The 72,089-nt window shown below is 43.9% G+C and overlaps 1 long non-coding RNA gene across 1 annotated transcript; it reads left to right on the top strand.

The window, feature by feature from the left end:
* The first annotated feature begins 25,158 nt into the window (after positions 1-25,158).
* Positions 25,159-55,998, top strand: LOC141095578 (uncharacterized). The gene is made up of 5 exons (XR_012233430.1): positions 25,159-25,299; positions 30,597-30,751; positions 50,629-50,773; positions 53,435-53,559; positions 55,164-55,998. It is a non-coding gene; the product is annotated as an uncharacterized lncRNA (long non-coding RNA).
* The last annotated feature ends 16,091 nt before the right edge of the window (positions 55,999-72,089 follow it).

The raw sequence follows: 72,089 nt of genomic DNA, 5'->3' as shown, positions 1-72,089 counted from the left end.
GCCGCGCTGCAGTTGCAGCCCTTCTTGGTGCTCGCAGTAGCGATGCCGCACACACGATAGATATAGACGGATGCAGCTCCTTTGTCTTAGGTCCTGCTCCTGTGATACTAACTTGTCTGTCGTTACCTAGCAGCGGTGTAACATCTACTGCACGGTGGACCCCGAGCGGCGAACGCACTTTATTATTTATTTTTATTTAGTGCGTTCCACCATTCCTAACATTATACTAGCGCCAGGATCTGGCTAGTGATGGCAGAACAGCAGCAACTCTTACAGTATATTCGGCCGCTGGAGGGCCGGTTGGCTACTCTTGAAAGTGCTATCTCAGCTGCGAAATCCACTGAAGCTGCTTTACAGGCAATCGCAGACGCGGTTTCACGTATGTCCACGTCCTCCCATGCGCCGACAGTTACCCACCTCCCGTTGCCCGATAAATTTTCTGGCGATGGCGGCTCCTGTAGGGGTTTCGTCAGCCAGTGCTCTATCCAGCTGGAGTTACTGGTTGCGTGATTCCCTACGGAACGGGCCAAGGTGGGGTTTATTGTTTCTCTTCTGTCGGGCAAGGCTTTGGAATGGGCTACGCCACTATGGGTGCATGGTGACCCAGAGGTTCGGACCGCTGCTCAGCTTTTAACACCTATTAAGCAGGTCTTCCTGGGATCACGGGTCATGCACGACACCTCTCTTCAGCTACTTGCTTTGACTCAGGGATCTCTCTCGGTTAGTCAGTATGCCGTTCATTTTCGGACACTGGCTTCCGAGCTGGAGTGGTCTGACAAAGCCATCTTCCCTGTGTTTTGGAGAGGTTTGGCAGAGCATGTTAAGGATGCTCTCTCTACCAGAGAGGTTCCTGCAAGTTTGGAAGAGCTGATTGCCATTTCCACCCGCATTGATCTCCGTTTTTCGGAGCACGGCCTTGAGCGTGCTCAATCCAAACGGAAGGTTACCTCGGCTCCCAACTTTTTTGAGCCTCTGGAACCACCCGAGCCAGAGACTCCACTCCCAGAGCCCATGGAGGTGTCTCGCACCATTCTCAAGGTGCGTCCAGCACAAAACTCCATTTGCAGTTACCATTGTCAACACGCTGTTCCCCAGGATAACGGGGCCCCGCAATGGCCAAACTCTGTGCCCCCAGGCAAGATCTTTGTCTCCCCTCGCCTTCGGCCGAAGGTTCTCATGTGGGCACATGCGTCCAGGGCGGGTGGTCACTGTGGCTACATGCAGACCACAAAACTCCTGGAAGGGTCTTATTGGTGGCAACACAGGGCTCGGGACATTAAAAAATATATTCAGGCATACGCCTCATGTGCTCGGGTTAGTCTCCTTAAACAGAGAGTGGAGACGTCCGCTGACACACCGCGGCGTTCCACTTCAACTTATGCACCAGGAGGTTTTGCTGCACCCGTTGTCTCCCACGTGTCCCTTCTTAAACCTGGCAATCTTGCTGCCTCTGATACCTTCCACATGTCCCGGTTTTCCGTGTCGCCTACAGGGACATCAGACTTGCCTTCAGACGAGTCTGAGGCCTTTGCCTCTGATGGGCACAAGGTGGTGGATTGGAAGGCTCAGAGGGGAGGGGGCCCTAGGAGAGGGGTAATGTTAGGCATCAGGTTTCTGCGTCTGCTCTGCAGGAATCCAGAGCCTCATAATCTGCAGTCTCCTGCTGTCTATGCTGCAGAGAAGATTACTTTGCAGCAGACCGCTCCAGAGACTAAGTTCCTCTGTGCTCATACTGGGCATGCTCATGAGACGATCTCCCATTGGAGATCGGGAATCATGTGCCCAGGTACTGCTCCAGATCTCATTGGTCCATCTCGGAGATCTGGAAGGTCCCGCACGGCTATATAAAGCGCACATGACTGTTCGGCCATGCACTAGTATAGACTATACTTGCTATGTGTGAATGGTGACGGATGTATAGTTCTGGTGACTGACTCATTATAAAACCCCTTCCCTCTGATATTACGCATATGGATAGGGAATTAGTTTAGCAGTCAGCACCAGTCAGTGGCAAGCCTTAAGCCACTGTGCACACCGCACTGCTACGCTAGCATCTGACATTGCGCCTGCTTTATAGCTGTGTCGTCCTGCAGCAGTGTCCTACACTGTGCTGCAGTTGCTGCCCTTCTTGGCGCTCGCAGTAGCGATGCCGCACACACAGTAGGTCTAGACGGACGCAGCTCCTCTGTCTTAGGTCCTGCTCCTGTGACCTGATACCGTGTGTGCATTTACCTGAGGCCTGTGATAATAACAGACTCAGTGTTTTTGTATGTTTATGTTGCGGCGCCTACGTGTGTGAACAGAGCCCGCTTTGCGCACTTCGGGTGAAGTCTAACCTGTGCGCATTATACCGCCATATTGCTTGTCTGTCGTTACCTAGCAGCGGTGTAACATCTACTGCACTGTGGACCCCGAGCAGTGAACGCACTTTATTATTTATTTTTATTTAGTGTGTTCCGCCGTTCCTAACATGGAGGACTATGTGATGCCCATAATACTGAGTGGAGGATAATATGGGACTCATAATACTGTATGGAGAACTATGTGGGGCATATATGGGTCGCCCTCCCAGGGCTGTGGGGTACTCGGTACCGGGCCCGATGAGCTTCAATGGGAGATGTCACGGCAGCTGGGACCCGGCCCGTGGCCCTGGGCTCCCATTGTAAAAGGGGGGAATATTCAGTGTGCTTATGATGATTAGAGTTTATGAATGAATGAGTCGTGACACCACCTGTGGTGTTCGGCAATGAAGATGTTGAGCCGACGCTGCAGGCAGATCCTCTGGGACAGATGGTGTGGTGCAGCAATGATGTTATAGCCCTCCACAGGCAGGGCTGTAGTCCCAGGGCAGAGTAGGTGAAGTGACACTTAGATGATGTAGTGTTGGGTGCAGGGGATGTAGCAGTGCTGGGCAGGTTGACGCAGGAATAAGTGGAGGACACCCGGGCATGTAGTTCCAAAGTTTTACTCACAGTCTGTTGTGGCACCAGAGCCCGCATCCGTGCCGCGTCCTCCGGGTCAGGAGCTCAGCCAACTTCCAGGCAAAATGAAGTGCTCCTTTCCAACACTCCGCCAACATATGTGCCTTTTCTGAACGTCTCCCTCTTAGCGCCTTTAGTGAAGTACTCACAGTACAGAGTTACACTGGAGTTCCTCCTGTCAGATGTTCCTTCCCATGAACTCTACTTGTACGCCAGACAGCTATAGCCTGCTTCGGGGACTCCTTACTACCTAGTCCCGACTCTCTTACATTGCTATTGTGCCCCCAAGTCTGGTGTGGGAATCAAGGGGTGACAACTTCTATTCCTCCGGTGTCTGCTGCAGGACCATTAGTATCCATACAACCTCGGGGACCGGACCCCAGCCTTGCGCTTAGAACTTGGGAAGGGTTCTCCTCTAACCCTGATCCTTGGTTCTCTTTTTCTCCTCATGTTCCGTACTAATCCTTTCCTTCTTATGGAGAGTCAAGCTTTCTATTAATGTTCCTTTCCTGTGCCAGCAGACCCAGATCACTGAGGTCGGCTGCAGCACTTCCTTCATCCATCCCACTCAGGGGATCTCCTTTCACAGACTGACCTCGTCAGACTCCTGTGACTAGCTGACTAAATCCTATCCTCTTCCCGCTCTTTTAGTGCAAACTAAACTCCACCCGCCTCCCAGCACGCTTCGTGTTCCAAGCAGGGAGCCACCAAAGGGTGCTTTGCTACACTACTATGTTGTGTGGCATGCAGGTGTTGGAGTGTGGTCAGGTGTCTCCATCTTACCTGAATAGTGGGGTACCACACCTCAGGAGGAGGTGCAGTACCTCTGTGGCGACTGAACCCTCAGGGGCGCTACATATACTACTGTATAGAAAACTAAATCAGACCATAATACTGTATGGAGTACTATGTGGTGCCCATAATACTGTATGGAGGATTATGTAGTGCCCATAATACTGTATGAAATATTATTTGGTGCCCATAATACTGTATGGAGGGCTATATGGTGCACATTATTCTGTATGGATGGTTGTATGGGGGCATAATACTGAGTAGAGAAATGAGGGGGCCCATTTTACTGTATGGAGGTCATACTGTGTTGGTGTCAGCAAACTTTGCAGGGGGAGGATTGAGGGGGAGGGTCATATAGTAGGGCCATTAAACCCTGTGTATAGGGTACTGTGGAAGAGTTCACTGTGGGGTATCATAGTGTGTTTCATGGGGACCATAGTTGGCATCATACTTTATCGGGGCAATGAAAGGGCAATCTAGGGGCTGCAATAGGAGGAAAATGATTTTGTAAGGATTGCAAAGTTGTTAGTTGTTATGCTCTTTCTGTGTCCCTGCCCAGTATTAAGTCTTTTGGGAGTGGGTCCTATTAAAACTGTTGCTATGGGACCCCATGATTTCTATCTATGCCCCTGTTCGGTGGTTAGGGTGTTGCACTGAACTGATTGGCTACGCCCAGTGTGCAACGAGTACCTGTGCTTGGTATGAGCAGTCATTATGTGCTGACAGCCTCCCTTTTATCTAAATCTCCATGGTATCCATAGCAATCACATTTTAATGTGCAAAAACAGTTATTTTACTGGTTGTACTTTTGTGGTTGATTCAGGAACTGTTGTTCATCGCATTTTATTATACACAGCAACGGCTTAGCAGTTTCTTTTTTAATCACTGTTGTGCCTTGATTCTCCTTGTTAAAAGCTAAAAGGGAATTCTCTATGACTCATATCATTTCATGTCTGTCATTAGCAAGCCTCAACTGTTATAAATACACTGGAGTTGGACATAACCACTATGGCTTTAAGGAAGAAACTGTAACTCACTGAAATGTCAAAAAAGAAAAGGTTTTCCCCTTACTATAGAACATTTCAGGAGAACTTTGAATGAAAACATTGGCTGGATAATCGAAAGAGGAAGGGACATGTACAAGTGACTAATACTGACCAAAATATATTTGGTTGTCATGGCAGGCCTCCAAACGAACATAACAGATATGTCCCGGAACCATTCGCCTTCTGCTAGCAAACAATCATTTCAGCAAATTGAGGCAGGCATAGCTGGGGCTGCATTCTGTCATTACTTGTGTTATCTTTGTCTAATATTTAAATTTGTTTGGTGATCTGAAACATTTAAGTGTGACAAAAGAACAGGACATCAGGAAGGGGGCAAACACTTTTTCACACAACAGTATATTGTGTATGTTTAATACCAAGCTACATTATGTTAACCCTTTCCAAGATTTTTGACTCGAAAAACATATGGTTTACAGCTTAAAATCAGATGAACAACATATGAAGCATGAGATCTGACAGAGACTTGTTTTATAGGAAATTCAGTGTCAAAATCTTTGTCTATATGGCCACACTTAGAAGGCCAATGGTATGGCTGAAATTACATCATGTCACTGTACTTCAAAGCCAGGCATAAGTAAACAATATTAAAACAGTCTCTTTGATCTCCTTCGGAAACATTAGCAGGTTACCAAGCCAGAGACTAGTTCCTAAAGTCAATATTGAAAGATCTGAACCTGACGTATTGTCAGTTTTCAAAACTATAGGCCATGGGAAACTGGTCTTATTACAATTAAACCAAGACAAAGAATAGAACATTTAAAATGTGGTAAATGTGGTAAAATGTGGTTATATACATTAGTCTATATTGGAAAAAAAAAGGGATGACTACTTTCACCCAAGACTTTCACTTGTTGGTCTTAATTAGAGTTGAGCGAATTTGCTCGGATTTGGTTCCGAATACGATCGGCAGTGAATGTTGTTTTACTATATTCGTCGAACACATCCGAACGTCATTAGACTCAATGGGAGTAGAAATTACCGAAAATGTTCGGAACCGATCATCAAACATACATTTGGCATGAATAGGGTACAAATATGGCACGAATATGGCAAATTCAGGTTTGGCAACCGTATCCGAACAAATTCGCTCAACTCTAAACAATAAACTATCATTTTATCTAACCAATGACAGATCTCATCTTGAGCGAAATTGACTACATTTAGATGTTAGATACTGTAAGATCTTTCCATGTAAGAACAATCCCAGAGTTTAACCAAAAGCTTTTCAGTAAGAGCATTCATCAGGGGCAAGTGTGATTGCACATTTATGGCTAGTATGAACTATTGTGACAGCCAACATGAACTAAAATGTGTAGGGCTGTTTTGACAAAACGATTGTTCACCAGAAGATTTGAAGTTGATCAACCATTAATCTACTTGCTTCCAATATGCATGGCCACCATGTACCAATGACAAAGCGTAAAACTAGAGAAGAAGCACTCATAGGTTTAATATGAATAATGCAGAGGAAAGAAAGGACAATTGCCCATCTGAAAAATGCTAAAATGGGCACAACTGCAATTAGGGAAGTAAACAAATGAAGCTCGATGAATTGTTGCCAGCGTCCGGTGTCCGCAAACTGGTTTGTTGGGTCACACTGAGATTTCTAATGGTTTTCATAGGAGTAGCATGCTATCATTTGATACCTCGAGAGGAGACACCATGAAAGGAGCGATTGGAGGCTCACATTCCTCTTTTTCACTGGTGTCTCACATACTTGAAAAAGAAGCCTATGAGCCTCAAAACGCACTGTGTAAGACGTTGTCATTAAAAGGATTGTTTGGTCATATTTGCTTTTATCTGCACCTTTCATACTTGAATTTTTTATATATTTTGTAAGCTATGTTCCAGTCCACCTTGAGGAAGCAACCCTATATTTTAGGTCTCAATACAAAGAAGCATTATTCACTAATACCCCACCATCACGTACAACTGACTAGAAGTAAATGACACAGCATCAGCATAGAACATCCCACACAGTATGTAATTGCAGTCTATGAATCAGAACGCATGCTTTAACTATAACTATCCAGATCATCTCTAATACTATGTATGACAGGGAATACGTGTAATTTCCCGTCCACAAGTTTAAGGATAGATTCCTGGCACTCTATACTGTGCAGCTGATGCAAAGTCATCATTGGTGTAAGTCTATTTATATTTATGGAAGCAAAAAAAGCCCCTTGGTCAAATGCCAGCATGCACGTAAGAGGATCAAGTAGGATTATGATAGGAGACTCCAAACTTACTTAGGTAGCTGTAGTTGCGCACAGCATTAATCACATCATTATGCAAAACGTGAACCATTTAGTCTTTCAAAACTTTATCTTACAAATATTTGCTTTATGTAATGTAATCATTAATTTTCAATTTTTACAAAATTGCTAAATGCCAGCAATTTAAAGAGGACCTGTCAGCAGGTCAAAAGCGGTCAGTGCTTGCCTTTATTTTATTCCAGCTGTTTCCCTGAATATTCAAGATTTTTTCTGTTGTTGTTTCCTTTTGATGATTATTATTTTAATCTGCCATATGGATCTATAGATATGAGCCTTTTTATTTAGTGCTAATTTTTATTGTCTTTACTTGATTTATTGCCTCACTTGCTTGATTCTTTGGCGGTATATCTTTAGGCTTCTCTGCATTATTACCCTGTGAGCACCACACCCTTGTAAAGACCACAAAAATTAGTGCTTAATAAAAAAATCCTTATTTCTGGAACTGTATGGCAGATATAAAAAAAAAAATAAAAAAGGATACTCAAGGGAGCAGCAGGAATAAAGAAAGAGCAAAAACAGGAAACTTTTGATTTGCTTACAGGTCCGTTTTAAGAGTTCTGCTGAATTTGAAGTTATATTTCACAAGACATTTCAAGACAAGTTGGGTTTCTCAACAAGTTAACACTTTTAAAAATTCAGAGTTTAATCTGAATAAAAAAAATTTGCAGTTTTTTTTTTGTCATAGTTCTCAGCTGTTTTTGCCTGGGAAATCTCCATCGGTCAAACATTTTTTATGCCTCATCCACTGTAGTAAAGGATAAACAGCGTATGCACAACTTCAGAAGGTGCTCAAGTAGGGTCCAACACCATACATGAATAATAAAGAAAACTTGGCACTCAACTTCTAGAATATTTTTTTGGATTTTTTTAATGCAGCCAGAAAATACCTACCATGTCTAGATATTACCTTGTCATTCTAGATTGCCCAATCCTGTATATACTTCATTTTATTTGTTTTTGCTGTAATTTTCATTGATATATTCTCATTGTCAATTATATGCTGTATATATTTTTTTCACTTATAGTTACTGATGAAGGCCAGTGAGGCCGAAACATCTATTATTTTCTGGCTGCATTAAAAAATCCAAAAAAATATTCTAAAAGTTGAGTGCCAAGTTTCATCCACTGTACTAGACTGTTACTGTTACATATAATTGAATTAGTGATGGGTCTTTTTTTTGGTGATCTGGATAACTTGCCTTCACTCACCAAAGAGAGACATATTTTTTGTTTCTCAAATGGATTTGTATTAAATATGTGAACACATATTTAAAGGGAATCTGTCACCGGAAGTTGGAGGCAATCTTGCTTTGCGCATGCGCAGTATGCTTTTCCCAACTGCGGGCAAAGCTGAAAATCCTTACTGCGCATGCGCTGGTCACTATGTCTGGAATATAGTGTACTGGCGCATGCGCAGTAAGGATTTTCGGCTTTGTCCGCAGTTGGGCAAAGCATACTGCGCGTGCGCGAAGCAAGATTGCTTTGCGCATGCGCGAACGATGGAGAAGAATACCAGAGAAGATCGTGGACGGGGGCCACGGATGGGGTGGAGAAGAAAGTAGAAACACCGCCCATCGGACCGGACCCAGGCCTTTTACATAGGCCTCCAACTTCCGGTGACAGATTCCCTTTAAGATAAAATCACTGCAGTTGAAGCCCCATCCACTCATAGCGGAAACTCCTCCTACCTACATCTACCCAATTAAATGGCTGGGTGGGCAGGTTTTTGTAAGCATGGGCAGGGTTTTGGATGTTGAACCTCATCACTTTACACCAGTGAGGGCCATTCAGAGACTGTAAGTAGCTCACACTGGGTTGCCAGCAGTCATTGTTCACAAGAGGGAGTTGACTCTTTGTACCGGATAATTCGTGATCACCACATTGCTAAGCTGAATAGATGAGCATGGATGGACTAGTTCTACCAAAGGGGAAGAATCTTTTAGCAGAAGAGGCACCCCTTAAATTATGTGGTTTATAATTATCACCTAAATGAGCCTGAACAGTGAGGTCACTTCTAGCTGTATTTGAAATTGCAGGTTTTTTATACTAGCGAAACATCTAAATCAAAAGGGTTGACCCCATTCTTTGAGAGCTGTGATGATTCCGAGGTGAAGACATTCCAAAATGGAAAATATCTCTATATGAAACTTGGACTATTGTTCTACAGGGTATTTGTTAATATATTATAAATTATCATACCGTATTTCCAAAAGTAATACATTTATTCCAAATGGTCGCACTGGGGCTGAAAAAATTATCTCTACCTTAAATAATGTGACATTGCTATAAGTTCAACATACAGCATGATATACTGAATCTATAGAAGCATAAATGATGATTGCACAAAACTTATGAGCCTACTGGGTACAAGGACTAATGTGATTGATTGCAAGCAATGCGCTGTGCTTTAGAATACATAGGTATAGTATATGGAAACATAGGAATAAGAAACCATCACATGAAATTACAAAGCAAGGGTTCAGAGGTTCTTCGGTGTAAATTATGCGCATATATATACTGTATATATATATATATGTATTATGTTGACATATATATGTATTATGCTACTGCTGATATGTATTATACATATATATATGCATTATGTAATATATATATATATACTGTATCAGCACCCTCTAAGCACTAAGATGTATGAAACCATTGAGTAATTGAGTATATGAAATTTGGACTACATTACTGCTAAATGGAATATTCTAAAAAAAATAATGGTACTTAGCGCTCAAATTCATGTGACAATTCATGAGAGCCCACTAGCCGTGACAAGGCGTACCTTTCTTCTGCATTTATGCATACGATTTTGTTTTTTGCGAACGCATTTTTTTTATCAAACAAGCCTCTCCCGAGCATACAGTATCTATATATCTCTTTTTTGCATTAGTGTTTATTGCATTTTGTATGTTGTCCTTGTACATGATATGTGAGGATCAGGTTACCTTGTAGCCTAAGGTACGGATCAGAGACCATTACTTGACAAAAGCCGTCAAATTAAAATGTAAAGTTCCATGAAACCTTTGGCTACAAATTCTGGAATGTAATTATACAATTTTGTTCTCTGGGTGGAACTGACTTCCAAAGACGATGTGCCTGGAGGTGACCACATACAGCTCTAAAATGTACCTGGCAGCCAAATGGGAGTGCTGTGCCAAAAGGAATTGTTATTCTTCTAATTAGGTGAGGATGTTTGTTACTGGAAGCTATTAATATATTTGCTTTTCCTTTCGTGCCATTAAAAGTCATACAGAAGTGAAAGCGCGCAGCCAGCTTTATAGTAAAGAACTTACACTTTGATCCTAATAATCTCTTTAACATCTTTTCCTGTTCTGTTCAGAAGTGACCTCTTTTAGACAGCATCAGGCTGGTTTCACATTTGCGTTTTTTAGCGCTGGAAAAAAACGCACATGTGCGCATGCGTTTTTTCCCCTATATTTAACATGGGTGCGCATACCTGCGCGCTTGTAAGCGCATGTATGCGATTTTCATGCGCTGCGTTTTTTTGGGGTGTGCGATTGGATTTTCCAGACGCAGCATGTTGCATTTTTTGGCCCTGCAAAAAAGCGCATGCGCACATATGCGCACGTTTTGCGTTAAAAATGGCCATTATAGCCTATGGATGCGCATATGTGCGCACTGGCATGCTCATGTATGCGTTTTTTTGCATAAGCGTTTTTTTTTTTTAACCATGGAATTTAGGGGTTTGGGTTAGAGTTAGGGTTAGTTAAGGGGGTTTAGGGTTAGGGTTAGGGTCAGGGTCAGGGTTAGGGTTGGGTTTTGGGTCAGGGTTAGGGTTAAGTATGGTTTGGTTAAGGGTTAGGGTCAGGGTTAGGGTCAGGATTAGGGTTAAGTATGGTTTTGTTAAGGGTTAGGGTCAGGGTTAGGGTTAGGGTTAGGGTTAGGGTCAGGGTTAGGGTTAGGGTTAGGGTCAGGGTTAGGGTTAGGGTCAGGGTTAGGGTTAAGTATGGTTTTGTTAAGGATTAGGGTCAGGGTTAGGGTCAGGATTAGGGTTAAGTATGGTTTGGTTAAGGGTTAGGGTCAGGGTTAGGGTCAGGATTAGGGTTAAGTATGGTTTGGTTAAGGGTTAGGGTCAGGGTTAGGGTTAGGGTTAGGGTCAGGGTTAGGGTTAGGGTCAGGGTTAGGGTTAGGGTCAGGATTAGGGTTAAGTATGGTTTTGTTAAGGGTTAGGGTCAGGGTTAGGGTTAGGGTTAGGGTCAGGGTTAGGGTTAGGGTTAGGGTTAGGGTCAGGGTTAGAGTTAGGGTTAGGGTCAGGGTTAGGGTTAGGGTCAGGATTAGGGTTAAGTATGGTTTTGTTAAGGGTTAGGGTCAGGGTTAGGGTTAGGGTTAGGGTCAGGGTTAGGGTTAGGGTTAGGGTTAGGGTCAGGGTTAGGGTTAGGGTTAGGGTCAGGGTTAGGGTTAGGGATAGGGTTAGTTAGGGTTTAGGGTTTGGGTTAGGGTTAAGTATGATTTGGTTAAGGGTTAGGGTCAGGGTTAGGGTTAGGGTCAGGGTTAGGGTTAGGGTTAGGGTCAGGGTTAGGGTTAGTAAAGTCATGGTTTGGGTAGTGTGAGGGGCCACCTAAAAATGTTGGAAAAAAACGCAAACGCGGTAAAAACGCACTAAAAACGCATACAAACGCTTAAAAACGCTGCGTTTTTTTCATGCATGCTCATAAAAATGCTTGAAAAAAACGCAGCAGTTGTATGCTTTTGTATGCGTTTTTCCAATGCGTTTTTTTGCAGGAAAAACGCGCTGCAAAAAAAAGCAAGTGTGAAACTAGCCTAAGAGGTCACCACAAATAAAATCAATGAAATGATTGTGCTTAGAAGTTAAAGGTTTGTTATATGGACGATCAGTGGGCTTCCATTTGACGTTTTGGCCCATATCAATGCAAAAGTGCATAAAAAAGCCTAATATTCTGTAAGATGTAGGAAGCAATCTCCATTTGATATGCCATTTGTTGCTCAGTATGGCTGTCTTTTTGGTGTTGTTATGGAAGAGTATGACCAATATATGATCTGAGTCAGCTGAAGAAACCTCTATAACGCTATGTGCACACGCTGCAGTTTTTGCTGCGGTTCCGCTGCGGTTTTGGCCCTGCGGAACCGCAGCAGTTCCGCAGACATGGTACTTTACCATGTTAGCCTATGGGTTTTCAAAACCGCAGTGCTCACGCTGCGGTTTTTTCAGCGCGGTTTTGCTGCGTTTTTTTTTCCGCAGCATGTCAATTATTTCTGCGGATTCTGCTGCAGTTTCACACCTTTAACATAGTAGAGGTGTGAAACCGCAGGCCAAAACACAGCAAAACCGCAGGTCATTTTACCTGCGGTTTTACCTGCGTTTCCGCGCGGAAAAATCCGCAGTGGAATCCGCAGCATGTGCACATAGCCTAAGGATGGAGAAGAATGTAAAGCCCAAGCGCCATCGTATGTTCATGTGAGAGTATTTTGTCTAGTTTTACAGGTTCATTACTGTATAAATTATCACTGTAAGAGATTATGCAGATGACCGTATTTTGGTACAATTGCGAATGCGATTCAACAAAACATAGGATCACACTTGTACCAATGTTAGTCTATTGGGGCCGTGCACATGTCTGATTTTTTTCCATGGACCAAGCCACTTCTAGGAAAAAAATCACAGCAGCCCAAGTTTAATCCAATTTTCTGATCGCACTCGGCTATGCGATTAAATGAGTGCGTGGAAAACATCGGAGTCCACTTGGATGACATCTGAGTGCTGTCTGATTTTCATGGACCGACAGAATGGAGAGGATAGAGAATATTTTTTCTCCATCCTCTCTTCATCCGAGAAAATCTGATCACTCTATGATCACACTGATCACAATAATACGTAGTCTTGGACATGATTACCTAAGGCTAGTTTCACACTAGCGTTTATTCCACGCAGCGCACGGCGCCGCTAAGCCCCGCCCCCTGCCGGCTCCCTGCCCGCCCCATCCGGTCATCGCCGCCTACTATTGCACATGGACGCTTGCGATCTGCGCACCCTATCTTTAGATAAATGTACCAAGTATGACTGGGACACATGGTAACAATCATTATATATAATTAGTTAGAGTCCCCATGTGTCCACTCGGATTAGTTATGCCTATCACCAAATATAACATATCCAACGAAAAAAACGATGATTAAAAGGCTTTTATTACTAATATAAAGAGAAGCTTTATTATTTAGAACCATAGATAAAATATTACATATCACCATTTGGGGGATTAAGGGGAAGTAAACATACACATAAGTATATTGTGATTACACATCTAAAAAGACGCACATAACCAGCACCTGAAGATGTAACCTATACACCTCCAATTATATGACTATCCAAAATCAACAGTTTTGCTGAAAATTAGTACATCAATCTCAAAGTGGACACTACAATATAATGTCCTCATATCCTACAGCCAATTTAGAAAATTCATATTAGATGACTATTATATCATGCCTCCACCGCCGAGAAACTAACCGTAATATAAAATGGACGTAATCATATATAATAATCTATCTTATATGGTGTGGTAACTAAATGTAGCCACTTATCTTGGCTAATCACCCATAATATTATCTACAATACCGCCAGCAAGTGGCCACTAAACATGCCATAGTAATCATCACCGGCAACAGCCGCTATGTACAAAAAATCGCATCACACCATACTGGCCATTATCAACAATGGCCGCTACATATGTAGATTAACGTCCTTACTAAACTGATAATTACCGGCAGTGGTGGTCAGGAGGTGCACAGGTGCCTGGGTAGCGCGTCCGCCCCGATGCGCGTTTCGGACCTGCCTTTTTCAAGGGGCCTGGCCGGTATGTACACCAGCGTCCTTAAATAGTGTACCCGGACGCCGCGAAGTCGGCGTTACCGGAAGTCGTGTCTGCGGCCCGGAAGTGACGCGCTCCGTCACCGAGGCAACCACAACACCAGTCAGCATCGGCGTCACACAGCGGGAGTGGCCGGGGCGGGCCAACCCCATCATGTGGAGACGCCACATGCGGACAGGGGCAGTGGTGACAAGGGGACAGGCGCGTACAGGGCCGCTGGCACCGACCCCTAGCTACACGGAAAACATACAAGGAGCATATTTATTGAAATATATACATACTACCAATTATACACAGGATCAACAACCATCTATAAGGACACTACCATATATAATTTTTCTATAAGCTATAACAATTATTACACCATAAGCAATAATCCTTGCATATCATTATTAAACTAAGGATATATATAATGTAAACATCATGATCCTTGTTGACTTCCTCATTTCTTGGCAACAATTATTCACCCACAAGGGGCTAGATTATATATAATGTCCATAGATATATGGTTCACTTTGTCCGTCCTTATAGCTCCCAACACTAAAGTAATAAAATAAGACATTAAAAGAAAATTAAAATAGTGATATCACAAATCATAGGCGATGTTTACCCACAGAGCAGTGTTCATAGGAATGGGGCATAACTGATGTTTTCATTGAGTCCAGATGGATGGACTGATCCAATTGTCCATATCCATCTGGACTCAAGTTGGGCCAACTTCTTAGAAACCCCACCCCCACGGATCCCTGTCTCGACCATGTCGATGCCCCTCACCCTGAGGAGGCTGCCATCGCAGCCATGATGTCTCCGAAAATGGCGTGGAATGGTCTTTAATGATGTTACATCCTCCGCGGTCGCTGCTGCCTCTATGCCCAAAACATGTTCCCGCACTCTAACCTTTAGCTGTCTAGTAGTCATACCCACGTAGATCATATTACATGGGCAGACAGCATAATATACTACATTTTTACTGGTACATGTAATATATTTTTTTAAACTCACGGGATCCATTTTGGGTAACAAAAACTTCTGTGCGATCAATGTTTGGGCAAGCGACGCAGCGACCACACGGAGCACTACCACAACGACCAGCCATTTGATCTAAGAAGGTGACCATTGGCTCACCTACATAATGGCTTTGCACCAACTTGTCGCGCAAATTCCTTGACCGCCTGGCCACGATAGCAGCCCTATCCGGCAGGAGACTCGACAAGACCGGATCTGCCTTCAATATGTGCCAGGATTTATCTAGAATCTTACGCATACGCGGGAAGTGTGAATGATAATTGGTAACAAACCTCACTTTACCTGATTCTTTACTAGATTTTGTACCATATAGGAGTGTGTCTCTTGACGAGTATCTGGCCCTGTTGAATGCCTTTTTGATCATTCGGTTACTAAAACCACGTTCAAGCAGCCTTTCCTTTAAATCTTCCGCCTGCCTGAAAAAGTCTTCATTGGTCGAGCACAACCTGCGTAATCGCAGGAATTGTCCGGTGGGAACAGACTGGACCATATGTCCCGGGTGGGAAGATGATGCGTGGAGCAACATATTGGTAGCAGTTGGCTTACGGAAAATATCCGTTTGTATCTCACCCCTATGATCTTTCTTCAAGACTATATCTAGGAAATCTATTGATACCGGATCATATTTATAGGTAATGTAGATATTTAAATCATTATTATTTAAGGATAGCATAAAGGACTCGAGGTCATCCCTAGACCCCTGCCAGATCAGCAGTATATCATCAATGTACTGCGTCCAAGAAAGGACGCGGCACATCGGCATCTGCTGATCTGGCAGGGAGAGGTCTCTCTCCCACAGCCCCAGGAACAGGTTAGCATAAGCAGGGGCAAAGGATGCCCCCATAGCTGTTCCCTGGAGCTGTAGGAAGAAAGACCCCTTAAAAACAAAAAAGTTATGCGTCAATGTAAAACGCAATAACTCAATCACCAACTCTTTAATCTCTACAGGTAAATTGGACATACCAAGAAAAAATGTTGTAGCCCTAATGCCATCCTCATGCCTGATTCTGGTGTACAGGGATTCAACATCTCCTGTCACCAGCATCATGTCATCTTCCAAGTGCAAGCCATCCACACGCCTCAACAGCTCACCCGTATCTTTAAGAAATGATGGCAACCCCTCCACTAGCGGTTGCAGTTTGGAGTCTATCCACCTATTTACATGCTCCAGGTAATTACCTCTACCCGATATAATGGGCCGGCCTGGGGGCGTCCGCGCGTCCTTGTGGACTTTAGGGAGTAAATAAAAAGTCGGGATAGTGGGTTCCACGACCATCAGGGCATCAGCCAACTCCTTAGTGATGCTTCCTACTTCCCTTGCTTTATTAATAATAGTATGTAGCTGTAGGGAATAGGCGGACAAGGGGTTAAATGTGAGTTTTTTATAGCAGATTTTGTTATCTAACTGGCGAAAGGCTTCTTTTTCATATAACACCTTTGGCCAAACTACTACATTGCTCCCCTTATCCGCCGGTTTAAAAACTACATCCCTTAAGTCTTGAAGGACACGCAGACGTCCCCGTTCTTCTTTTGTAAGGTTATCACCACAAATATATTTTGGAATATCCAAAAATTCTTTACTTACAATTTGTACAAATAAGTCCACATTGGGACATGATGATATAAGGGGAAACCTCTTAGATTTGGGCCGTATCGAGGGTGGAACCTTACCTCCCTCTGGAACACTGTGTTCGGTGGCTAGATCCTCCAATGTCTGCAATGCTATTTGTTCTTCCTCTGTTGGAAATAAATTGGAGAGGTTGCCATCAAAAAAATGTTTTTTTATAAATCAATGAATGGGCAAACAGATGTAGATCCTTAATTGCCAGAAATGCATCAAAGGATGCAGATGGAGAGAATGAAAGACCCTTCTCCAATAACTTCAAATCAATTGCAGTAAATTTATGATCACTAAGGTTAATTACCTTGTTACCATATCTAGTGGATACGGGAGAGCGATCATGACGTCTATATGGATGAAACGTGCATTCTCTTTGATTCCGTCTCATCAATCCTGATCCAGTAGTCATAGATGACCCTGATCTTTCTGACATGTCACTTAGAGATGAGACTGACGTTTGAGATGGAGTACGACCTAATTGATGGCCATGTGATGGAAACTTCCTCCATAAATATACTGTATTATTTTCGTAATCTCGACGATCATGGTTAATTTTATTCAATTGTGTAGCCTGTATCTTCTTTACAACGGTTTCCAAAGTCTTATCCATACTACTATGAAAGATTTTCAATTTTTCAACTGTACCAATAGATTTGAGTTCTTCTTCAAGATTTTGGATAGATCCATCTAATTGAGTAATAATTTTGGTATTATGCTCACTTAGAAGTTGCATAAGGGATCTAGAACATTCATTGCATACATCTTCCCACCGAGACACGAATCCGCTGTCCTCCACCGGAAACGTAGGGATTACCCTGACTCGCAGGCCCCTAGGGATAATTTTCTTATTCAAATATTTCTCCAAAAAAGTGCGATTCCACCACAGTTTAGTTCTTTTAACTACCATATTTTGTAGTACCACCGTACGATCATCCCATTTTCCATCACTGCTCTGCTGTATGTTGGACCCTTCTCCCCCAAACACCAGGTCGATATGTGAAAGCCAGGCTTTCTCCTTGGCCTGGAAATCCATGTCACACAAGAGACCTGTGCTATCGCGGCCAGGCGGTCAAGGAATTTGCGCGACAAGTTGGTGCAAAGCCATTATGTAGGTGAGCCAATGGTCACCTTCTTAGATCAAATGGCTGGTCGTTGTGGTAGTGCTCCGTGTGGTCGCTGCGTCGCTTGCCCAAACATTGATCGCACAGAAGTTTTTGTTACCCAAAATGGATCCCGTGAGTTTAAAAAAATATATTACATGTACCAGTAAAAATGTATATTATGCTGTCTGCCCATGTAATATGATCTACGTGGGTATGACTACTAGACAGCTAAAGGTTAGAGTGCGGGAACATGTTTTGGGCATAGAGGCAGCAGCGACCGCGGAGGATGTAACATCATTAAAGACCATTCCACGCCATTTTCGGAGACATCATGGCTGCGATGGCAGCCTCCTCAGGGTGAGGGGCATCGACATGGTCGAGACAGGGATCCGTGGGGGTGGGGTTTCTAAGAAGTTGGCCCAACTTGAGTCCAGATGGATATGGACAATTGGATCAGTCCATCCATCTGGACTCAATGAAAACATCAGTTATGCCCCATTCCTATGAACACTGCTCTGTGGGTAAACATCGCCTATGATTTGTGATATCACTATTTTAATTTTCTTTTAATGTCTTATTTTATTACTTTAGTGTTGGGAGCTATAAGGACGGACAAAGTGAACCATATATCTATGGACATTATATATAATCTAGCCCCTTGTGGGTGAATAATTGTTGCCAAGAAATGAGGAAGTCAACAAGGATCATGATGTTTACATTATATATATCCTTAGTTTAATAATGATATGCAAGGATTATTGCTTATGGTGTAATAATTGTTATAGCTTATAGAAAAATTATATATGGTAGTGTCCTTATAGATGGTTGTTGATCCTGTGTATAATTGGTAGTATGTATATATTTCAATAAATATGCTCCTTGTATGTTTTCCGTGTAGCTAGGGGTCGGTGCCAGCGGCCCTGTACGCGCCTGTCCCCTTGTCACCACTGCCCCTGTCCGCATGTGGCGTCTCCACATGGTGGGGTTGGCCCGCCCCGGCCACTCCCGCTGTGTGACGCCGATGCTGACTGGTGTTGTGGTTGCCTCGGTGACGGAGCGCGTCACTTCCGGGCCGCGGACACGACTTCCGGTAACGCCGACTTCGCGGCGTCCGGGTACACTATTTAAGGACGCTGGTGTACATACCGGCCAGGCCCCTTGAAAAAGGCAGGTCCGAAACGCGCATCGGGGCGGACGCGCTACCCAGGCACCTGTGCACCTCCTGACCACCACTGCCGGTAATTATCAGTTTAGTAAGGACGTTAATCTACATATGTAGCGGCCATTGTTGATAATGGCCAGTATGGTGTGATGCGATTTTTTATACATAGCGGCTGTTGCCGGTGATGATTACTATGGCATGTTTAGTGGCCACTTGCTGGCGGTATTGTAGATAATATTATGGGTGATTAGCCAAGATAAGTGGCTACATTTAGTTACCACACCATATAAGATTCATTATTATATATGATTACGTCCATTTTATATTACGGTTAGTTTCTCGGCGGTGGAGGCATGATATAATAGTCATCTAATATGAATTTTCTAAATTGGCTGTAGGATATGAGGACATTATATTGTAGTGTCCACTTTGAGATTGATGTACTAATTTTCAGCAAAACTGTTGATTTTGGATAGTCATATAATTGGAGGTGTATAGGTTACATCTTCAGGTGCTGGTTATGTGCGTCTTTTTAGATGTGTAATCACAATATACATATGTGTATGTTTACTTCCCCTTAATCCCCCAATTGGTGATATGTAATATTTTATCTATGGTTCTAAATAGTAAAGCTTCTCTTTATATTAGTAATAAAAGCCTTTTAATCATCGTTTTTTTCGTTGGCACCCTATCTTTAGCATAGGGTTTGCAGATCGTGCGCTGGCTGTGCGCTAGTAGGATTTTGGCGTGCGCTGCGCACTTTTGAAGGTGCGCCCGTGTGCACCGAACGCAGCATGTTACATTTCGCCGCGCTCGGCGCACCTTCAAGAGTGCTCATCGCACGCCAAAATCCTACTAGCGCACGGCCAGCGCACGATCTGCGCACCCTATGCTAAAGATAGGGTGCGCAGATCGCAAGCGTTCATGTGCGATAGTAGGCGGCGATGACCGGATGGGGTGGTCAGGGAGCCGGCAGGGGGCGGGGCTTAGTGGCGCCGTGCGCTGCGTGGAATAAACGCTAGTGTGAAACTAGCCTAGCAGATTTGCTTCTTCAATCCTCTACTTCATTGGCTAATTTATAGCTGGAAAAGTAGTGAAGACATATTCTCGAAGACATTTCAGTCATAGTAAATAAAAGGGGTTGTTTTAATCTTACTTTTAACAAATGTGTTGGAGACATGATTTGTGGCATTTACTAATATACAAAATATTAAAAGTTTTCGGTAAAACAACTGCTGATAAAGAAGCATTTGACCAGTCCTTTCCATCACCCTCCTCCAATGGATAAAACTCTGCACATGGTAAAGCTTTTTCTATGAGAGGAGGCTGTGGACAAGTCTGGTCACTGTACATTTCCATGAACAGCCTTTTTGAAGACAGAAGAGATGTGCAGTCATGAAGGCGGTGCTACAAGTACAGGAGGTGAATTTGTAAGTTACCGTATATTATTACTAATGGCCACAAATTCAAGCCCCTTGCACATTTCTTTTAATAAGATAAAGTTGCCAAACTCTAAAAATTAAAATAAATCTTGTCTTTGCCTAATGGTTATTTCCAAACATAGAATTAAATTAAGTTCCTCCACCTTATTGTAGGACAGATGCAGGTGCAAGATCATTTACATGTAGCGATGATCATCAAAATGACCAAGCACACACAGATTTGTTCTTAATCATCGCCCAGTATAAACATGTCTGGCAACTGAAAGACAAATGACGACATGTCCATTTATCTCACTGCTACTGACAGTGTCATAAAAGGTATTGGTATGATCAATCATTTGGACGACAACCCAACTGTAGTTGCAGCAAGTAAATGTATACAAAGGAACGCTGGCTGACATTCTATATTGCCAATCTGTACTTGATATGGACAGATTATCTACAGTTATCAATGGGCTTTAAAAGGTTATCCACAGAAAAAACAGCAACAAGTTATTCCCTATCCATATTATAAGGGATAGCATGCTGATTGCTGAGAGTTCAACCATTGGGATCACCAGTGATTGAGGTTTTAGAAGCCTGGGAATGGTTCTCTGCAGACCCAGAATAGAACAGTGCTGATCATGCTTGCTCTCCATTCCATTCATTGTGTCACGGACTCACTAAGTGAGATGGGTCCTCTAAGCTCAAGGTTCAGGTGGGCATCGGTGCAGGAGATGGGTGAGACATCCTAGAGACTGCAAACAGTTAAGATACTAAAAACCACAGGCAGGAGAAATCTTGGAGACTGCAATCATGTTGCAGTGGTACTGAGGGCCACAGGCAGGTAACTGAGGGACTGGAAGCTGCAGGCAGTCAGGAGACATCTTGGAGACAGCTGACAGGTTCCAGAGGTACTGAAAGCTGCAGACAGCCCAGAGACACCCGAGAGACAGCAGACAAGTATCAGAAGTAATATAAGCTGCAGGCAGACAGCAGACATTCTGGAATCTACAGGCTGATGGAAAAATGAGGTACTGGAAGCCACCGTCAGACAGGAGATGTCCAGAAGACCACTGAGGTTGCTCAGATACTGGAAACTGCAGGTATGCAAAAGACATCCTGAAGACAATAGATAGTTTTCAGAGGCACTGAAAGAAACAGGCAGACCGGTAACTGAGGGACTGAAAGCCACAGGGAGCCAGAAGAAATTCTAGAGGTTGCAAATAGGAAACTGTGCACAAACTAAAAATCTTACTAAAAAGTCTTAATGCCAAGAGGCAGGTGTGTGTCATGGTAGTCCTTATATAGAAAGGTCAACCCATGGGAGCACGCAAGGCTACTTGCAAAGCCTGATGTGGAGAACAAGAAAGTTTGGTGAACTGGTGTGTAGGGAGCAGACCACAGACCTGGGACAGGTGTGTAACACGCTGTCTATGTGACTGTCGAGTTCAGCATTCGGCTTTTTCTGGCAGTCCCACAGACAATGAATGAAGCGATGACTAAGTATGTGTCTCTCTGCTCCATTCAGGATTCCAAAGCTCCAATCTTGGAATCACTCGGCAACCCTGACAATGGGGATCTGCAGCTCCATCGTGAGTGGAGCAGAGGTGCGTATGCTTGTGCTCCATTCCATTAATTGTCTATGGAACTGACAAGTTCAGCATATGACTTTTTTCGGCAGTCTCTTAGCACCTCTTCTCTATTTATTACAGGCTGAAATGCTCAGTTCTGGGAGTTCCAAAGTCCCAATCATGGAAGCTCTGGAGGTTCCACCAGTAGGGATCCTAGCAATCAAAAAGTTATTTCCTATTTAGTGATTTGGTGTTACTTGTTTAATTGGGAACAGACCTTTAAGGATATAGTCACATGCAGAAGGTTTGTTGCAGAAATTTCTTTACACTGTCCCTTTAATATGAGTGAGGCTTATAGAAATAAATATACTCCTCCTCAAAACAATCCCATTTGGATATGGCTGGTTGGAGGAGGGGTGGCCACAATACTTATATAGATCCGCTCATTAGATCCTGTATCTGTACCTTTTGTATTCTTCTGTCCTCCAGTTTATCCAGTAATAATAAGGCGCTCTCTCATAATAGCACCTGTTTTTTGCTTCCATCCCTGCTGCTATTGCTATTACACAGGCTGGGTCATTGCTTTCTTTTGTTGTCTGCTCTGCTACAAATTGGCTTAAACATGGATAATTTTTTTCACAGACTTCCTCCAGCTTATTTGGTATAATTCCCCGAGTGCTCATATTTCCTGAAAACTATTATTTTGTCCTTACAATTTCTATCCACCTACTGACTTAGGAGTTCCCAAACCAGTGAGGAATTTCTTTGGCTTGCGATAAAGCTTTGTATTTCTCTATGTGTAAAGCATCTGTTTATTACCGCTGCTCATTTTACTGCTACATTTTACACTGGGATAACATCTTAAGTGCAGTATATAGGTATTGAAGGAGTCATAAACATGGGATTCAAAATTGGGAAACTGAAGTAATAGACTTTACAGTCTATTTATCTAATGTATCCAGTAATGATGTTACATTAAATAGTGATCCTCTATAATTGTAAATTGTGTAATGAACTACAAGATGGAATAGAAGACGGATGATGAACGACATGTGCTGAAGAGTCTTAATTTCTCTATGGTTTCCCACTGAGGGGGAAATGTGGAAATAATTAGAACTTAAGGTGCTAGAGCTGATAAAGGCAACAAGTTACTAGATTTTTGTTTTCTAAATGGCCAGCATGTCACATTGTCCAGTCCAGTAGCCACAGAGATACTGCACTTCACCCAGAGGTGTGGTGTCCCACTCCCCAGGTATGGAGGGAACACCTCACAGGACTCTATCACCTGCACCCAACACACAACCTATAGCAACAGGGCATCTGGATGTCCCCTACGGGAGGAGGATCTCAACTCTGCCTGGGTAGTAAAGGGTGTTGGGAGGTGGGTGGAGCAAGTAGCATGAGAGCGGGAGAAGAGAGTTTAGTCAGGCCTGAGGAGGATGTGAAAGTGGAAAGATGTGTGTGAAGCAGATCCCTGTCAGGAGGAGCTGCAGGGAAGGAAAGAGACAGAAGGAAGCTCCCTGAAGAAGGAAGGGATCCTAGAGACACAGGCAGCGAACATACTGCCCGTGGGGCTCGTTCCACGCCAGCTGACATCAGATGGAGGGATCAATCGAAGTATAGGGACTGGCCCTATAACTAGTGGAGTGGACAACGGACTCAGCTAGATAAACCAGAGGCTCTGAGCATTTCAAGTGCTGCAGCCAAATCCACAAATGCATCGCTGAAAAGGCAGACACATAAGATCCAGGGACCTAGAAGTTATTCCCACCAAGATCTGAGTCTGCTGGCTTGGGACCCTGTTTGTGAAGGTGCTGGACAGGAGGGAGGAAATCAGCACAGGGAGATGGCCAGGAAAGGAACACACTGAGGGGAGTTCTGGAAAGGTGTTCTCCATCTGCCTGTAAGTTTGCTGGACCCCTCACCTGGAGGATGCACCATCAAGCGGGCATCGCCGGCTCTTGAGAACTGTGAGGTGTTGGGAAAGAAGAGGCTAGAAAAGCCAGCACAGTGAGATGGCCAGGGGAGGCACCTGATAGTACTCTAACACTTGCACCCAACACACACCCTAGAGCAGCAGGGCACAGTGTATGAACCCTACAGGAGGAGGATCTCAACCCTTCCTGGGTAGTAAAGGGTGTTGGGAGGTGGGTGGAGCTAGTGGGTTTAGAGCCGGAGAGTAAAGTTTTAGCTAGGACAGTCTTCCCAAAGGGGAAGAAGAGGAAAGACGTGAGTGGAGCAGCTCCTGGTCAGAGGAGCTGCTGGTAGGAAATGGACTGAAGGAAGCTCCCTGTAGAGGGAAGAGATCCTAGCATCATGGTGCAGTGACCATACTGCCCGTGGGGCTCGTTCCATGCTGACTAACGTTGGGTGGAGGGATCAGGTCGCAATAGGGTGCTGGCCCCCTAGCCAAGTGGATATATCATCAGACTCAACTAGCAAGCCAGAGGTAGAGGCACTTTTAGGTACCTCAGCCATAAGCCACATTTATCTTCGCCGGAAAGGCAGCCATAAGGGAGCAAGGGAACGCAACAAGGACGTTACCCAACAAGATCCGCGGCTGCTGGCCTGGGACACTGACTGTGAGGTGTTGGGAAGGAAGAAGCAAGAAAAGCCAGCACAGTGAGATGGCAAGGGAAGGCACATACTGAAGAGAGTGCTGGAAAGGTGTCCTCCATCTGCTTGGAAGTTGACTGAGCCCCTCACCTGAAGGATGCAGTACCAAATGGGAATCTGTGCACACCAGAACTGTGAGTAAAGCTTTGGAACTGCACCCAGCTGTGTCCTCTGAGTTCTTTCTGCAACACCTACTCAGCACTGCTACATCTATAATCATCAAATACAACATCTCTACTACTATCACTGCCCTGGGACTAAAGCTCTGCCTGTGGAGAGCTATTCCAACGCTGCTGCATCCCACCATCAGTCCCAGAGGATCTGGACTGCAGCGCTGGTCACCTCTGACCAGAAACCACAGGTGGTGTCACAAACATTTTACTAACTCTTTATTTTTCCCCTGTAAATATCCCCTTTTATTGGACGCCCAGTGCCATGGACCAGGTCATGGCCACTGTGACACATCCCTTTAAAAACCGGCCCGGTACCGAGTATCCCCACTGCTTTGGCGGGCGATCCATTATATTAATAGTAATTATAGTTTACATACAGCATGTTCTTTATGTAAATTCCTGAAGAAGAGTCCTGATAGGAGTCATAGCATGGGCAGGGAATCAAGCGGCATTGGTCTTTGCTTTATCTCTTCACCAGATGCAGCCAAACATTTCTGATGATGGCAGAGGATCCCCAAATCCAGGTGTGAAAATCTTGTTGCATCATTCCCAAGAAGACTCATGGCTGTACTAGCTCAAAAGGGTGCTGCTACTCATTACGGAGCAAAGGGTCTGAATACTTATGACCAGGTGATATTTCAGTTTTTCATTTTTAATAAATGTGCAAAAATGTCTACATTTCTGTTTTTTTTCAGTCAAGATGGGGTGCAGAGTTTACATTAATGATAAACCCACTATATGGTGATTATAACCAAGTTGAATATTTCCTATGTACTGTAGCTACAGACACAGGATATTTGAAATGCAAGGCCCTGGCCCCTAAATTAGCCCACTCTCCAGCCACAAACAGTAATTTTTAAATAGTCCAATCCTGGACATCCTGGAAACCTGAACACCGGGTCAAATATATAAAAGCTGAGTTGCACGAAAGAAAGTTGTTCACATGTGGGGATCAGCATATGCTGATTGTGATCTATAATTCATTTCTCCATCCCTCAAGAAAACAATAGATAACTGTAGATGGAAATGTTTAACTATTTCTGCTATTCTCACTTTTTATTTTATAACTGATTTGCATATTTGTGTCATTATATTTTTACCTTTTTTATTATGGATGAGCGAATAGCTTCAGATAAGTACTTATCCGAATAGTTTTAGCAGTTTCCGAATAGCTGCATCGGGATCCCAGAGACCTGAAGCGCTCCCAATAATCAGTGGTTCGGCGTCGCAGCTGCGTGTGTCGCAGCTGTGTGACAGTCACAACATATGCACAAAGAGCCTGTTTTCTCTTTGTATATATCTCTCTGGTTAATCACCCCCATTTTTTCATTCTTTTATATTTTTAAACAGTTTTCTGTATGTATTAATAAAGATTTGTATAATGATTTTACATGGCTTGCATTGTTTCTTTTTTATGTTTTTGTCAATTAATCAGCAGTGCAAGTTATTTCCATCACCCTTGGTACATTTATAAGACTATACAGTTGATGCTCACAATAGTCTATGAAGAGGGGGGAGGAAAGCTTGCTGGAGGAGCCATAAGCAGACCCAGGCATTCTACTGCTAGTTTTCCTGAAATGACAGTTACACTTTTGCTGCTAAAGCTTATGCAGTCTCAGTGCCAATTACTGTCCTCAGTGGTGATGCTAGTATTTACAAGACCTATGAGGCCAATAACTGGCTACAGTGGTGACGTGAACGTAAGCAGGGCCGGACTGGCCATCTGGCAATTCTGGTCGTGGGCTGCCTTGTCTGCTATGTTGTTAACAGAATCGGGGGTTCTCAAGACACCCATACTGTTAAGAGTTGTGATGGAGCACAAAGTCACTAACTCCTTCACTTACCCCAGCAGGCCACAGGAGTCATTAGAAATATTGGTCTTGTACTAAATCTTGCTTTCCTCCATCCAGAGTATTATTAGTAATATATCCCATCTAGTGATTGGGGATGGGGACAGCATGGGCCTGTGTGATGTCAAATGCCAGGGCTGAATTTCAGCCCCAGTCCGTACCTGAACGTAAGTGATATCATAATTGCAAGGGAGAAAACAGAGACAGGTGAGGACCATTGGAGAAATGGTACTGGACCTCTGGATGACTGAACTGACTGACATCCCCTTTATATAATAAAATATGTAAGCACATAGAAAGAATGATGAAACCTTTAATTTGTGGGAGAGAACACATAGATACTAATTCATCAAAGTAATTTCATCATTATTCTGGTGCAAATGGCTTTGAAAAGTCACAAAATGTTGGCGCAGCTCAGAGTTGTGCAAAAATTTGGTGTCTCTTGGCATTCTCATGCCAGTTTTTTACAGCTTTTCTATGATTGGCAGAGCAGGTATGTCATGGAGGCGCCATAGGGGCATGGCGTCGCAGCTCATCTAATTGGTGAGTTGTGGCTTTCATTATGCCAGAAAACTAATTCCAATAAGATTTCTAGCAAGGCATGCGCCACTTCATGAATCAGGAGCAACTGACTCCACCAGGCCCTATCATCAAGACAGGCGGGAAAAGTGCCAGTCTTGATTAATTGGGGCCATAGTCTGTGGCTGCAATGTGATTTGGCAACTCTTTTTTGGGGTGGATTGGATTTAAGGTAGAATTTCATCCTACTTCTGTTTCTTTTTCCTTTTTAGTTAATGTAGAATTGTGTGCATTACTTGCACATGATGCTTGATTCACATGATTCTTTTGGAGTGGCCTCAAATATTTGCTTTGCCAATGTTTATTCATTAATTGTTACCCTTTGTTCGTTGAGGTGGGGTTACTATCATTGTAACTCCCGATTACCCTCTGAATGTAATCTACCATTCAGCTGTTATTAAGAACCAGTGTGGCCTGAAACGTGTAGACATGTCAGTGATTTCATGATGTGATTCAATATTACAGATAGATTTCTACTGCTGTGGTTTTCTCTCATCTATGAAACCAAGAACTCAAGAAGACAACTATGTATTCATCTTGTATTTTTCTGCTCATTGGTCTGAACACGAATGTCCTTTGACACTTAGCTGCGATATTTCATTACATTATAAATTATTATATTGTATAAATATCATATGATGAAGTATTACGGTCCAAAGGTTACAATTTCAGCTGATTAATCAGTACAGTGTTTTGCTGACACCAACGTTGAAGAAGCAAAAGTCTTTGAAGTTTTTACTTTGTCATGAGGAACAACACTTGGTGGTTTCACCCAGTTAGAGGCATGAGCTTGGTGACTACAATGCCAGGGGTGCAGTCTTTAATTATCACAAAAGCAGAGCAATTAGGAAAGTCTCTGGCACAAATAACACGACCTCACAAAAGTAAACTTTGCTCCTCATGACTTAGTCAAATACGATAAGATGTGTTTGTTGCAAAGACCTGGGGGTAGATCTTGAGGGGAAGTATGCTTCATCCCGCACCAAGACAGGGGTCATAGAAGAGGTAACACAATATTAGAATAACTTTACTATCTTTATACAGTCTTTGTTAGTTTCAGATACCCTATACCTCTGTTGGCCTGGTATGGAACCTGTATCTGTCTCACTAGAGCAAGATACAGGTGTAAATCATAACCACTGCTCAAGCAGGTGCCTATCCCTCAGACAACCAAATAGCAGTTCCCAAGCCCTGTATTGGCCACTGCTCCTCTGCTCTTTTATGACTCTCTCTTGACCAGTGGTTCCCATCACCAGTCCACAAGAGCCACCAAAAGATCATGTTTTCAGGATTTCCTTAGTATTTCTCAGGTGATAATTTCATCACCTAGACAAGTGATAATTCCATCATATGGGCAATACTAAGGAAATCCTGAAATAATGATCTGTTGGTGGCTTTTGGGGATTGGAGTTGGGGAACACTCCTCTAGACCCTACAAGACCCCAGATGCTTCACACTAAACATACAGATAGTACCCAGCCTTTTAGCTCATGGAAAGGCCTTTTTTTGACACCAAGTAACCCATAAGAAAGTGTTGACAGCACTTTGCCCCAATATGCCCCCAATACAAACTCTTCAGTAGAAGGCCTAGGGCATACACCTACATGTAACTGTAACATAATAGCACAATAGAATGCACTATTCATTCAATGCAAATGTTGAGCTCTTATGCAGGAACATACAATTCTCCTGATACGGTGGAATAGGCAATTTCTTTATCCTAGTGGCTCAAATAAATATAATTTAAAGTTATTTAGACTGTGAACTAACATCATCTGTGTAAAGCATCTGTTGATTATGTCTACACCATTTTATTATAAGTCTGATTCTGTGTTTTCTAAAAACTCTTTGCAAATGTTTGTGCAAAATTGCTTTTGCACATTTGCTCACAAAAACAGGGGGCTCTGGCCTCTCTCTCTTTTTCTCCTTCCACTGACTGACAGGTCAATCTTCTCTGTGACCTTCTTCCCCACCTGAGATCTTGCGCAGGCACTGTCATTCCATGGGCTAGTGCATGCACATTTCGATAGTCCGGCTCTCAAGACCTTACTTTTGTCATCAGGACCTTACTGTGCAGGAGAATGATGGAGCCTGTGTGAGGAGGTCAGGGTGGTAGTCATGGCAAGGAGCTGTTGCATCGCCACACCCTGGCACCCAACAAAGGAAACACAAAGCCCAGTCTGTTTTGTATAATGTCTACCAAGCAGAGCATTCACATTAGATTCCAGGGCTCCTTCAGATTCTGCAATCACAGCTCTGGATTCTTGGCCCACATAAACAACTCCAGACTCCATGGTCATACTCAACAGTTCAACTTTACTTGAACAGGGTTTTTGTTACAGATGTAGGACAGTTCACATACATGGGCATTCCTTGAGTTCTCCCTGTCTTTTCTGACACAGATTCCATACAGCAGTCACTGATATCCCTTGAGCTGTCCCTGTCTCTTCCGACAGCCTCTGTCCCACAGATACTCCTTTCTCTTCTGCGGCTAGGTGCACCAACTTCCTTCCATTTCCCCTGTCCAGTTTCAATTGGCAAAGGAAAAAGGCGCGCTCAGCTCTTCAGCACTGCCTAGTCTTGGCCATAGGCCCCGGATCCTCTCTGGAATGGTTACTTCTTAAGATGGTGACCATTCTCTTGCTGCTCAGCCTGAGGTCCCTTATTGCTTCAGCAAACTTCACCCCCATGGCTATCCGTCTGTTTGCTTTCACTGCTGCATCACTACTGCTCTAATCAGAAAGTCTCAACACTCTATCTTACAGCTCTGCAGTACACCCACCTGTAACTCCTCCCAGTCTGGAAAACCCCGTATGCTAACTATGCTAGTGCTGGCACTCTCATTCCCTATCTCTAGCATGTCCCACTATTCTAGTACCACTGTTGTCCTATACTACTGCTATCCTTCTATTCTATCTTCTATCCCTGATCCTATACAAAATACATGTAAAGTAAATACACATTGAAATAACAGTAAACAATTAAATTAACATTCAGAAACTTTATGGAACCATACGTATTTAATGTGAAAACTGTTCAAGGAGGGGGGGCATATGATGGCCTCTGTCACCCCCTTACACCTGCATGAGATATCAAGTGGGAGAGCAGGTAACAGAGAAGTGTGAACTGTCAGTATTCTGGTGGTGGGAGGATACAGAGGGAGAGAGGCCAGAGAACTGTGAGGGCAGGTCAAGCCCCTGCACTTTTCATCTCATTTGCAAAAACATTAGCAGATGGATTTCTAGAAAATAGAGAAATGGACTTATACTAAAAAGGTATACATATAATCAACATTTCAGATGTTTACATTGATGACGTTATTTTAGGGTGTAAAAACCTGCTGACGGGTTCCCTTTGACAGAAACCTTTAACTACATATAAATTAGACCTCAAGTGCACTAGTAAAAATATAACTGCACTTGCACCAATAAGGAAATGGCTGAGTCTTTGCTCTGTCGGCGTTCCCGTTGGAAACCTTTTTCTCGTTGATTCCAACAGAAACCAAGATCGGAGAGCACTGCACATGTGTGAACCTAGCCAAGACTTCAGAAAAGCCAGTTACCTTCTTCAAAAACCCTAGTAATCATACAGGCTAGAAATGAAGAGACTCTGCCATGAGGAACCAAGGGACCAAAAAAGCTTCCTATTAAGAGGTAATATGGCTGACAATGGTATGCATGTTATGTCCTATCCCATAAACTATATTTTTACAGAATTAGATATAGCTGTTAATTTCTTTTTGCCATAAAATAATAACAGGTTCTGTATCATTATTAGAAGAGATATACATATATCAAATTTAATTGGATTGAGTGCTGAAAAAGCATAATCACACAAATGTATCTCATCTTTCTGGGATAGCACAATGTGCTTTTGCTGTTCACTTTTATTAATGTCATGCTGGTAATCCTGAGCCGCCGCTATAAAAAAAAATCATAGGTTTCAAATGTTAAGTTCAGAAAACTATAGGATTTGTAAGCTGCTCCACTCAATCTCTACCGCACAGTAAATTGATAACCGCTGCTTATTAAACCTGGCGTCACACTGTTTCAGATCACAGTATATGGAAAGCACCCAGGTTGGTCATCTCTTTGTTATCTCGTAAAGCCAAGGGAAATATATTTGACCATACAAAGATTTGTTGTCATACTGTGTTACTATGGGAACATGGATAATAAAAAATAAGTGAAAAGCTACAGAAGTTTCCATACAACGAACACATAAGAGCACGATTCATTCAATGGAGGCTCAATGTGTAATCGAGAGGATTGTTTATATAGAGATTCCACATTTGTAACACATTAACAGGATCCATCCATATTCTGTGGTGTAATGGATTGACAGGGTTTTATTTGGTTTAAACATGGAAGAACAGTCAACGTTACATTATATTAATACCATCTATTTTTTTGTCACAGCACAATTTAAACTATCAATGGTTCATTTTTTGCCTCACCAAATTCCATCTTTTCTATTTTTGGATGTAGTTGATTGTATACAGAATTGTTTTTCTTTTCTTTTGCAGAATAACTTACACTTTTCCATGGTCACCATTTAATGCAATTGGAGTGCCTGCCAGGGCCGTGGGGATACTCGGTACCGGGCCGGTTCTTAAGGGGATTTGTCATGGCAGCAGTGACCCGGTCCATAGCCCTGGGAGTCCAATGAAAAATGATGATTAAAGGGGAAATAAAGTTTATAAAAGATAGTTCGTGACACCACCTGTGGTATTCGGCAAATATGAGATGCTAGCCGACGCTGTTTGAGGAGACCACTGGGGCTGATGGTGATTCAGCAGTGTTGTTACTGCTCTCCACAGGTAGAGCTAAACCCCAGGGCAGTGGTAATGAGATTCGATGGTGATGATGGTGGTTGTAGTGCAGGGCAAGTGACGCAGTAAATAAATTGGAGGACACAGCAGTGTGCAGTCTTCACAGGTTTTACTCACAGTTCTGATGTTACAATCCCCAGCCGGGGTGCTGTGTCCTCAGGGTCTGTGGTCCAGACAGCTCTCAGGTAAATTGGGGTACACCGTCCCAGAACCCCCTTCAAATGTTCCTTTCCTGGCCATATCACTGCGCTGGCTCCCTCCCCTCCTGCCCTGCACCTTCACACAGTATCCCAAGCCAGCAGCCCCGGATCTTGTTGGGTGACGAGCTCTAAGACCCCTGGATCCTATCCGGCTGCCTTTTCAGTGAATGTGTTGGATGTGGCTGCAGCACATGCAGATACTGCAACCTCCGGTTAGCTAGCTGAGTCCTTAGTTTCTCCACTAGTCTGGGGCCAGTTCCCTACTGCAACCTGGTCCCTCCACCCGACTAGGCAGGATTAAGACAGGCGCTTTCTAGTATGGGCACTTGGTGTAAGACAGCTCCTTATGTTCATGTCACAAAGCGCCTGTCTTAATCCTGCTCATTTAGACACTGTTCATATGTTCAGGTTTTAAATACATTAGATAGGGACTGCTTCAATACGGGTTACCTTGACGAGGTGGAGCAGCTTGGCATACTTTTTTTGCAAAAAAAATGTATCGACTAAATACCCTGTATTTGCTGTTACCTTTTATCAGCACTTGCTGACTACTGTCATATGTCTTACTGCAAGGTATTTCTGCACATTTGTCATTCTGTGCTTTTTGTTTGTGTTTCGGTCAGTGGGCGGTGTGAACATTGTCCAACACACTTGTTCACATTTGTGCATGTCACATGTGTTTTTAATCCAATTATGGTATGATGTCACCACAGTCCCCCGCACATAGTTTGATACCCGCAAAGTCCTCACCCACACAGTATGATGCCACAACAATCCCTCACACAATATGAGGCTCCCAGTTTCCCCCATACAGAATGACCCTACAGTCACCCATATATTATGATTCCAACAAAGTTCTGACACAAAATATGATGACTATACAGATCTCTCACAAACAATATGATCCTTTCACAGTTCCTCAACAACATTTGATGTCCCAACATTCCCACACACATAATATGAGGCCCCCACAGTTCCCACGCAAAAAATATGATGCAACCGCAGTGCCACCAACACAGTATGATGTCCCCACATATTTCACACAGAATATCTCCAAAGACCCGCACACAGGACGATGCCCTCACAGTCCCCTGCAGTAAAATGTCCTCACATTTCCACCACATGTAGTACGTGTGCTGATTGGTGGACGAAAAGACGGGAGTCAGACGCAGATGCTTGTTCAATTTAGGTCCTCTTTATTGGGTGTCTTCTCTGACATCAACAGCAATGCGACAGCTTCTGCACCCTGGCCTGGATACCTGTCACCTCTGCTTTCTCCCATCTGCGACGGCCCTCTATGTTCTATCACTGTGGCTGCCGTTGGGAAAGCCACAGTGCTTTCCCGGTCGAGTCTGTCCGTCCGGTACCCCTGGTGTCCTCTCGGTGCAGCTGTCCTGTCAGGGCCACCCCCCGACTGTCTGACTCTCCCTGGGAATCTCCCTCCTTTTATTCCTTCTTTCTGGAATTCCCCTTCTCCCTTCTAACTTTGCCCACCATGACTCTGCATTTCCTAGCTTCAGTTGCTGTTAGGTCCTCTTCTCACTGTCCAATGTCTCCCTTTAGTGGCCAAAACCCAGTACTACACCGTCTCTCACTAATGCTAGCTGTTTCCTCACACATATATACAATTTTCCGTCAAACATTGTACACAGCACATTTTACATTCACTTTTTCCATCAGACAGGTCCACATATCAGTCCACCCTCCTACACACACACACACACACACACACAATATGATGACACCACAGTTGCTACTTACAAAATATGATGCTCCCTTAGTTGCCTCAACACATTATGATGTTTCCTTAGCCCCCATACATAGTATGATTCCCCAACAAGTCCCTACATGCAACATGATACTCCTACAGTTCTCCACACTCGGTATGATTCCCCCACTTTCTCTCTATACACAGTATGATAACCCTATAATCTCCTCCACACCTCACATTACACTGTATATATATGTAATGAGAGAGAAGGGAATGAGAAACAGATGAATGTAAATGTGTATACATACAGTGTATATATATATATATATATATATATATGTATATATATATAATGCTCTTATATCTATGTATCTATCCATACTGCTATACTACTTTACACTATGAAATATACATATTATTTATAGTAATTTAGAATAATTTGTCTTTTCAAACCTAGAGGAAAATGTTATCTGGCAATTAAAACCTTTGCCATATCTCACATATTATTTATCTAAATATAAACATTTCTTTTAACTCCATTATCTGTGGATGCAGCATTTTATGTATCACAGAGAGCTGCTGAAATACGACACTGCTGCTTTGCTGAAGCTTAGGCGCCATTCTATTTTAATAAGTGTCATGCAGGCTTTGGGGCATATCAAAAATAAGTGACTGTATCTAGGTAAAGCAAACTCGACCACAGCTCTGTATGAAGTGCTCCACTTATTAACCCTAGGAGAATGAGGAAAAAATATAGCTGCCTCTTACAAAATGCTCCAATAGTCCAGGGTCGTGATTCTGATATACAGTTGTGCTCTAAAGTTTTCATACCCTGGCAGGATTTTTGCTTTCTTGGTCTTTTTTCAGAGAATATGAATGATAGCACCAAATCTTTTTCTCCACTCATGGTTAGTGGTTGGGTGAAGCCATTTATTGTCAAACTGCTGTGCTTTCTCTTTTTAAATCATAATGACAACCCAAAACATCCAAATGACCCTGATCAAAAGTTCACATACCCTGGTGATTTTGGCCTGATAACATGCACAGAAGTTGACACAAATGGGTTTGACTGGCTACTAAAGGTAACATCCTCACCTGTGACAAATGCCAGGAAAATTGTTAGGGATGCAAAGAAAAACCCACAAATAGCATCTGCTGATAACTAGACTCTGAAAACTAGCGGTGTGGCCATTTCAAGATGCACAATAGGGAGGCACTTGAAGAAAAATGGGCTGTGCACTACTGGACAGAGCAGTGCGCCTGCGCCGGATGGGCAGGAAAGAAGAGAACGTCATCGCTACGGCGACTCCCTCTTGACCCGAACCGGACCCAGACCGCCCCTGGTTGAGTATAATATAACTCCTTTTTCTTCTCTTTCAGGGTACATCGGGGGCTTAGCTACAGCATTCTGTAATACTGTAGATAAGCCCCTGATGGTGATGTCGGCAGCTTATAGGCAAAAAAAATTGGTGACAAATTCCCATTAAATACAAAATTCAGGAAATACCCAGAGGCTATGTTTACACTAGAACTCCATTAACTTTAATTGGGACTGCAATGGGCAGTGGATAGAGAACAGAGGCACTGACCCATGTTTGACTGAGCATATCCAAATGCCATGGAAAATGCTCCCAAATTGTACACCAAACATACCCATAAACATTTATGGACTCATTGTATGCTGAGTGTGACTGTATTATAGACAATAGCCATCTACCCTTTTAAACATGATGAGATCCTGACATAAAATATACATAATATATGCATTATCTCTTTCTAAATGGAGTCATTGGTTGACATCCGCAATTGTATGGCACCCAACTGTCTGTGTCATTTATGATGGGAAATTCTCAAGTGCGGAACATGCATGGCAAAAATCTGTAGTTTAAAAGTACATTTGTATTTGCAAATGAAGCAGAGTTCTTGCAATTATACTGTATTTCAGCAACTTCATCAATTTTTTATTTTAACCCCTTCACTCCGAAGTCTGTTTTCACCTTCCTTACCAGGCCAAATATTACAATTCGGACCAGTGTCACTTTATGTGGTAATAACTCTAGAACGATTCAAGGAACCCACCGATTCAGAGACATTTTTCTCATGACATATTGTACTTCATGATAGTCATAAAATTTGTTTGATATGATTACCATATATTGGCGAAATATTGTGCAACTTTGGAAAATGTTTTAATTTTCCAAATTTAAATTTTTATGCCCTTAAATCAAAGTCATGGCATACAAAATAGTTAACACACAACATTTCCCACATGTCAACTTTACGTCAGCACAGTTTTTGAAACATAATTTTTTTTGTTCAGAAGTTATAAGGAAGTTGACCAGCGATTTCTCATTTTTCCAACAAAATTTACAAATCCATTTTTTTAGGGACCACATCACATTTGAAGTGACTTTGAGGGGTCTATATGACAGAAAAAACAAAGTGACACCATTCTAAAAACTGCACCCCTGAAGGTGTTCAAAACCACATTCAAGAAGTTTATTAATCCTTCACGTGCTTCACAAGAATTAATGGAATGTGGAAGGAAAAATTTATAATTAAAATTTTTTTCACAAAAACATTTTTTAGTTTGCAAGGGTACCAGGAAAAAATGGACACCAAAATTTGTTATGCAATTTCTCCTGAGTACGCCAATACCCAATATGTGGAGGAAAACTACTGTTTTGGTGCACAGCAGAGCTTGGAAGGGACCGAGCGCCAATTGACTTTTTACTGGAATAATTAACAGGCGCCAATTCGAGTTTGGAGAACCCCTTATGTGCCTAAACAGTAGAAACCTCCCACAAATGAAACCATTTCGGAAACAAGACCCCTCAGGGAACTTATCCTATCTAGATGTGTGGTGACCAGCATGAACCCCCAGGTTCTTCAGAGTAGTTTATAACAGTGACCCATGAAAATAAAAAAAATCAAATTTTTCACACTAAAATGTTTTTAAGCCCAAAACTTTGCACTTTCACAAGGGTAACATGAGAATTTCACCATACAATTTGTTGTGCAATTTCTACTGAGTACAACAATACCCCATATGTGGGGGAAAACAACTGTGTATGCGCACGGCAGGGTTCAGAAGGGAAGGAGCTCCATTTGACTTTTGAATGCAAAAATTGCTGGAATCATTAGTGGACGCTGTGTCACATTTGGAGAGCTACTAATGTGCCTAAACAGTGGAAAACCCCCACATGTGATTCCATTTTGGAAACTAGACCCCTTGGTGAACTTATCTAGATGTGTGGTGAGCACCTGGAACCCTTAGTTGCTTCACAGAAGTTTTTTTATGTTGAGCCGTAAAAATAAAAAAATCACGTTTTTCCCACAAAATTGTTCTTTTAGCCCCAATTTTTTTATTTTCACGAGTGTAACAGGAGAAAATGCACCAAAAAATTTGTTGTGCAATTTTTCCTGAGCATGCTGATACCTAATATGTGGAGGAAAACTGCTGTTTGGGTGCATGGCAGGACTTGAAATGGAGAGAGCGCACCATTTGACTTTTTGAATGCAAAATTTGTTGGAATCATTAAAGCACGCCATGTCGCATTTAGAGAGCCCCTGATGTGCCTAAAGAGTGTAAACCCCACACAAGTGACCCAATTTTAGAAACTCCAAGTTCCCCTCAAGGAACTTATCTAGATGTGTGGTGAGTATCTTGAACCCCCAGGTGGTTCATAGAAGTTTATAACGTTGAGCAGTGAAAATGAAAAAAAACATCACAGTCAGTTTATTGGTATCATCTGTTCACCAATTTAGATTCCTGACTCCTTGTGTTTTTTCTTGTGTATATATGCATTCATTTTGAACTTTTCTTACACCGTTGATGAAGCCATCATGTGTGGCATAATGCCTGGGGCACATACCTTCTCCCATTTCTATATATTTTATATATCTCTGCTGAGATGTGTCATATGCTCATATGTCAGTTCCTTGATCTGACTACTATGTCAGGAATATTCTTATTTTCTTTCGACAGCTTGTTCATGCTTCATTTTTGTAGGATAGGTATAACATTTGACATTTATGCTATATTTACTAGAGTTGAGCGAAACGGGTCGAACAATTTCAAAAGTCGCCGACTTTTGGCAAAGTCGGGTTTCATGAAACGAAACCCGACCCTAGGATGAGGTCGGCCACGAAGTCGGCGACTTACGTGCCAAAGTCGCGTTTCAAAAGTTTGTTTAGCGCTCTTTTTCAGCCAATCAGGATCCACGGACACTGTGGGCAACGTGATGACATAGGCAGGGGTCACCACCATCTTTCAGAAGGGCATGCAAGTGATTGGCTTGCTTTGGTGGGCGTCACAGGGGTTATAAAAGGGCGTGCACGCCGACCGCCATCTTACTTCTGCCGATCTTAGCATAGGGAGAGGTTTCTGATTCTGTAGGGAGAGCGTTAGGCAGGGAAGAAGACAAAAAAACTGCTTCTGCTGCTAGCGATTTTGCCTGTGCAACACACCAGTCACTGTGTGTGCAGTGCAAGGGGAGGCTATATTGTGGTGGATCAGCGGTGTTGGTTGTTAGGCTGCCTTCTAAGGCTTCCTGACAGCTGCATTGCTGTTTCCCCACTGCTCTGCAAACTGCTTTTTTAAAAGCAATCCCAATTTTTTTTTTTGTCCTGCTGAGGTACTGAGCGTGCATTTATTCACACCATACAGCGGTGTACGCTCCTCACACAGTACCGTGTAATGGCTGTTATCACAGCCACAGTGAAGCTATCTGTGTGTCACTCTGGAAGGATAAGTGGAGGACTTGTTCCGTTCTTACAGACCTACACTCTAGGGAGATTCCTATTCTGCCCAATTCTACAATTCACTTTTTTCACACCTGTGCCATCGAGCCTGTGACATAGCGCTGTGATATTCAGTGGGCTTCACACAATCCAAAAGTGTCCAGTGTCCACAAGTGTCTGCAGAAATTCAAAATCTCCCTTATCCTGTAGTCACTTTTTTCACACCTGTGCCATCGAGCCTGTGACATAGCGCTGTGATATTCAGTGGGCCTCACACAATCCAAGTGTCCAGTGTCCACAAGTGTCTGCAGAAATTCAAAATCTCCCTTATCCTGTAGTCACTTTTTTCACACCTGTGCCATCGAGCCTGTGACATAGCGCTGTGATATTCAGTGGGCCTCACACAATCCAAGTGTCCAGTGTCCACAAGTGTCTGCAGAAATTCAAAATCTCCCTTATCCTGTAGTCACTTATTTCACACCTGTGCCATCGAGCCTGTGACATAGCGCTGTGATATTCAGTGGGCCTCACACAATCCAAAAGTGTCCAGTGTCCACAAATGTCTGCAGAAATTCAAAATCTCCCTTATCCTGTAGTCACTTTTTTCACACCTGTGCCATCGAGCCTGTGACATAGCGCTGTGATATTCAGTGGGCCTCACACAATCCAAAAGTGTCCAGTGTCCACAAGTGTCTGCAGAAATTCAAAATCTCCCTTATCCTGTAGTCACTTTTTTCACACCTGTGCCATCGAGCCTGTGACATAGCGCTGTGATATTCAGTGGGCCTCACACAATCCAAAAGTGTCCAGTGTCCACAAGTGTCTGCAGAAATTCAAAATCTCCCTTATCCTGTAGTCATTTTTTTCACACCTGTGCCATCGAGCCTGTGACATAGCACTGTGATATTCAGTGGGCCTCACACAATCCAAAAGTGTCCAGTGTCCACAAGTGTCTGCAGAAATTCAAAATCTCCCTTATCCTGTAGTCACTTTTTTCACACCTGTGCCATCGAGTCTGTGACATAGCGCTGTGATATTCAGTGGGCCTCACACAATCCAAGTGTCCAGTGTCCACAAGTGTCTGCAGAAATTCAAAATCTCCCTTATCCTGTAGTTACTTTTTTCACACCCGTGCCATCGAGCCTGTGACATAGCGCTGTGATATTCAGTGGGCCTCACACAATCCAAAAGTGTCCAGTGTCCACAAGTGTCTGCAGAAATTCAAAATCTCCCTTATCCTGTAGTCACTTTTTTCACACCTGTGCCATTGAGCCTGTGACATAGCGCTGTGATATTCAGTGGGCCTCATACAATCCAAAAGTGTCCAGTGTCCACAAGTGTCTGCAGAAATTCAAAATCTCACTTATCCTGTAGTCACTTTTTTCACACCTGTGCCATCGAGCCTGTGACATAGCACTCTGATATTCAGTGGGCCTCACACAATCCAAAAGTGTCCAGTGTCCACAATTGTCTGCAGAAATTCAAAATCTCCCTTATCCTGTAGTCACTTTTTTCACACCTGTGCCATCGAGCCTGTGACATAGCGCTGTGATATTCAGTGGGCCTCACACAATCCAAGTGTCCAGTGTCCACAAGTGTCTGCAGAAAATCTAAATGTCCCCTGTCCTATAGACACCTTGTACCTTGTTTTACATTACTATATAGTTTGTTGGATTTTTGTCTACATTTCTACCAAAAATGAGGAAGGCTGGTGGAAGAGGCCGTGGAATTGGGCGGGGGTTGGCAGCTGGTAATGATGGTGTTGGTGGTGTATCTGATGGTAGTGGCAAAAGCAAAATAGGACAGAATGCAGGAGGTGTTGAGCCTGCGTCATCGTCTGGCTCCATAAGGCTTCGAAGGCTTAGTTTTCTAGGAGTTGGCAAACCGCTTTTAACGCCAGAGCATCAGGAAAAAGTTTTGTCTTACATTGCTGACTCAGCCTCCAGCTCTATCGCCTCCTCTTCTGAAGTTGTAAAAAGTAAAAGCACTGAGTCGTCATTGGAGGCTCATGTTCATGAACCACACCTTTCCTTGTGTCCTTCACCCCAACCAAGATTGAAGGATGACGCAAGCCATACTACTGATTACTCCATGGAGCTGTTTTCACATACCATGCCTGGATTATCAAGTGAAATGGTGAATTACCCAGGCCAAGATGAATCTGACATGGAGTGCACTGATGCACAGCCGCTGATAGATGATTCAGCTGGTACATTCACTCAGAGCACTACATTGTCCTGAGCCAGATGCTGACCCTGATGAGACTCAGGTGCCCCTTCCCGCACACTATACCACCATACACGGTGACACAGAGGAAGGTGCACATGACATTGAAGAGGAGGTGATGGATGACCCAGTTGTTGACCCAGATTGGCATCCATTGGGGAAAGAGGGTGCTGCTTCCAATAGCTCAGATGAGGAGCATCCACAGCAGACATCGACATCGCAACAGCTGTTATCTGGCAGGCCCGGAGCACTCCAAAGACAGGTTCCAAAAATCAAAAGAGTTGCTGGACAGCTTGTCCAGAGGGTCAAAAGATCACAGCGTGCTAGGCCGCAAAATGTCTGCCAAAGTAGGAACAGTGCAGTGTGGCACTTTTTTGAACAAAATCCTCATGATCAGGCCAAGGTAATCTGTAAGAAGTGCGCAAAGACCTTTAGCCGAGGGAAAAATCTGAAAAATTTGAATACCAGTTGCATGCTTAGACATTTAACCAGCATGCACTTGCACTTTTGACACAACACCAAACCTCAAGTGCCACATGTGCAACTGATCACAAAGAAGGTAGTCAGCAACGCTACATTGTTTCCCCCACTGTAAGCCCACCGGTTAGCACAGCAGCAAATGTTGAGGTGTCGTTGCAAGGCCACAGCAGTCAGGGAATCCCACTGTTATATCAACGAAATACTGAATCTAGGCCATCAGAAAGAACACCAACTCCATCACCATCATAAACCCTCTCTCAGTCCGCCCTGTCCACCGCTACTTCCACCATATGCAGCTCTCAAGTCCAGCTCACCCTCCCAGACACTATGAGTAGGTCAAGAAAGTACTCAGTCTCTCATCCGCGTACACTGGGTTTGAACGCCCACATTGCCAAACTAATCTCGTTTGAGATGATGCCCTATCGGTTGGTGGAAAGCGCAGCTTTCCGCGAACTCATGGCCTATGCAGTACCACGCTATGACCTACCCAGTTGCCACTTCTTCTCTCGCAAAGCCATCCCAGCCCTCCACCATCATGTGAAAGACCGCATTGTCCATGCACTCAAGCAGTCAGTGAGTGGAAAGGTGCACCTCACAACTGATGCATGGTCCAGTCGGCATGGCCAAGGCCGTTACGTGTCCATCACTGCGCACTGGGTTAATGTGGTGGATGCAGGGTCCACAGGGGACAGCGGTGGTGGGACAGTGCTGCCTAGCCCACGGTATAGGAAACAGTTGGCTGTAGGCGTTCCACCCTCCTCCTCCTCCTCCTCCTCCAGAAGCGAAAGCTCGTCCACAGAGCGCAGTCGTACGAGCACTCCATCTGCAGCTGCCTCTGTTGCACACGAGGTGTCCCCCTATCGAGCAGCTAGTGGAAAGCGTCAGCAGGCTGTGTTGCAGATGATGTGTTTGGGCGACAGACACACTGCCGAGGTGCTGGCCGAGTACTTGAAGCGACAAACTGAGTCATGGCTGGGCAGTGTACATCTTGAGGCAGGCAAGGTAGTTAGTGATAACGGCCATAATTTTGTGGCAGCCATAGCCCTTTCAAAACTCAGCCACATACCTTGCTTGGCTCACACCTTGAACCTGGTGGTGCAGTGCTTCCTCAAAAATTATCCGGAGTTAACAGCCCTGCTCCATAAGGTGCGAAGACTGTGCGCTCACATCCGCCGGTCGCCTGTACACTCCGTTCGTATGCAGAAGCTGCAGCGATTGCTCCACCTTCCCAACCACTGCCTCATTATCGACATTGCAACAAGGTGGAACTCCACCCTGCACATGGTGGAGCGGCTGTGCGAGCAGAGGCAGGCCATAATGCATTTGTGGGAGGATACACGGCCAGGCACTTTGAGAGCAGACATGGAGTTGACAGGTGTGCAGTGGTCGAAGCTGAAAGACCTCTGTAAAGTCCTTCAGTGTTTTGAGGAATGCACACGGCTGGTAAGCGCAGACGACGCCATCCTAAGCATGAGCATCCCACTTATGCGTCTGCTCATGCAAACTTTGACGCACCTTAAGGAGCAGGCGTCTGCAGCCTATGTTGACGAGCAGGAAGAGGTGGAGGGAATCGTTGATGACATTCAGCCATTGTCTGCTCAGGGACCTCTCCTGGATGAGTTGGAGGAAGAAGAGGAGGAGGAGGATGATGATGGGGATGATTACTTAGGGGAGGAGGATGCATCTCGTGGGGCAAGTGAAAATGTTGGCGTGGCAAGGTCTGGTACAGGGTTTGTGCGTGACTGGAGGGATGTGGATTTGCCAGAAAGTGCTCCTCCAACCAGCACTCGCAGTGCATCATTGACACCGCGAACATTGGCCCACATGTCAGATTATGCCTTGCGGATCCTAAAAAGGGACCCCCGCATTGCCAAAATGATGAACGATGACGACTACTGGTTGGCCAGCATCCTGGATCCATGCTATAAAGGCAAATTACAAAACATCATGCCACAGGAGAACCTTGACCTAATATTGGCTAATAAACAAGCAACTCTGGTAAATCGGTTGCTTGAGGCATTCCCAGCACACAGCAGCGGTGATGGTTCTCACACGAGCCGTACGGGCCGGGGGCAGCTTGGCAGAGGTGTTCATGGTGCACACAGCAGAAGTGGCGTTGGAGACAGGGGTTTCATGACAATGTTGTGGACTGATTTTTCAAGTACCGCTCAGACAACTAGTAATACAGCATCGATGGAAAGTGACAGGAGACAGCAGTTGTCAACTATGGTTACAAACTACTTTTCCTCCCATATCGATGTTCTCCCACACAGGTCATTACCCTTTGACTATTGGGCCGCTAAACTGGACACCTGGCCTGAATTGGCACAATATGCCTTACAGGAGCTCGCTTGCCCAGCTGCAAGTGTGCTATCGGAAAGAGTCTTCAGTGCAGCTGGATCAATCCTGACAGAAAAAAGGACCCGTCTGTCAACCCAAAATGTGAATGATCTATCCTTCATTAAAATGAACCATGCATGGGTTTCCAAGGATTTTGTCCCACCTTCCCCTGATGACACATAGGGTGACAGAAAAATGGCTTGCTTTGGTCCACCTCTTTCTGGGACTTGACCTATTTCGCCTTTTGCATCAGCTGAATGTCCAACATCAACATATGCCACTTTCTAAAACTCCCTAACTGTGCAGCCTCCCCCCCCATGGCCGGGGTCACCACCTAGCGCACGACACCGTGCGAGTGCTATTGCCCTGGACAGGTGGGTAGGCCGACTCTTGGGCGCGGGCACTGGCACAGGGTCCCTCATAGTGCAATCAAGTGTCTCTGACGGTGGTGGTGCACACCCGCCATCAGACACACCGCCGTACTATGAGGGGCCCAGTGCCAGTACCGACGCCCACGAGTGGGTCCCCCTTGCTTGGGCAGGGCCCCAGCATTTGCAATCTTTACCTCTCCCTGCTCCTCCGCTGTGTAGTCTGGGCCGTCAAAAAAAATACTGTGCCTGACACCGTCTGAGCCTTCCTCCTGATGTATAGACATATCTTTTGAATGTGTACGCTATCCATACATGTTATCTGGGGATACGGTACCCTTTCTCACCTTTGTGCAATCACGTGCAAGCCATACTGGGCCTAACACCATCTGAGCCTGCCTCCTGATGTATAGACATATCTTTTGAATGTGTACGCTATCCATACATGTTATCCGGGGATACGGTACCCTTTCTCACCTTTGTGCAATCACTTGCAAGCCATACTGGGCCTAACACCATCTGAGCCTGCCTCCTGATGTATAGACATATCTTTTGAATGTGTACGCTATCCATACATGTTATCCGGGGATACGGTACCCTTTCTCACCTTTGTGCAATCACGTGCAAGCCATACTGGGCCTAACACCGTCTGAGCCTGCCTCCTGATGTATAGACATATCTTTTGAATGTGTACGCTATCCATACATGTTATCCGGGGATACGGTACCCTTTCTCACCTTTGTGCAATCACGTGCAAGCCATACTGGGCCTAACACCGTCTGAGCCTGCCTCCTGATGTATAGACATATCTTTTGAATGTGTACGCTATCCATACATGTTATCCGGGGATACGGTACCCTTTCTCACCTTTGTGCAATCACTTGCAAGCCATACTGGGCCTAACACCGTCTGAGCCTGCCTCCTGATGTATAGACATATCTTTTGAATGTGTATGCTATCCATACATGTTATCTGGGGATACGGTACCCTTTCTCACATTTGTGCAATCACGTGCAAGCCATACTGGGCCTAACACCGTCTGAGCCTGCCTCCTGATGTATAGACATATCTTTTGAATGTGTACGCTATCCATACATGTTATCCGGGGATACGGTACCCTTTCTCACCTTTGTGCAATCACGTGCAAGCCATACTGGGCCTAACACCATCTGAGCCTGCCTCCTGATGTATAGACATATCTTTTGAATGTGTACGCTATCCATACATGTTATCCGGGGATACGGTACCCTTTCTCACCTTTGTGCAATCACGTGTAATCCATACGGGGCGTGAGAACGGCTGGCGAGCTGTTAAGCAAGCTACAGCACCTGTGGTTTGCACACGTAAGTTTTTCATTTTTTCAGGAATGTCGGTTAGGCCTAATTCCGGAACTGCGGTTGACCTGCACTTACTGGGAAATCATCGTTCGCGAGTAATAATTGTATTCAGTGATCCCCATCACTAACGTTGTTCAGCGGGTTATCTGCACCTGTAAGCGACAAACGCTGGCCTTTTCAGTTTAGCGCACATGCAGCCATGGACATGTAAGGGCATGACACACCAGTTATTGGCCAATCTCATGTGCCAGAGCCTCACATGTCCCTCTAGTAAGCCGGACTCGGACCGCGGGGCATGACGGAGTCTCGTTCGTTAACGGAATTAAGCTTGCAATGTGTGCATCTGTTCTGTAGCTGGCATGGTTGAGGTTGCCCGTGTTGAGTCAAATTACGCCGTAGGCTCCACTCCTGGTGGTGCCCTTCTGGACATTCCTTTAAGATTCAGCATTGCAACCATACTGCCCACCTAAAACAAACACTTTGCCTTCATGAACGCTGTTTGGAGGGTCATGACTCGTGGGAATAACGCTGCCCAATCAGTTAACCTGCTAGAGAGATCCTTCGTTGCTCCCAAGCATGACATCACACTCCCTAGGAGAAAGGTAATGCCACTGTGGCGACCATACTCCTGGGGGCGACACAAGTGCACTGATGCCCAGCCACTGCTCGATGAATCTGCTGGTACATTGACCCAGACCACTACATTCCCCTCGCACGCTACACGGCCTGAATCTGACCCTGATGAAACTCAGGTTACCCTTCCCATATACAGTTCCATCTTACACCGTGACAAAGAGGAACCTGCAGATGAAAGTGCAGGTTCGGCCCACCCGCCATCAGACACACCACCGTACTATCATGGGCCCTGTGCCAGTGCCGTCGCCAACGAGTGGGCCCCCCCTGCTTGCTCAGGATCACAGCACTTGCAAGGTTGAAATACTGTGCAGTGAGATGGAAGATGGGGACGACGAGGAGTCCAGACTAGTACAGGGATTCCCTAGCGAGGAGACTTATTTCATTGTTTTCAATGTTGGGACAGCAATTTTTGGGGAGCACTATACTCTGGAGAATGATAGATGGGGCCCACCATACACTGGAACATTCCAAAGGTGGACATCAGACACTGGAGCAGCATTTACAGGGCCCATTATACACTAGAGCATTAGAAATGGGGCCCATTATGTTTGGAGCATTATTTGGGCCCATAAGACAGTGGAGCTTCATCCATGGGGACCAACATATACTGTAGCATTATGTGGAGCGCATCATATACTGTTTCAAACATTATATGGGACCAATGATTCTGTATGGAGAAATAGATGGGCCTCGTCATGAGATGTAAAAAGTGAAGTATTTTTCATTGTACTATACCGCTATTTCTCTGCCGTATCGGAGCATGATGAGTTGTGGTATTATGTGTTAAAGGGGCGCTCTTTTGCCGAGGGCACATGAAAACCTGGAGCCAGCCCTACCCCCCCACAACTTTAGCCAAATAACCCCCATTTTTCAGTGCGTAACTTGTATTATGAAGTTAATTAAGGTTGACCAGCTTATGTAAGAAGAATTGATGCTTTTGGCATTCAAATGAGCACTGTAGGTGTGTTTCCTGTCCTCCTCTCACTGCCGACTTTTATTCCCCATTGACTTACATAGGGTTTCGTGTTTCAGGACGACCCCGACTTTTCCCTATAATCGGCCGATCTTGCTCGACCCGACTTTTGGAAAAGTCGGGTTTCACGAAACGAAACTCGACCATAAAAAAACAAAAGTCGCTCAACTCTAATATTTACCTACATGTTGTGATCCCTGGCAGAAATACATATGTTGTATATTTAACATCTATTGTATTCATAGTATTCTACATATATCTTGTGATTCTTATGTATTTCATATTAATGGATTATGTTGGAGATTGTTTTGTTCATTGTATTATCATAATATGGACACTGTAAAGGTGGTCTACCCTTTTCCCCACTTTCCACCTTTTTCAGTGATCTGCATTGTTGCTTTTTTGCACTTTTTTATAAAATAAAGATACAGTTTCACACTATTTGTTGCTCTTAAATACCTTTGCATTACGATTATTACACTTTTTGGGCTTGTTAGTGCCAGTTATATACCTTTTCTTGTTCTTATTTGCTATTTCTTGTATATGACACAAGTGTCCATTTATTTATCTTATATTATTATTTTTGCGGTGCTATTCCACCCTTTGCTCATAGATTAATAGCCAACTGGGCATGATAATAAAGTAGACTCCCACGAAGAAGAGTAAGGGACCACCCCCGCTCATCTAAAAGAGTTAAGATCTATATTTAGGGAAGAGGAAGCCGCATCTCAGGAATGAACAGTATCAGATTGAGAAGAATAAAGGAATTTACATAGTTTACAAAATTGACATATTTATGGCAAGTGACAGGATCTCAATTAACAGTCTCATATCAGGTGCACTGGAAGGAGAAGTCCCCAGATAATCATGAAAAAGGTCAGAATCTTTAATTGGGTCATCAATGTCTGATCGGTGGAGGTGCAACACCCAGCACCCCTGCCACTAAGTTGTACCCAACGTCAACAATGGCCGAAACTACTCAGCTACGGAGATGAACAGCACTGCTCCATTGACTTGAATAGTGGCAGTGGCTGGGTACTGCACATCCACCCCCTATTGATTTGAATAGGTGGCAGATGTGCAGTACCAAGCCACGCACACTATACAGTAGATGAAGCAGTGCTGTTCACCTCCAGAACTGGCCAGTTCTGGTTGCCGACCACATCTGGAACAGCTGATCATTGGAGTTGTCAGCTGTCGCACCTCCACCAATCTGGTATTTTATGATCTATTCTAGGGATAGGACATCAGTGTTAAAGTCCTGGACAGCCCCTTTAATAATCTAGCACCTTTGTATCTTTCATAAAATACTGTATGACCTTGAAGTCTTGATAGTCCGGTAGCTAATAATTATAGTCCTGTGCCGAATTAGCTGACTTTTACTAAATTGTCTGGTGCATACTGTATACTGTGTATGTCCATCCACTGCATAGTATACTGTACATCTTGACGGTTGCAGATTACTCTCATTTTACCTTGTGCATGCTCGTCTCTTCACTGTTCAAGCTGCTTAGTTGACATCTCGTTGTTACACGATAGCCGTCTGGTAATCCCATAGTTTACACTAGCACTTGCACAGAATATCTAAGTATCGGGGCTGGCAAATACCAGTAGACGCTATAATCTGCCTTCAGGTTCTTTTATTACACTGACATGCTCATCAACCTCCTAAATACCTGCTCAGATCACCATTGCCCGGTGGACCGCCATTACTCTTGTATTCACTGATTTGATGTGACAGTATCATTTAAAGGAAAAGTAACAGCTAAAGGAACAGTTATTTTCAGAGGGAAGGAATTGTACTGAATATATCATGGATTCGGTGCCAAGATAATATTAATTGAGATAAGTTTTGTCTGCCGGCTATACTTTAGTAACTGGTTTGTTATATGCTGATATGGCATCTATATATTTTCCCTTGTGATTTTTTTCTGAGGTTTAACTCCTTATGCACCAAGGCAGTTCTGTTCCTTGTAAATGTATGCTTAAATGCACAGAGATATGATAGGGTATGCCTAAGCAAGGGGCATAACTATAGGGGGCATTTTCACTAGCAGTGAAACCTAGGTGGGTATAATACTACCAGTATAAATGGCCTATCATGGGAGACCCTGACACCGATTTTTGCATCGAGGTGTAGAAGCTTCAAGTGACTTCTCTGACCTAAAGAATGGACCAACAGGCACTATTATTTACAGCATTGGGTACCTTTATAACTAGTTCAAGACCAGGCCATTTACCTTCATTCATAATCAGACACATTCTCAGGTTTTTTTCATACATGGTTTAAAGAGCTGTAAAAAACGTTCTCATTTGGATATTCCAGTAATTCTTCTGGGGTTTTTTTTTCATGATATATGGGGCTACATTTTCATGTCACTGCCATAGCCTTTCTTGTTTCCCCCTAATATTGGGCAATTTCAGTGGCAAAATAAAGAAAATATGTGGCTATTTTTACCATTTTTTTTACTACAGAGAGCCATTAAAATACATTTAAAAATGTGTTCCCAATTCTAAATAATTATTTTTATTTATCAAACAAGTTTTTTTTTTTTTAAGGAGCGAGGCTAGTAACACTGTGGATTGACAATGGCAATTTTATTGATTTATTTTGTACCTATTTATTTTATATTCATTTTTCCATTTTTAATTTATTTTAAACATAACATCATAAAATACCCTTGAGGAAAGAGAGGCATTACAAAATTTTATATTTTCATCTTATTTCCCATGTAACTGGGGCTTGCATAGTAACCCCAGTTACAGGGGAAAATAAACCTCCTGTCTGCATGGCAAAAGTCTCTGGGTCTACTATGACTAAGGAGCTCCTGCTCCCTCAATAAACACAGTGATTACATGACCACTAAGTATGGAGAAGGAAGAACTGTCAGTACTTTAAATTACAGTAAGCACAGCTCTTGTTTAGAGCAGTGCATGCAGCAATAGAGAAGGCAAAGTCGGTAATAAACCATCTGTGCCTTCTCTTTTGGGACTACGGCTGTCTCTGAAAGTTGGATCTCCTCTTCTGAAGCTACATGACCGCTTTATGCTGCGCTTCTATGCAGTGACATCTTAGAACATGACTGCAGAGTAGGAGCGAGACCGCCTGGAATTTTAAAATCTATGCAAGGTCTGGAAACGGTTAAGACTTCAAGTTATGAGTGCAAAACCATCAGAATTCAACTCCAGCAATAAGGATCACAGGGACTGGACAAAGGGATTGCCCTCTTTTTGTCAGCTCCACAATCAGCAGTGATTGCACTGCTAAACGGGTTAATTGAAATTTGCAGACACAATTGGTGTTCCCCACATAATCGCATTTATGTGCACCAAAAATTTAAGAAAAATTACTTTTCTCATGATGTACATGTATGCAGTATTTTGGTAAAGCGTTAATGTTTATTTCACTCTTGTATTTCCCATGAAAATGGCACTTTTCTATAGATTTCCAGCATAATGTTGATTTTTATTTATTTGCTATGCATGGACTAAATAATCTTTGAAACCGCTATTGCAGAGGATAATATAATGATTTCGGCTACAATATAAATGGAAGACATTCAGAGAAAATATTTTTGAAAGCACCTAAGGTAGAAGACATGAGAGATTTGCCGTGGTATCAGTCACAAGACCAGTTTCGTAGCCGGTTACCAAGGCTAATTAATTCCCTCTGGTTTTCTTCTAGGATTTTGTAAACATATTGACAAGACAGTCAAGGAGGCTTCAGACTGCTAAGAGTGTGATGCAACAGACAACAGCTTCCCATGTGGCATGGAAGTCATACATATTCTTTCAGGCGTCTTGAGATCTGATGAGATTTAACCACCTCAGTAAGTGTTATCATGCTTTTACTACATCACACATATATAACTATGCAGCAGTCAATGCTAAATATTCTTACAGCTGCAGGCAGACATATATTAGAGGAGAGAACTGTGTAAGAATTTAAGATCTACAACTGGAAAGAGAATAAAATAACTAAAAGTTATTTAACTAAAATATTCCACAAAGAATCTGCAGCCAACGACAAAGGAACACTTGACTAATATAACCGATACCACATGCCATGACATGGCTGTTGTAATTTTTTATGTGAAGTCCCCTGTCTGCTCCAAATGACATCTTGCTGTCTCCATCTGTCAGTCAGCTGACATCCTGTCTCAGTGACCAGAGTATATCGACCTTACTGACCTTACTGTCATGGTCACATACTATTATTTATATGGGGGCCTGGGAGAATGTAATGGAGGAGGAAAATCCAAAATAAAGAGCGCTGAGGAGTCCAGAAGTGGAATAATTACTCTTTATCACAATGCTATGCATTTTGGCACTGGACCAGTGTCTCCATCCATACTACAGTTATAACAAGGAAATAACAATAGACATTTTTTACAAAATCTCTGAATTTGTGGTGAAATTAGGATTTACAGTAAAATACTACCTAAAATATTTTTAAGTATTTCAAGGCCATGGATTGGCCATATCTGAACACAGGGGGCTGGAACTCAATGCTGCCTAGCGAAACCTGAAAGATCTGGAGATCTGAATGGAGGAGGGGGCCAAAATCCCCACTGCAGTGTGTGAAAACTTGGTCAAGAACTACAGGAAATGTCTGACCTCTGTAATTGCAAACAAAGGTTTCTGCACAAAATATTAAGTTCTGTTTTTATGTTGTATTCAACACTGATTTCATGCAATGCTAATTAATTATGTGAAATTCATACAATGTGATTTTCTATTTTTTATTTTTAGATTCTGTCTCTCACAGTTGAAGTGTACCTAAAATAAAAATTACAGACCTCGCCATTTTTGTAGGTGGGAAAACTTGCAAAATTGGCAGTGCATCATATGATTACTTTCCCCACTGTAGGTCCATTAAGTTTTACCTGGATAGGAATAAATCTTATCAGCACCCATAATCTTGATAGACTGATCTATTGTGGAAAAGCTGATCATTCAAAGGTATTTTTATTATTATACCTGAAGAGTAAAGGTGCATATACAACTGCTAAATGCCAAGTGACATCATCTCCCTAATCCTATTCAAGACCCATTAGGAAACACACCTAGACTGAGACTAAGGCTGTGTGCACACGCTGCAGATTAGGTGCGGATTCATCCGCGCGGATTTTGTAAAATCCGCAGGTGAAACCGCAGGTCAAAAGACCTGCGGTTTTACCTGCGGATTGCTCTACGGTTTTGCCCTGCGGTTTTTCATCTCCTCAATGGAGGAGATGGCAAACCGCAGGGGAATCCGCAGAAAGAATTGACATGTCAATTCTTTCTGCGGATTGAAAACCGCAGATAATCCGCGCGGAAAATTCCGCACCGTCTGCACTGCGGTTTTTGATTCCCATAGGGAATCATGGTACTGTACACCGCAGCAAAAACTGCTGCGGGTCCGCAGCGGCCAAAACCGCTGCGGAACCGCAGCAAAATCCGCAGCATGTGCACACAGCCTAAAGACTTTCATTTGGTGCGCTCCACCTTCTGAGCACACCGTGCCTTAATTTTCTTCCATCCCTGTTGGTTTCCACTATATCTGGCCGACTGCTTCCAAGATTCGTAAGTGTGGCAAATGTTTGATTCTCTAGTGCCTTCCTGCTTGCCGCACCAACACCCGGGGTCCTTGTTTCCACCCATACCTGAGACTTAGAGGATCCACCTCACCAGGTGAGCCTAAACAGATCATTAATATTATCACCATTACCAATAATTCATCCCTTTATTACTCAGAGCATTGGGCTGCCAATAACAATCATTTTAATTCCAGCATCAACTATGGATTTTGCTCTTTCATCGGTTAATTGCTGGTATGTTCACTCAAGCCAATAATTACCAATATCAACCGCTCATTCCCAATTATCCATTCCCGTAAATGGGCCTTTAATTTCCAACATCTCCAATTTAATATACCATTGATTAGTTCCCAAAATTCTGCTATCCTGTTTGGTAAGATGGTTTGTTATTTAGGTGTCACATCAGTCACACTCTTAATGGCACAGTTTTCCGAATTAGTAATGCACACAAGCCGTTGAAGGCACGCCAACCTACAAGCCATCAGAGGAACCAAAATGTATACATCCCACATATAGTCTAATCCTTGCTTTACTTTTACAACCATATAAAAATTTTGATCAAATGTTTGTGTGACAGTATTCCAACACTTATTGTGAACCTTTCCATGTGTTCTTTCTGCTTCTCTTTTCTACTCCATCAGTTTACAGTTATGATCAATAGAAATATTAGGCAATATTTTAAACATTTTTGATAATTTCATATGGAAACCATAAAACCAAAATAAAATGAAATTTAGACTTATCTGCTCTATACACTTTCCCTGTTGGAAAATATATTTACAAATTGGAGAAGAAGCTGCTGAAAAATTGGAAACAACCGTTATCCAAAATAATAAATTCTGGATTTTCTAACACAATTAAACGTTTTTTAATCCGAACTGTAAAAATTAAAACAAAACAATTTATTCCTAGTGAACTAATGGTGAGAAGAAGTGTTCCAGAATATGACAAATCTTCCTATACCTCCCCAGTTCCTGTGTGTGACATTTCCCAGCATATGAATGGAAATAGACTGTTAAACATTGTATCGTGTTTCAGTAAGTGGAAATATTCACTCAAAAGCTGAATATGTTCTCATTGCTTTGGTTACCCTTGTGTTTAGTCCTTATGTTAAAGCATCACTCCAATGTTTTTTTTTTTATTTTAAGGCTGGAGTGGTGCAACTAAATAAGTTCCCTGCCCCCTGTTATTATACTTAACAGTCACGCCGTCTTCATGTTATCGGCGCCGCTCTGGTCGTCTTCTGCAGGTTGAGATCTGCCACATCGCTTCAGTGTTTGTTGTGGTGAGACCTAAGTCACAAGTCAATGTAAGTGTATGAGAGTTAGACTGAAGCCAGAACAAGGATCTCATAGATTTGCATTAAGAGCTTGTGACCGTTACCTCTGACTTTCAGTTAGTCAGAAGCTGTGGTCATAAGATGGCAGACCTGGACTGGATCAGCTCCAGGAAGGGCAAAAGATGTCAGCTGCTGAATATAATACTAGGGTCAGAGAACTTACAATAATGGCACCATTCCAGCATGGAAATAAAAAAAAGCGCTGGAGTGGTGCTTTAAGAGATTTATAAAGCTGTAATAAAGTTGACTAACATAAAGAGCAGAAATATAAAAAATATAATACAGAGTACAAAATTAAGAATTAATATTTTTATATTAAACTACAAGCAAGATTACTATAAATATAACAAATAATAAAAAGGTGAAAGGACATCCTTATAAAGGCAACCGTTAACTCAAAACCGGACTTCCAATAACAGATGTGGCATAAGCCCCCCCAGCTAGTCAGGTTCCAGGAATGCCCTGATTTTTAGATCTCCACCTACTAAAGAGGCCCATGGGCTGCATCCACAAAGTAGATGAATGATGGAACTCATCTAGATTTGATTGGTCAGTAAGTCAGGTCAGAGCCTGCATGTAAGGGACAGTGATAAAATCAGAAGCCAGAGATTAAAGTCTGGTGAATAGCTAGGGTCAAGATCACAAAGAGTCAAGCGGCGGTGATAGGGAAAAAAAGGTATCAAACAGTCTAAGGTAAAATCAGACATCCATTTACAGTTAGAGTTCGGGGTGGAGAGAGAGATTTTCCAGCATCAAAGTTCGAGTCCTCATTGATTTCTATGGATGTGGGTTCAGGTTCAATTTTGGGTACAGTTCTGGCACCCAAACGAACCAAACTTTGGACTACAGTTCGGACCAACCCTAAGAACCCCAACATATATAGGTATGCTCATCCCGAGATATCCCTAGAAGTAATACAAATAACCTTAAAGGGTCACTGTGCTTTCAAGCATTTTTTCAGAATAACGTGTCTTGTGTGAGGACATGAGGCAAAGCACTATATCTGGCTATTACGTAATTTATATCCTGCATTCTCACTAGTTTTTTTTCCTTTGTGCTCTCTATCTGTAAATTGCAATCCAAGCAGGGGGAAGAGACAAGCTGCATTTATTTCTCCCATAGACAGTAAAGCACAGTGAGGGGAATCCCTACGCTTTATTCATTCACATTTTAGCTCACAGATACAAACTGCAGCATCATGGAGGGAATTATACAGCAGAGCTCAGCTGTCTACCTGAACAAAGCTCTGACGTGAGGAAAAAACAGTTACAAAGATCTGTACAATGTTTATTTGTCTTCCAGGGGGCATTCCAGTTGCAGAAGGTATAAACAGAGTCTATATGAGGTTTGTTTATATCAATGGATTCATAGCAGCTTTATATGGATCCCGTTTTTCGAACATTCAGAACAACAGAAAGAAGTTTCAAAATGCATTGTGAATGGAAATTAAGTGACTGTCTATTATCTCCAGTCAAGTGTAACCCGTTTCTAGCATAAAGAATAAAGTCATAACAGAAAGATGGGCTTTCAATATGGTGCAGTCACTGAACAATAGCAAGAAGAAGGCATGTTGATGTAAGGTCCTGCACCTACAGTGCTGGCAGAATGCTGATGAAGAGGATTCCTACACTTAAGAAGGGTTGATTTCTAGTTACAAAGCTTATAAGGACAAGAAAAGTGATTGAATGACCAGGTGTGTCCAAACCTTGGACAAGTACTTTACCTATGAATAAATTTGATGCTTTTTTTATGACAAATTGATTTATTGGCAATGGAAAGTTAATAAAACCATAAATTTATATAATTATATTAAACTGAGAATCTAAAAAAGAAAACTTGAATACTCAAATGTCAAGTATTAGCATAAGATAAGTCCAAGTCACAAGTGTTATTGTTAAAAAAGCTAAAATAAACCAAAACACAGAATGTATTACATAGACAAGTTATGTGTGCCATTCTGGCAAGAGATACTGTATAATCCCAGTGATATCAGAGCCACAGGAGCGTTTCACATGCAGATCACCAGACAACACGTAACTTAACCCTTCTTTGCGCTCATTCGAACATCAAAGCAGCATGGCAGCGTATTGACATGATCCATGCAGAAGGTCATCTGTGATGGATGGAGACGTCTTAGCAAGCAGTGACCTATATGACCAGCCAGACACAGATGAATCTGCACCTGGGGCTGTTTGCTATGATGTTACTGAAATATAGAAAAAAATCAGATAAAGTTTCATTGGATAAGGGCTTTTGTGTATGCATCTATATTTACAAGCATAGGCAATGCTGTAATTACCAATTATCATTCTTCTGCCATACAGAATGTCTGTTGAGATTTCCAGGAATAACCGGAAAAGTAACGCCTTTTTATAAAACACTGATATAAGATAGATTTATCCTTTGCTAAGAATATTACAAAAAATTGCAAAAATATAAAGATAAACACAGCAAGTTCCCCAATAGACCACAATAACATTAACTGTCTGTTCATACAGGCTCAGACTGGCCCTAGGGGAACAGGAGAATCCCCTTGTGGCCCATGTGCAGAATTAAGCTACTTACCCGCCCAACAAGAAGAGTAGTTGGCCCAATACATTTGATTCCATATGAAGATAGATAAAAGCATCATCTCTTCATTCATGTAACAAACAACCCAAAGAATTATTATATAGAAGCAGAGGTAAATGTGACAGTACCACCCACTGGACTAAAAATCCCAGAGAGCAGAGGATTAAATGATGAAAACACCGGTTATACTGAATCTTGTCCTACAAAACTGTATACTAATCCCCTCAGATTCCCTGCTCTCTAATATGTTGCCTGCAGATTACACTGCAATTTCATGGTGACAGGATCCTTTTAAATTCTGCTGTTAATCTCTGACAGTGACGTACAGTGGGTACGGAAAGTATTCAGATCTGTCACCTGCCCCGTCCTGTGTGACACGGCCAGCAGGCCGGTAACTAATACAACAGGACACGGCACGTGTAATTGTCCAGTGTGACGCGGCCCGCAGGCCGGTAACTAATACAAGACAAAGGGGATAGGGAAACATTTACAACGGTGGGCCCTGCGATAGGGGACTGGGGACGTGGAGACCTCCTACACTCCCCTGAGTCAGTGTCCCTAATGCTCCTAACGTTCCCTATGCCTGTTCCACCCCGGGTGCCACTCAGGAATCTGTAGCCCTGACATACCCTACACCTATCCCTTGCTAGGGAGCTGGGAGGCGCCCCACCGCTGCACTAACACCAACATGAGGAAAAGTGACAAACAGGGAAACACTTAGCTTTGCTCTGATGTACTTGCTCCTGGCAACAGAGACACCTGAGTGCATCTTCTGCCACTGTGTCCAACACCTGGGTGCAGCTTTACAGCAGCAGCATCCAGCACTGAGTGCCACCTTGGAGCAACAGAGTCCAGCACCCGAGTGCAGCTGTCCAGCAATCGAGACCAGCAAACTAAGTGCAGCTCTCAGTAACAGAGTCCAGGAAAACGGAGTGCAGCTCCACACCATAGCTGCCACTCCACCAAGCTTTGCAGGAATTCTTCACTGACACCATAGCTGCCACTCCACCATGCTTTACACGAATTCCTCGCTGACACCATGGCTGCCGCTCCAGGACTCTGAATGAGCTGCCCTGGACTCTCCTCCAGCTCCCCATCCAGCTCCTTCCTTCACCCAGGATGGTTGGAAAGCCCAACAATAATAATATCACCAACATGAGTGAGCACTACTGACACACCTTTATTAAGCAAACACACCTGTTAGTGATTCCCGTGCAATTACTCTAACCACCACCGGGGGCAAACTTTCTCTAAAAACACCAGTGCAATGACCATACTAGCCACCGGGGTAAAACTATCTCTAAGCACAAGTGCAATGACCATACTGGCCACCGGGGACAAAACCAACCCTGAGCAAAACAGCTCACAGGAATAAAAAGGTTACTTGTGCATTTAATCTGTCAGATCCACCCAGGATCATGACAAGATCCCTTTAAATTTTTCACTCTGTTTCATTGCAGCCATTTGGTAACTTCAGAACAGTTCATTTTTTTCTCATTAATGTACACTCTGCACCACATCTTGACTAAAAAAAACAGAAATGTAGAAATTTTAAAAAATTTATTAAAAAAGAAAAGCTGAAATATCACATGGTCATAAGTATTCAGACCCTTTTCTCAAATACTCATATTTAAGTCACATGCTGTCCATTTCCTTGTGATCCTCCTTGAGATGGTTCTACTCCTTCGTTGGAGGTCAGCTGTGTTTAATTAAACTGATAGGACTTGATTTGTAAAGGCACACACCTGTCTACATGTGACCTCACAGCTCACAGTGCATGTCAGACCAAATGAGAATTATGAGGTCAGGAACTGGCCAAGGAGCTCAGAGACAGAATTGTGGCAAGGCACACATCTGGCCAAGGTTACAAAAGAATTTCTGCAGTACTCAAGGTTCCTAAAAGCACAGTGGCCTCCATAATCCTTAAATGGAAGAAGTTTGGGACCACCAGAAGTCTTCCTAGACCTGGCCGTCCAGCCAAACTGAGCAATCGTGGGAGAAGAGCCTTGGTGAGAGAGGTAAAGAACCCCAAGATCACTGTGGCTGAGCACCATAGATGCAGTAGGAAAAGGGGAGAAAGTTCCACAAAGTCAACTATCACTGCAGCCCTCCACCAGTCAGGCCTTTATGGCAGAATGGCCCGACAGAAGCCCCTCCTCAGTGCCAGACATATGAAAGCCAGTATAGAGTTTGCTAAAAAAAAACACATGAAGGACTCCCAGACTATGGGAAATAAGATTCTCTGGTCTGATGAGATGAAGATAGAACTTTTTGGCGATAATTCTAAATGGTATGTGTGGAGAAGACCAGGCACTGCTCATCACCTGCCCAATACAATGTCAACAGTGAAATATGGTGCTGGCAGCATCATGTTATGGGGGTGTTTTTCAGCTGCAGAGACAGGATGACTGGTTGCAATAGAAGGAAACATGATTGCGGCTAAGTACAGAGATATCCTGGATGAAAACCTCTTCCAGAGTTCTCTGAACCTCAGATTAAGCTGAAGGTTCACCTTCCAAAAAGACAATATCCCTAAGCACACAGCTAAAATAACAAAGAAGTAGCTTTAGAACGACTCTATGACAATTCTTGATTGGCCCAGCCAGAGCCTTGACCTAAACCCAATTGAGCATCTCTGGAGAGACCTGAAAATGGCTGTCCACCAACGTTCACCATCCAACCTGACAGAACTGGAGAGGATCTGCATGGAAGAATGGCAGATGATCCCCAAATCCAGGTGTGAAAAACTTGTTGCATCATTCCCAAGAAGACTCATGGTTGTACTAGCCGAAAAGGGTGCTTCTACTCAATACTGAGTAAAGGGTCTGAATACTTATGACCATGGGATATTTCAGTTTTTCTTTTTTAATAAATTTGCAAAAATTTCTACATTTCTGTTTCTGTTTTTTTTTTCAGTCAAGATGGGGTGCAGAGTGTACATTAATGAGAAAAAAATGAACTTTTCTGAATTTAGAAAATGGCTGCAAAGAAACAAAGAGTGACAAATTTAAAGGGGGTCTGAATACTTTCAACACCCAAGGTATAAGTGGATCGATTACGTGATTCAATCAATCCAATGACCTTTGGGCCCTTTGCATCGAGATTGAGGGGTGCCGATACCTTGCTATGTCAGCTGGGGGCTTGCTAAAGCCCCTGTTGCTGCCATCTTGAAGAAGAGACGAGGAGTTGGAGCACTATTTATGATTGACTGGGTGTCTCAATCACCAAATCATAGATGTGTTCCACTTTAGATAAGATGCGGCAAGAATCAGAGAGCTACAGTGAGGAGCAGAAGGGCAGGAGAGCTGAGCGGTGAGGTGAGTATAAACATTTATTTTTTAAAACATTCATTTATTATGCTCTGGGTTTGGAAAGATACATTACATACAAATTTTGGGAGAATAATCCTAATTGTGTGTCTTATATAGCAAAAAGCTTTGTAAGCCTCAGTTGTCATAGGGACTGATGTGAATGATGATAATCACTTTGCAGCACTATGGAATATGTTGGTGCTATATAAGCAGCATGAATGAATAATTACATAAAAGACTGATACATTAAAGAGCCTTGTAACATGCCTAAGGATTTTTGGAAAAGTAGAGACACCCAATTGTAGACAGCTATTTCAGGGTTGTTTCTCACCAGTACAGAGAGAGTGTACTGGTTAATTGGGTGACATACCACTGATGTTGCCCTTCTAAGTTCCTAGAAATACTAAGACAATTTTCTTTATTTTGCATACTTTCTACCAGGAAGCATTGACTGTAAAATTTCCTATACCTGCTGTATCTCTGCAAGAGAACCATTATCATTGGCTGTATTTTTAATTATTCCATTTCAAGCTTGATAAAAGACAGTTATGGCTGAAACGTTGCTTTGTCTACCTCATCTTTTTATTATATCACTAAAGAAAAAATGTACACAAGAACCAGCTGTAAAAAAGAAATACAAATTTTATTCACAAAAAAAAAAGAAAAAACAGATAAGGTTATTAAAAACTGGGAAACAGCAAAGATGGCACCATACACTCACCATATGCTAAATAGAGGTTGTACACAGAGAGTAGGTGTGGTAGTCCTACACTCATACCTTGCTAAAAATTACAAGCAGAGCCATCCATACACTCTTGAAAGCATCAACTGGTGTGCCTCATTGAAATATTAAGAAAGTGTTGTTGTGGCACTTCTACACTCATAAAGGCTTTGCATGCAGTGCAAAGCAAGAAACAAATTATAAGGAGAGTCATCCATAGACCCTTAAAGACACCAATTGGAAGACATCATTAACATATAATAAAGTGTAGTTGTGGTACTTCTACACTCATAAAGGCTTTGCACACAGAGCAAAGTGAAAAAAAAATCTATGGAGGGTCATATATACACCTTGAAGGCACTAACTGGAATGCCTCATAAAAAAATTAAGAAAGCGTAATTGTGGTAATTCTACCCTCATCAAGGCTCTATACGCAGTGCAAATTGAAAAAAAAATTAAGGAGGGTCATCCATACATCCTTGAAGACAACAACTGGAGGGCTTCATTCATCTGGTGGTGTGTAGTGATGGGTGAGTAGCATCGTTGCTCGGGTGATCTCCGAGTATTTTGGCATGTTTGGAGATTTAGTTTTCGTCGTCACAGCTGCATGATTTGCGACTTGTAGACAGGTTGAATACATGTGGGAATTCCCTAACAAACAGGCATTTCACACATGTATTCAAGCTGTCTAGCAGTCGCAAATCATGCAACTGAGACGACGAAAACTAAATCTCCGAGCACGCCAAAATACTTGGAGACCACCCGAGCAACGAGTATACTCGATCATCACTAGTGGTGTGGAAAAGTCAGGGCTAATCTGGTCCCAGTGCCTTGCCCTGGCTCATTGTCATGATCCATGCGGGTGTGATTGCTGGCTCTGACTAAGGACATGTAATATCTGTCTGAAACGCGTAAGGTAGCCTTGCCTGTCATGGTGGCTTATTAATATGATTTTAAAACCTTCCTAATAAATGTGAGTTTTATCTTTTTTCACTAATTTTGGTGCTGGAGACCCCCTCTTTTTTTCTTTGGAATTGGATTTATAGCGCCAGTTGAACCGCACTGGACATCTCCCTGCATCAGACCGCTTATGGACTATATGGACACTAATGTACGGTAGGCTGAATATTTTTTCCTCTTTTTCTGCAACAGAGTAAAGCTAAGTGGTGTTTCCCTGTTTGTGTTTTCCCTTCGAGTGTATTAGCACAGCGGTGGGGCCAGTGCCTGCACCACCCAGCTCCCTAGCAAGGGATATGTGTAGGGTGTGCTAGGGCGACAGGTATCCTGAGCGGCACCCTGTGCGGAACGAGCGCGGTTAGGAGCGTTAGGGACACTGACTCAGTGGAGCGCAGGAGGTCTCCACGTCCCCTTTCCCTATCGCAGGGACCACCGTTGTAACTGTTTTCCCTTCCCTTGTCTTGTTGTTTTAGTTACCAGCCTGTGGGCCGTGTCACACAGGACTGTATCACGTGCCGCGCCTTGTTGTTGTTGTTTACAGTTACCGGCCTGCGGGTCGCGTCACACAGGACGGGTCATCGTGACACTCATGCTGCATGTGTAGTTACTGCTGGCCTTCCAGCTAAGCCTATGGTGACTACTAGTTTACACGTGCAGCACTGTGATCTGGAGCATATGTCCAGATTTCACCCTACTTGCATGTCCATGATATTCCCATTGGTGCTCGGATGTCAGGTACTCTGGTGATGTGGCAGCTTCAGATTAGTCCACAGGCAAGGTCCTCTCTGTCTGGACTTGAGAAAGGTATAAAAAGCTCTCAATGGTGCACGCCTGCACGCTAGTATCATGTGTGTTTGGTGTGTTGGTGGCTACTTTCCACCCTGTGTGCACGTGTGCCACTAATAGCACTGCGAATGTTGTCTAGACAGGCAGTGTAGGGTGGGATCTCCCGCTTGAACTTAGCATCTGCACCGGGCATCCTCAGGCGCGTGTGCTAAAGCACATCATGTGTCAGAGCAGGGTCAACCACCAGCTTAGTCTTCCTTGGAGGGTTAAGTTATAGAGAACCCAATTAGTATTTTTTTTCATACGCCTGTGCAATCTAACAGGGTATAGTCCTTTTGCATTGCTTCTTAGTACAGCTCTATGGTGTAACAGAGTTTGGTACTTTGTGCTCTGTGCACACTGAGTGACATTTAACTCAGTGTGCTTAAAGTGTTTTCTCACAGTTTTGCTCTGCCATTGTGCTAGCTACAGTTTCTCCATCACCGCACGGTAGACCCCGGGTTGCGAACACACCATATTATTATTTCCTATTTGGCGTGTTCCACCAATCCTAACAGTCAGCATTTTTTGTTGACAGGCGAAAGCATCTGTCCATAATGACCCCTCCCCAGTGGCACTAAAAACACCCGGTAAGACATGACGCTTGTGGCAGAGCAGCAGAATACCTCCAAGTGTCCAGCTTTGAGACTCAAAAGTTGAAGGTTGCAAAGGAATTAGGGAGTATGCCGTTTTTTTTCAGGCAGTTATTGCTTGATCATCTTTAAAAACTTTTTCCTCCTTGTCAAAAATACTCTGTCATCAGGGCCTGTGTGTTTGAGACAGGGAAATTTCATTGTGAGCCTGAAATAGGCTGAAAGTACAGTGATAATCACTGGAATATGTTGGCGCTATATAAGCAAAGTTGGTAATTAATAAATCCATTAATATAAGTGCTAACCATCTGGTAATGTTATGTGGGGACTGGAATAGTTATCAGGATGTGAATGCTGTAGAAAAAGCAGAGACAAGCTTAGAGGGTCAGGTGAATCAGATACACAAGGGTGCTAAGAACCAGTCTGTGCGTGCTAATATGCCTCTGTATTGTGCGGCTGAGCATTATTATACTATACTGTGCATGTGTTATACTAACAAACACATACCAAAGGACAGGATTGTACATTAGCATCATAGTAGAATTGCTTGTATAGTAATCGGGAATTTTTCATTTACAACCTGCATTTTTAAATACATTGGCAACCATTTATCAGTTTATGCCACTTTTTTGGTGTAAAAGCATTGAAAATTGCACCAGACAGGGTGAATTGGATAAAAAAAAGTTGCATGATGTGCAAAACTTTGTGCACTCACCAAAAGTTGTGAGATTGAGCATCTGCATAGTCAAGTAGATGGGACGCCCTCACAACCAGGGCTGTGGGGTACTCGGTACCTGGCCCGGTGGATCTCAATGGAAGTTGTCACGGTAGCTGTGACCCGGCCCGTGGCCCTGGGCGCCCATTATAAATGTTCAGTGTGAATGAATAAGTTGTGACGCCACCTGTGGTGTTCGGCAATGTAGATGTTAGGCCAACGCTGCAGACAGATCCTCTGGGACAGATAGTGTGGTGCAGCAGTGATGGTATAGCCCTCCACAGGCAGGGCTGTTGTCCCAGGGCAGCGTAGATATGGTGACACTTAGGTGGTGTAGTGTCAGGTGCAGGGGAGGTAGCCGTGCCGGACACGTTGACGCTGGAATAAGTGGAGGACACCAGGGCATGTAGTTCCAAAGCTTTACTCACAGTCTGTTGTACAACCAGATGCCCGCTTCCATGCCGTGTCCTCCGGGCCTGGGACTCAGTCAACCCCCAGGTCAGATGGAATACTCCTTTCCAACACTCCGCCAACTTGTGCCTTTCTGAACGTCTCCTCTTATAGCGCCTTTAGATGAAGTACTCCTAGTACTGAGTTACACTGGAGTTCCTCCTCTCTGATGTTCCTATGAGCTCTACTTGTACGGCAGACAGCTGTAGCCTGCTTTGGGGACTCCTTGCTACTAAGTCCCGGCTCACTATCCAGTTGCTGTTGTGCCCCCAAGTCTTGTGTGGGAATAAAGTGGTCACTACTTCTATTCCTCCGGTGTCTGCTGCAGGACCATTAGTATCCGTACAACCTCGGGGACCGGGCCACGGCCTTGCGCTTAGAACTTCTAGGAAGGGTTCTCTTCTCACCCACGTCCTCTGATCTCTTTTACTCCTCACGTTCCATGCTAATCCTTGCTTTCTATGGAGAGTCAAGCTTTCAGTCTATGTTGCTCTCTCTTTCTCTCTTTCCCATGCCAGCAGACCCAGATCACTGGGATCTGCTGCAGCACTTCCATCCATCTATCCCTCTCTCTAGGGATCTTCTTCTCTCTCCAACCAACTACTCATTACTTACTTAAACTCTTCCTGCTCCTTGAAATGTAGTCTAACTCCACCCACCTCCCAACATGCTTCGTGTTCTAAGCAGGGAGCCACCAATGGGTGCTTTGCGACACTCCAAGCAGGGATCCGCCGAAGGTGCTTTGCTACACTACTTTGTGGTGTGGGGTGCAGGTGTTGGAGCATGGTCAGGAGTCTCCACCTTACCTGGATGGTGGGGTACCAGACCTCAGGAGGAGGTGCAGTACCTCTATGGTGACTGAACTCCAGGGGCGTCACATAGACATAGACACCATGTTCAAGCCAAAATAATAAAAATAAACAAAAAATGGTGCAAATCAGATGCCAGCCATACAATGGTCCAACGATCAGTTGGCCTGCAGTTATCTGGTCTCTATCTCCCAGACATGTCTGATCTCAGCTTATCTCTAGGATAACAATACAATCAGCAGTCCAAAATCAGACATGCTGGTGTAAAGGGGATGCTGTATGTGCTTTGTGCCTTCCCCTTTAATTGCTGTATATATATAATATGTGCTATTGTAATGCTAAAGTAAGGTAGGGACAGCATAGATATGTAGTTAGGACACTATAATAATAATAATAATACATTTTATTTTTATAGCGCCGACATATTCCGCAGCACTTTACATTTCGGAGGGGATTTGTACAGACAATAGACATTACAGCATAACAATAATCACATACAGTAGATTATAACAAATACCAAGAGGAGTGAGGGCCCTGCTCGCAAGCTTACAGTCTATGAGGAAAGAGGTAGACACGAAAGGTGGGTGGTAACAATTGCCCTGATTGTATGGACCAGCCATAATGTTAAGTGTGTAACAGTACAGACACAGAGGGCTAATGGATGCATAAAGCATGTGGGAACATGATGCTGGGAACCTGGTTATGGTAAAATTTTTGGCTCTGCCACACAGGGATAGGTTAGGTTAATGTGTTGAGGCGATAGGCCAGTCTGAATAAATGCGTTTTCAGGACACGCTTAAAATTGTGGGGATTGGGGACTAATCGTATTGACCTGGGAAGTGCATTCCAAAGAATTGGCGCGGCACGTGTAAAGTCTTGGAGACGGGAGTGGGAGGTTCTGACTATTGAGGATACTAACCTCAGGTCATCAGCAGAACGGAGGGCGTGGGTAGGGTGGTATACTGAAACAAGGGAGGAGATGTAGGGTGGTGCTGAGCCATGGAGGGCTTTGTGGGTGAGGGTAATAAGTTTATACTGAATTCTGGAGTGGATGGGTAGCCAGTGTAATGACTGGCACAAGGTAGAGGCATCGGTGTAACGATTGGTGAGGAATATGATCCTGGCTGCAGCATTCAAGACAGATTGGAGAGGGGAGAGTTTTGTAAGAGGGAGACCGATTAGAAGAGAGTTACAATAGTCGAGACGAGAATGAATAAGAGAAACAGTAAGAGTTTTTGCAGAGTCAAAAGTAAGAAAAGGTCGAATTCTAGAAATGTTTTTGAGGTGCAGATGACAAGAGCGAGCCAGTGATCGAATGTGGGGGGCAAAGGAAAGCTCGGAATCAAGTATGACCCCAAGACAGCGGGCATGTTGCTGGGGAGTAATAGTGGAACCACAGACGGAAATGGCAATGTCGGGTGTAGGTACATTAGTAGCGGGAGGAAACACAAGGAGTTCAGTCTTTGACAGGTTCAGTTTCAGATATAGTGAGGACATGATATTAGACACAGCGTTTAGACAATCGCCAGTGTTTTCTAGAAAGGCTGGCGTGATGTCAGGAGAAGAAGCGTATAATTGGGTGTCATCAGCATAGAGATGGTACTGGAAACCAAATCTACTGATTGTTTGACCAATAGGGGCAGTGTACAAGGAGAAGAGGAGGGGGCCTAGAACCGATCCTTGAGGAACCCCAACAGTAAGGGGAAGGTGAGAGGAGGAGGAACCGGCAAAAGAAACAGTAAAGGAGCGGTCGGAGAGATAGGAGGAGAACCAGGAGAGAACGGTGTCCTTGAGGCCAATGGAATGGAGCATAGTGAGGAGGAGCTGATGATCCACAGTGTCGAATGCTGCAGAGAGATCCAAGAGAATTAGCATGGAGTAATGACCATTTGATTTAGCTGTTAGCAGATCATTAGAGACTTTAGTGAGGGCAGTTTCAGTGGAGTGTAAAGAGCGGAAACTGGATTGGAGAGGGTCGAGAACAGAGTTTTCTGAGAGATAGCGGATAAGACGGGAGAGGACCAGGCGTTCCAGGAGTTTAGAGATGAAGGGAAGATTAGAGACAGGTCTATAGTTAGCGGCACAGTTTTGGTCGAGGGATGGTTTTTTAAGTAGTGGATGTATGATGGCATGCTTAAATGAGGAGGGAAAAATACCAGAAGAGAGAGAGAGGTTAAATATTTTAGTTAGGTGAGGGGTGACAGCAGGGGAAAGGGACTGGAGGAGATGTGACGGAAATGGGTCACTGGAGGGGACACTAGGGGGTACTGTAGAGTTAGGGAGATTAGATGCTAGATAGGATATCAATAGTTAGCTGGTTTTAGCCAGAATAGAAACAGTTAAGTAGCTGTACCAAAGGTATTGTTGGTGGGAGGAGTTACCCAGAGAAGACAGAATTGTTCTAGAAAGTTAGTCAGTGTTTGTGTGTGGAGCCAACAGAGCAGAACAACAGTGCAGTGCAGACTGGAGTGACAGAGTCCTCAGGACTAGGAGTGAAGCCAATAGAGAAGGTCTGGAGGAAGTTTGGTTCTTGGAGCACCTGAAGAGAAAGATAACTGGAAGAATCTTGGTTTAGCGTCTGTGGGTCATCGTCTGTGTCATCTGGGGACCTAAGGTCCATTAAGAGACTGCAAGTGGCAGTCTGGTCTTTGCCCAGAATGGGGAATTTTGACAGGGAGCATCCAGTGACAGCTGACAGGAAGATTTGGGAAGTCTTGGGTTTGGAGAACATGGTGCAGCAAGAAAAGCAGCAGGGACAGGCCAGGAAGAGTGAAGGAGATGTTATGTTCATGCTTTGTGAAAATGGATGGACTGTCTCTGTTTTGAAGAACCATGATTTAAGTAAAGTTTTACAGAAAAAGAACAAGGACTCTGATAACATTTGTGTGTGCCTGCGATGGATTGGAGCTCTGTGTCCTGAGGAGGTTCCAGCCCCACAAGTGGGTGAATCACTGTACACACACAGCACATTACAAGTTGGGCTTTATATTTTTGTAGTAACGGAGCATCTGGGTGTGGAAGCGTTAAAGCCCCTCTCCACAGCAGACACCCGGACTCCCGTTGCAAAGTGGCGCTGCGAGCAGAGTGAAGAAATTTTGCTTAAGGAAGATGGAGGAAACCCCAGCATGGTCAAGATGGCGGCAGTGAGTACTAACAGGGCAGAAAATGGCGTGGAGACTAGTGATAGCTCTGCCTATCGTGGACGTCATATGAAGAAAGTGGCGCGAAAATCCGGCTGGCAGGGAGGGTGCCTTGTGCCTCAGCCCCATCCCCTTGTGAGCGGTGCCTACCCGTGGTGGGCGCGGCGAAGAAAGAAGAAAAGTTATCTCCCACAGAAGATTCCTGAGGAGCAGGAGGAGTCTAATGCTGAAGGGGAAGAACGGCCGGAGTTGGCACCACCCTGGCCCAAGAGGAGTCAGTTGGAAGAGATCCACATGTCTGGCTGGACAGCGCCATTACGGGAGACTGAACGCCAGACTGGAAAGAAGCAAGTGACACCCGGAAGGAAGAGGCAGACCCGGAAGAAGTCGCAGTGGCAGAGGAGGCACTGATGATCACGGAGCAGCAGCGGCAGACCCTCCAGTGAGTGTCTCTCAACCCCACATCCCTGAGCCCTCTGTTCTGGACCTCCTGGCTCTCAGTCCTGTGCCCTCACTCCCAGAGCCCCAGTCTATGTGTGTTGATGTTCGCCCCCGCGATCCCCGGCTCCAGGCTATCTGTGCCGTATCCTTGTCTCCTGGTCCCTCACCTCGGCAGCGGAAGAAGGGGGGCCCATTTACATCCTCCAGGCAGGCGTCCTGGGGGCCAAAGTTGTGGATGATACGGAGATGCAGGCGTTCCTGGAATGGGACCGGGAGCGAGAAGCGCTGCAACCGGGAAACCTAGATAACTGGTGAGGCCTATGTCTGTTTGCTCTGGTGCACCAGAGGATGCGGTGGCCAGAAGGATTCCAGAGCTGATGTCTGGAGCACAGGCTTGGAGCCCTGTTGATGCTGAGTGGGACCGGGAGAAATCCGGTACCCACCCTGGATAAATAGGACAGTGACTGAAACTTGACCTGAAGAGAAGTGGCAGAAGTTGTGCCTGTTGCACGGAAAAAAAAATGATGAAGCTTTTGGGACAGTTCTGCGTCCCTGAGGGCAGGAGCCTTAGAAATCATCAAGATAACGTCTGGATCAATGCTTGATTGAAGACTGTTTGTGTTTTTTGTGGGCAGGAGCCCAGATGTGAAGGCGGTCATAGTGGCTGTGGTTGCAGAAGAAAATTAGGCAGTCAGACTGGCTGCAGATGAAGAGAATGTGGTATTTTTGGGTTTCCCCTTCCCAGTTTTGTTGGGCACGTTGCGCCTCCCCTGCTGATTGAGGGACTAAAACCCTTACAGGGTTAATCACCTTGGACTGGGTAAAGTCTTGGAGCTCTCAAAGAAGGAAGGGGGAAACATCTGTGTGCTAAAAGGGCCCAAAGGGTCAGGACTGAGTGAATCATCAATGAGTGGTCCTCCAGACCTGTGTAAAGAGGAAAATGACCTGAGAGGTTCAGGTCTGTGTGAACTGTTAGCTGGTCCACTGGATCAGGATGGAAGAGTGACTCTGTGTGAACTCTTGGCTGATCTTCAGGATCAGGATGACAGCTGAAGTTGTTGTGTGGCCTTTCTTGTGTCCTGTGTCTGGCTACCTGGAGCAGGAAGGACTGAGTGGCTGCAGGAAGAAAATTGTTTCTTACAGGAGCAGAGTGACTAGGGTCTGCGGAACCCTGATTAAAAAGAACTTGAACTCTTGTTCCGGGACTCCAACCTAGTGGAGCCGGGTCCTGGAGGACCGACAGAAGTAAACGGAGCCTGTGACAAGAATACCACTGTATTTTTATTATGTATCTAATGCTATGTTTTGCTTTATAAGTCTTTAGTGATGCCGTGGTCGGGGATGACCATGCTTAAAGAAGGGTATGTGTTATGAATGAGTCACCGTAGGAGGCAAAAACAGAAATACTAGCTAAGTCCTTAAAACCAGAGAAGTTGGCAGCTATCGGATTGCAGACCCCTGAACCTATCAACAACAACTAGCAGTAGCCGTGGGGGTTCCTACGGTGCCCTAGACCCCTCGATCACAGCCGGAGAACTACATAGCCTAAAGACAGAAAGGGAAATCTAAACTGCCCCAGAGCAGACCCCAAAGCAATAGGCAGCCCCCAACATATAATGACGGTGAAGCAAGATGAAAAAACACTCACACAGATAGAAAGATAGGCTGAGCAAATGATGGGGCCCAAGCTAACTAGATAGGACAGGATAGAAAAGCTGCTGTCTGTAATCCGCCAAAACCCTATCAAAACAAGAGCCAACAGCTGATAGGGAAAAAAGCCCTGAAGACGCTAGGCTTCAAAAAGACTATATCAGTACTCAGGTATTTTCTGAAGACAGAGCAAAAAGGAATTCAGCTCACCCCAGCAGGGAATGGCAGAAATCAAGGAAAACAATGCAAAACAAAACCAAAACACAAATGCAAAAAGTAGAGCAGAAAACTTTTGAGGAGCAGGAATCAGACTGGTCTCCTAGAATCCCTCAGAGAGATCACCAGCAAGGCAGAAGGGCGTCGGCTGCCTTATATCCAGTCAGTAATTCCCGTCACCCAGTCATCATCATCCTGCCCAGGTGCTTGGTAATCAGCCTCACTACCTTCCTTCACCAGAAGAGGGAGTTCATCAGACCTCAATGGTGAAGGGGAAAATGAACTCATAACAGGTATGTAAAGGGGGTGCTGTATGTGCTTTGTGCCTTCCCCTTTAATTGCTGTATATATATAATATGTGTTATTGTAATACTAAAGTAAGATAGGGACAGCAAAGATATGTAGTTAGGACACTAGGGGGTACTGTAGAGTTAGGGAGATTAGATGCTAGATAGGATAGTAATAGTTAGCTGGTTTTAGCCAGAATAGAAACAGTTAAGTAGCTGTGCCAAAGGTATTGTTGGTGGGAGGAGTTATCCAGAGAAGACAGAATTGTTCTAGAAAGTTAGTCAGAGTGTGTGTGGAGCGAACAGAGCAGAACAACAGTGCAGTGCAGACTGGAGTGACAGGGTCCTCAGGACTAGGAGTGAAGCCAATAGAGAAGGTCTGGAGGAAGTTTGGTTCTTGGAGCACCTGAAGGGAAAGGCAACTGGAAGAATCTTGGTTTAGCATCTGTGGGTCACCGTCTGTGTCGTCCGAGGATCTAAGGTCCATTTAGAGACTGCAAGAGGCACTCTGGTATTTGCCCAGAATGGGGAATTTTGACGGGGAGCATCCAGTGACAGCTGACAGGAAGATTTGGGAAGCCTTGGGTTTGGAGAACATGGTGCAGCAAGAAAAGCAGCAGGGACTGACCAGGAAGAGTGAAGGAGATGTTATGTTCATGCTTTGTGAAAATGGATGGACTGTCTCTGTTTTGAAGAAATATGATTTAAGTAAAGTTTTACAGAAAATGAACAAGGACTCTGATAACATTTGTGTGTCTGCGATGGATTGGAGCTCTGTGTCCTGAGGAGGTTCCAGCCCCACAAGTGGGTGAAGCACTGTACACACACAGCACATTACAAGATGGACTTTATGTTTTTGTAGTAACGGAGCGTCTGGGTGTGGAAGAGTTAAAGCCCCTCTCCACAGCAGACACCTGGGCTCCCGTTGCACTGGGTTAATATTTCTCCCAACCAAAAGCGCACAGTAGCTACCGAGAAAGCAAAAGTGGCAGCTACCCCGGGCCATGCGCTCGTAGGGGCACACCCGGAGCTTATGCTACCCTTAACTATTTAAGCTGAGCATTAGAACATGGAGACGTAATCTCCCTGCAATACTTCTCTCCATCCTGTACACCGCACTTTGCTTTGAGCCAACGGCGCTATAACATCAGCACTTTGGTCTGCCTAAGCCACGCTGGTGGACTCATAAAGAACTTGGATTAGGGGAGCATAATATGTTCCTTTACTTTAATTAAAACTTGTAGTTTTTCTGTGAGGCATCATAAACAATGGGGGGCCTCATATAGTGTGGGGGGCCTCATACATTGCAGGGACTACTGTCTGGGGCCCTCATAAAGTGTGGGAGCCATTATAAAGTGTTGGAGCCAAAGAGGTGGGCCATTATACAGTTTGGGACCCTACATGGGGCAATCATACAGTCTGATAACTACTGGGGGTGGCCTCATACAGTATAGGGATTGCTGAGGGTGGCTATCATACAGTGTGGTGCCTCCAGTGGAGGGCCCTCATACAGTGTGGCGTGCTATCATATTGTGAGTGGGC

Source organism: Dendrobates tinctorius, unplaced genomic scaffold (genome assembly GCF_039654945.1).
Source record: "Dendrobates tinctorius isolate UK_male_01 unplaced genomic scaffold, ASM3965494v1 ptg000070l, whole genome shotgun sequence".
NCBI lineage: Eukaryota > Metazoa > Chordata > Amphibia > Anura > Dendrobatidae > Dendrobates > Dendrobates tinctorius.
Note: the sequence above shows the minus strand (reverse complement) of the source record. Positions and strands in the feature narration are given on the sequence as shown.